Below are 55,117 nucleotides of genomic sequence, written 5' to 3'. Positions count from 1 at the left end.
GAAGTAGTGAAATCTCTTGAAAAAGAGACCAAAGCTTTCTTCCAGGCTAATGAAGACCAAGAGTTTAATGTTCAGACTGTATGGGATGCATACAAAGCTGTTATGAGAGGACTACTAATTACATTAAACAATAAAGATAAAAGAGGCAAAGAAAAACAATTGAAGGTCTTGCAAGCAGAAATAGGCAGAAAAGAAAATGATTTGAAGAAAAGACCGGGGGGGGGGGGGAATAATGCGAGAGATAACAATTTTACAGAACTAACTGAGACATTTACTGAATAAAGAGGTGGAGTGGGATTAAAAAGACTACAGCAGAAATCATTTGACGGCACTAATAAACCAGGGAAATACTTGGCCTGGCAACTGAAAAAAAAAGGGAGAAAAAGTTCATAAATAAGATTTTTTCGGAGGGTAAAGAAACTGTGGATCAAGCTGGAATTAAAAGGGAGTTTTATAAATTCTATGCTAAATTATTTAAAGGTCAACAAGTAAATAGAGAGAAAATTGATGCCTATTTGCAAAAAATTAAAATACAACCCGTAAGTGAAAATATGGGAAAAATTTTGAATGATCCAATTGAGAAAACAGAAATTGAAGCAGCAATCTGTTCAATTAAACTAGGAAAAGCTCTGGGTCCTGACGGTTTTTCAGAAAAATTTTATAAAGTTTTCAGAGAAGTACTAGTACCAAAACTTTAAAAATTGATGAATTATATTAGGCAAGATGGGAAGGTGCCAAGTACATGGAAAGAAGCTGTTATTTCTTTGATTCCGAAAGATGACAGAGATTCCACGAATGTAAAAAAACTACAGACCGATCTCATTACTGAATAATGACTATAAGATATTTGCTAGAATTTTAGCGGAACGACTTAAACAGCATTTGAACATTTCTATTCAAGAGGAACAAGCAGGTTTTCTCCCCAGAAGGCAAATAAGAGACAATATCTGAACAGTAATAGACATTGGAGAATATTATGATAAGCATCCAGAAAAAGAGGTGGCTTTATTTTTTGCTGATGCAGAAAAAGCTTTTGACAATCTCAACTGGGACTTTATGTTTGCTGTGATGGAAACAATGAAATTAGGAGATGATTTTATAAGAATGATCAAGGCAATATATACAGAACAACAAGCTGAACTCTCTGTGAATGCAGACTTGACTGAACAAATGAAGATTAGCAAAGGCACAAGACAAGGTTGCCCTCTATCTCCGTTGTTTATAATGACCCTAGAGGTCTTGCTGTCTCAAATTGATGAAGATAGAGATTGAGGGTTTGAAGTTGAAAGGTTTCTCATATAAATACAGGGCCTTTGTGGATGATGTGATGTTTATTAATGAAAATCCATTACAAGTGACTCCCTTGTTAAAGAAAATTAAAGAGTATGGTGAGTTAGCAGGCTTTTATATTAATAAAGAAAAATCAAAAATCCTTACTAAGAACTTGTCATCAGGCAAACAGAAAGAGCTACAAAATGTTACAGGTTGTGAAGTTGCTTCAAAAGTAAAATATTTAGGTGTGGAGATCATGATGAGAAACATTAATTTATATAAGAATAATTATGAAAAAGCTTTGGCATAAAATTGAAGAAGATATGCTAAAATGGAACAAACTGAATTTATCTATGTTGAGGAGGATATCTGCAATTAAAATGAATGTTCTACCAAGAAAGGTGTTTCTTTTTCAAACCATTCCAATTGTAAGAGATAAGAAACAATTTAATCTTTGGCAAAGAAAGATCTTAGAATTTATACAGGCGGGCAAGAAACCAAGAATTAAGATGAAAATCCTGACAGATGCAAAAGAAAGAGGTGGTTTCCAATTACCTGACTTAATGCTATATTGTGATGCAGTATGTTTGGTATGGATTAAGGACTGGATGACTTTGACTAATAAAAAACTATTGGCTTTAGAAGGTCAAGGAAATATTTTTGGTTGGCATGCATATTTGTATTATGGGAAAAAGAAGATGGATGGATTTTTCTCACACCATTATATAAGGAGGAACTTGTTGAATACTTGGAAAAAATATAATAAATATGGTGATGAGAGAAAACCACTTTGGATAGTGCCAACTGAAGTTATAAAATTGTCTCAAAGTCCACAAGAAGGCAAAGAGATAAGGGAGAGCTCTCATGTGAAAGTTTGCACCTTTAGTTTCTTTTGTTATGAGAATCATTTTGTTTAGATAATACTTTGATGTAGAATTCCATAAGACCCAGGGACCCCTAGTCTCTGGTATTAGTCTCAACTTCTGTACCTTGCAATGAGTTTCCAATAAAGTGTCCATTTTTATCAATGAACACAGCCTTGAGTCTCCATCGCCTGACATTTTGAGACTAATCCTTTGAAAAAGGTTTATCTGAACCGGCCACTTTGAAGTCGGATGGCTGAAAAAGTTCCGGGAAAGGGAGAACCTACAGGGGAACCAAAAACTCCCCCATGGCACATCCTTGGAACTAGGCGAGCCACGGGGATTGACTCCCCTACCTACACCCAAACGCTATTCATCAGCCCACCGCAGTTGAAGCCAAAAATCTCCATGGCACAGATGGACGTGGCCCTGGCGCAACACGAGACCCTCCTCACCCAGCCATCGGCTGGAGGATCCGGAGAGGAGGGAGAGGACGCACCCAGGAGCCCGCTCGACTCAGAGGAGGAGGAGGATGGGAGCAGGGATCCAAAAAGAGCGGACGAAGCCGCCTGGCTGGAGGAGAAAGTCCTGAAAAAGGTGAAAACCCAGATGCAAGGGCTGGCGAGGGACCTCCGAAGCGAGATCCAAAGCAACACCCAGGCAGTCAGCCGAGAGATCGGGAGACAGATAGACCGCCTGCAGACCCTGTGGGAACTAGAACGACGGCCGCCCCGAGGCAGGGGGCAGCCCGCGCCACCCGTGAACCCGGGTAGAAGCGATAGCGAAGGAGCCCCAACCCCGCCAGCACCCCCTCGGGGAGGCCCAGCACCCCGAGAACAAGGAAAGCCCCATGAACTCAACCTCAAGTTTGACGGGGATCCAGAGGAAGTGGAATACTTCACGATACATGCACTATTGGGAGAACTCCTTCCCCGATGAGCCCAGCAGAGTGGACTACCTGGGCTCGAAGCTCACGGGAGCCGCCCGGAGATGGTACGTGAGCCTGTACGAATCGAGAGCACCTGAGTTGGGGAGCTTGCATGCCTTTTTGTAAGCTATGCTACGACAATATGAAGATCCCCTCCAAGAGGCTCGGGCCCTCAATGTGCTGAAAGACCTGAAGCAAGGAAACCGCTCAGTGAGAGAATACACGGCGGAGTTCCAAACCCGCTGCGCCCGGGTGAGAGGCTGGAACGAAATAATAAAAATCGAGGCCTACCAAAGTAGCCTCAGATCCGCGCTACTGGATCGGGCCCTCCACCAAGCTCGACCGACCACACTAGTGGGGTGGGTCCAGCTAGCAGGCGAAGTGGAGACCAACATGGATCAAGTGGCACTGCAACGGCAACAAGAAGGCAACAGAGGGGGACATGAGGCTCGGTCAGGGGCAAAGACTGAGTCCAAAAAACCTAACCCCCCGGGCGGCACTGCAAAGGGGCCAACCACCCACAGGTGCTACTGATGTGGAGACCCGGGGCACCTCGTAGGGGAATGCCCAGAGAAACCTCGAGCTCCCTCTCCACACCGAAGTCCGCAGATCCCAAGATGAAGAAAACACCAGGACGACCCAAGGAGCCCAGTCGGGGCAGCACCGCACTTTCGGTGGTGCTTGTCGAGGATTTTACCTTCAGGGGGGACGAGCCTGGAGATGAAGCGGAGCCGGCGGGAAATGAGCACGACCTGCCCTAAGCGGTGCCAAAAGGCACATCAACGCCACACCGGCACCACTATGGGTGAGAATATCAGGAGAACTGTTCCTGGTCCCTGTGACTTTGCTGAACCCTAACTCTAAAAGATTTATGCACGTCAGAGCATTAATTGACTCGGGGTGCACGAGAGAGATAATCACCCCGAGGCTAGTGGAAGCACTAGGCTTAGCTAAGAGCCCCCTACCCCACCCACTACAATTCGAACAGATGGACGGGTCAGTGATGAGGGGGGAACCATGCATAGAGGAGACCCAACTTTTCCCGGTAGGAATTAAGGAACACTGGGATCTAGAAGTGTTTGTGATTGCCCCCTCCTCATCCTTCGATGTAGTAGTGGGGGTGGGGTGATTAGCAAGACACCAACCAAACATCCAGTGGGCAGAACAAACTATAGACTTTGACAGCCAAAAGTGCACCAACCACAAATGGTCGGGGGACTGGGGCCCCGTTCCCCCTCCCCGGAATGAGAGACTATGTCTAACAATAGAAGAAGTAAAGTCCATCCCCCAAGAGTACTGGGACTTATGTAGGGTGTTTAGTGAAAGAGAAGCGAACGAACTTCCCCCCCCACAGGAGCACGGATTGTGCTATCGAACTCATACCAGGGCAAGAATTACCCAAAGCGAAACTATACTCAATGGGCTGGGCAAAGAAAGCAGAGCTAAGGAAATTTCTTGGACAAAAATTTAAGCTGGGGGTTTATTAGACCTGCCACTGCGCCGTACGCGGCCCCGGTACTATTTAGGAAGAAGGATGGGGGGGCTTAGACTTTGCACAGATTTTCGTGGGATAAATGCCATATCCATGTCCAATGCCTACCCCATCCCACTGATCAAAGACTTACTAAGCACAGTGTTGGAAGGGCGCATCTTCACCAAATTAGACCTAAGAGATGCCTACTTCCGAGTCAGGATTAAAGAAGGAGACGAGTGGAAGACAGCATTCAACACCCCGATGAGGCAATTTGAATACTTAGTAATGCCGTTGAACTGCAGGGGGGCCGCGGAGTGTTTATGAACTTTATCAATGAAGTGTTAAGAGAATACCTGTACAAGGGGGGGGTGTACCTGGATGACATCATTATCTATTCTAAAGATCTACCCTCCCACATAAAGTTGGTGAGGAAGGTTCTCGATACCTTACTAGAGCACAAACTTTACGCAAAACTGTCTAAATGTGAATTCCACCAGAAAGAGCTGGACTATTTAGGCTTCCGGGTGTCGGGGAAGGGGTTGGCCATGGACCCAGTGAAAATTCAAGCAGTATTAGACTGGGAACCCCTGAGAACACGTAGACAGCTCCAATCCTTCATCGGGTTCGCAAATTTTTTACAGGGGGATCATCGAGGGGTTCGCTAAAGTTATGCTGCCATTGATTGACCTGTTAAAAATGAAGGGGCGAGGTCCTGAGGCAAAGAAACCAAGCTCGAAACCAGCCTGGTCCCCCGAATGTCAAAAGGCGTTCAAAAAACTCAAACAACTGTTCACTAGTGAACCCATCTTAATGCACCCCAACGAGCTAAAGCCCTTCGTGGTGCAATGTGACGCCTCTGATGTAGCCATTGGAGCAATATTAATGCAGAAAGACCCCGAAGGGAGACTGAGACCATGTGCGTATATATCTAAGAAATTTTTTAATGAGCAACGCAATTGGTCAGTCTGGGACAAAGAAGCATTTGCAGTAACATTTGCCTTAAAAACATGGCGGTCCTGGCTGGAGGGGGCCAGAGTGCCGTTTGAAATATGGACAGATCACAAAAACCTAGAGGCACTCACGGGGCGCCGAAAATTAACCGCCAAACAGATCAGGTGGGCGGGATTCTTCACAAAATTTGACTTCACACTACATCACATCCCAGGCTCGAAGAATTTCTTGGCGGATGCCCTCTCCCGGCTGCCGCAGCACGAAAACCAACGGGAGGAAACTATAGACCTGCTATTCCTGCCTTTGGCAGTAGCAGGGGGAGTGACCACTCAGTCAGGGAAAAAGACCGGGAAACCAGAACCCTGGGGGGGGGGGGTTAAACTGATCACGGAAACAGAACGCGAGGGGGAGGAGCAACCAGAAGGCTTCATAAAAGAAGAGGGAGGATTTTGGTATCACGAAGGGAAATTGTACGTCCCAAAAACCCTCCGCCAAGAAGTACTGATGCAATGCCACAGCAGCAAATTAGCCGGACATTTTGGTTATGTGAAAACGCTGCACTTAGTAAACCGACAATTTTGGTAGCCGCAAATGAAAAAGGACGTTTCAGAATTTGTAGCCTCTTGCCCTACCTGTATAATGGCCAAAAGAAGAGGTGGAAAACCCCCGGGGTTACTACGCCCCACCTCGACAGCAGGGCACCCCTGGGCGGTAGTATCTATGGACTTTATAGTCGAACTGCCCACCTCTAAGGGGCGAACAGTGATTTTGGTGGTGGTGGATACATTTTCAAAGCAAGCACATTTTATCCCCTGCAAACAGCTCCCCACGGCCAAAAAACTAGCAGGGCTCTTTTTCCAGCACATTGTGAAATTCCACTCATTCCCAGACAAGGTCATTAGCGACCGCGGCTCACAGTTCGTTGCCAACTTCTGGCGGGAGTTTTGTAAACTAACTGGGATTGAACAAGGCTTGAGTTCCGCCTACCACCCCCAAACGGACGGACAGATGGAACGTGTAAACTCTCTTCTCGAGCAATACCTTAGGTGCTTTAGCAATTACCAACAAAACAATTGGGTGGATTTATTGCCCTTTGCTGAATACAGTTACAACAACAGTTTGCACAGCTCAACAAAATCCGCCCCCTTCCAAATCGTGAATGGATATGAAGGGAAACCCTTTCCTAATTTACCAGCCACTGACACTTCCAGTTCCCCCTCTTCTTGTCGTCAGTGGTGGGAAACTCTGACTAAGGGGTGGGAATTGATCCAGGAAAAGATGGAAATAGCGAAGAGGGATTACAAGGCTCAATTCGATAAAAAAACACTCCCCCGAATGGACTTTCAAGGTGGAGGACACGGTATTCCTGTCAACAAAAAACCTACCTTTGCCCCAATCATCCAGAAAATTAGCATACAAGTACTTGGGACCGTTCAAAATCAAAAAAGTAATAAATGCTGTAACAGTCGAGCTAGAACTGCCTAAGATGTTTAGTAAAATACACCCTGTTTTCCATTGCAGTCTTTTGAAAAAGGACCCTGGAGCTACGTCTTGGCATCCACGCCCAACGACCCCCACACCTATTCAAGTGAGGGGTCAAAGTCATCATGAAGTGCAAGAGATACTGGATGCCAAATTCAAAAGGGGAACTCTGCACTTCCTAGTTCGTTGGATATACTTTCCCCCATCTTGTGATGAGTGGGTCAAGTCAACAGATCTAAGGGCCCCACTTCTCTTAAAAAGATTTTACCTACTGCACCCAGACAAACCCCGAGCAAGAGCTTAGGGGGGGCAGTATGTCAGGCTCTGTAACTTTCCTATAATAAAAGCCATATAATACTAACCAAATGGACACTTCATACTAACCCCAAAAGCCTTTGTTGTATTGTAGCTGGTATGCATATCAAAGAGAGACTGTTTGAAGTGTTAACCTTGTGCAGAGTGTGAAAGGAGTAAAAGAATGTGGCCGTTAATAGATACCATGTCCGGCCAGCATCCTCCCTTAGGCAAAGAGATAAAGGAGAGCTCTCATGTGAAAGTTTGCACCTTCAGTTTCTTTTGTTATGAGAATCACTTTGTTTAGATAATACTTTGATGTAGAATTCCATAAGACCCAGGGACCCCTAGTCTCCGGTATTAGTCTCAACTTCTGTATCTTGCAATGAGTTTCCAATAAAGTGTCCGTTTTTATCAATGAACACAGCCTTGAGTCTCCATCGCCTGACAGTGGGATGGGTAGGAAACTATTTAATGTATTGAAGAATTATATTTAAATTTTGATAAAAAAAATTATTTTGCAATATATTGAAAAATATTCTATCAAAAAGATTTTTCTAGAAGCGTATTCAGTCCTTAGGCCATGTTCCATTGTCCAAGCATTTACTTGTCTTCATTGTGAAGTTGATGTCCACCTTATTATGCAGCCTGATTATCCACAAAAGGTTCAGATATTTTCAGCCCCCTGGCCAGTATGCCCCCCTTCACTCTCTTACATAGGAGGACTCTCATGAAGTAAGACAATATAGGGATAACTCTTCATTCATACCAGAGTGTTCCATAATGAAACAGACAACTGTGTTCTAATTTATTCATTTTCACCCTCTGTAGTAATGTTTACAAACAACTTGGCTGGTATGTGGGAGCAATGATTTGTGACTAATGCTTCCTCTACTGTGACTCACAGTGCTAGATTTCAGATTATTATGACAGGTATGGTGTTAATAGGGTATACTATGAATGCTTCCCATCATAATTTTATTTCTAGACATTCTATTTAAATTCATGTATTCTGATTCAAAGGCCCCTTTCTCTCCTTGAGTGCAGTCCTGAATAAATTCACTTTAAAGTCCATAGAAATCAATTAACTTAGAATGCCATAATTCTGTTTAGGATTGTATTGTTAGGGTTTTGTTTAAACCATGTGAGTGAAATGCACATAACGTTTGCACAGAAGCTCTAAAATTAGAGCTACCGCATTGTAAATCTCATGTTAGTGGTCATTAACATGGGCCTGGAAAAGCCCAACACCTCTGTGCTGACGAAAGGTCACATAAAACACTAGAAACATGTCAGATAATGCAGAGATGGTAGAAACATTTGAGAAAAATTGGTTATTCTTTACTGAACAAATACAATTTAGAAGATTGTCTATCCATACTGTTCTGTTCCTTGAGAAGAATAAATAAAAATGCCTATTGATAAGGCTTACACACTTTGCAAAGCAGAAATGCCCCAACACTCTTATTGGGATACAATTTCCATTCCCATTTCTTTGCTCAAATAATTTTTTTCCCTATAGTGAAGGAAAATATTTTCCATACAACCATTTTTTCCTATGTAGTTATACAGAGCTTTTGCCACTGAAGCTCTGTTCAAACTTTATGAACAGAGGTTGCTAGTTCATCATTTTTGCGCATTTTCCCTCACTACCTCATATGACGAATGGAAGTAAAAATTCCTTGGTTTCTCCAATCTTCAGTTTAACTTGATTGTTGTCATGGACATGGCATCCAAATACTGGCACCTGGACAGCTGGGAGTTCATTTTTTCCTGACAAACTAGGATTCTGAACCATCATTGAAGTCTGGCTTAGAATTCTGGTTGGTGGGGAAGAAACAAACTTTCACAAACTGCTCAGATTCAACAGTCATATAAATGAGACCTAGATTGGTGGCTTTTGAAACTGTCCACCAAGTGAGGGAGGATGTAAGTAGATAAAGTCAGGTCAGGAGCTTATAGGCTTTAGAGCAAACAGTATATTAACATGTCCAGAATGAAACCTTGATTAACAAAACACTGTCATCTCCATTCTTAGCTTCTACTTACAGCATGTCTGCCTCCTTCCTGCGCTGTATAATCAGATACTTGAGTCATTGGATGAGCTGGTCCTAACAGGTAGAGTTGTAATGAAATAGTGCTACAGCTGAACGACTTAAACTTTCCCTGTTTTGTATTCTTTTAAGGGCAGGTGCTTTCCCAATGCCAGCTCAGTATTTACCTACTGTCTCTTGGCTAGGGAGGGGACTAGACGTCACAGTAGAAAAGGAGGAGGGTAACAAAAGTTAGTCTGCCTTTTAAAACTTCACATGCAAAGGATTAGGCTTGCATCTGCTTGCATGCTTATTAATAGACACACTTAATCTCTGGATTGCAAGGATGCAGGAAGGAAGTGGAATCTTGAAAGAGGGCTTTCTTGTTAAAAAGGTATGTTCAGTTATTTCTGAATGTTGTCAAGCTTACAACCTCTCCTTTACAATGTGCCAGTCTTCAAAATAATATTCAAAATAAGTAAATATTCTGGCTATTGTTTTTGAATGGGGAAGCTTTCTGAGAGTCAGCAGCAGTGATCTAGAAGCTAGGCTATGGACAGCACCACCCTAACATTTTGCTATCCTTCCTCTTGTTTCAACTTGCAGCACTGCCTTCTCAGGCAGATCAAATCCCTCTCCTGAATTCACTGTCCTACTGACTGCTGCTTCTGTTCCTATATTTTCAAGCACCTCTCTTCATATTTCTGTCCTGAATAATCTTGTTTTGCATGCTTTACCAGATTGCTCTTCTCAGTCCTAGTTTATTAAGACTGCATGTTGATTTTTGTTAGAGGATTTCTAAATTCAAAACCCAGCTGCAGATATGAAAATTAATTTTTCTTAAAAAATGAAACTCACCAGGCGTCTTTTGTTATAGAATTGTATTTTACAACGCCACTCAGCTAATTTGGATGCATTTTTCTGGCACAAGGAGCCTTTCTCTCAAACAAGAGGGTCTCTGAGGTCCTCAGAGAAACATGCAGCCTATTTTCTTTCACAAATCAATTTATAATCCAAATGATGTAACAGCAGTAGCTCTGCCTTCCATTCTTTTTGCTCGTGTCTGATACTGCATTTACCAATAATCTCTTGTAAAAGTCCTAGTTCCCATGTTCCATCAAGAATCTGTTTGTTTTCCATGCAGCTGTTCCTTGTTACTCCATTTTCCTATATATTTTTGTATGTTTGGTTTGGTACAATATATGCATAAATCTTTTCTATTACTCCAGTTAGGCTTAGTTTTAGCCCTAATTCTCCGAAACAACAGATATGTTGATAAACCTGTATCTGCATGGTACCATTTCATGTTAGGGGCTCATATCATCTGTTGCTTCTTGCAAAACTAACAAACTGAACTATAAACACAAAGATGTCAGCCCCTGTGTGTAGGCTGAAGAGGTAAGATGCAGAGGTAGGCTTTCCTATTTGAGAATGAACTCTTAGCTCATAAAATATTTGATGCAGACAATGTATTGTTGTTTTTTATAACTCACATTTTTATTATTTTTAGCATCGTAAAACCAATACTAAGTATATAAAGATAACATCACTTACAGATATAACACATACAGAAAAAGTGCAAAAAGTTAAATATAAATAAAATTTACATACAGAAAACCTTAACTCAGGTTACATGTTAATAACATATTCGAAGATCCAATTAATACAGAATGTAATCCAGATATTTAGTTGGAATAGATGAACTAGATGATGGATTTTCATTTATGTATACAAGAAAACCAAACCATTTTTCAACAAAGGTATCTGCTAATAGTGGATTTTCATATTTCAATATGCAGGATGCCAACTAATCTTGAATGAAGAGATCCCAGACTTTATCAAACCATTGACGAATACTAGGACTTTTGTCAGATTTCCAACATAGACAATGTATTGTTAAACTACTATACACAACTCTACAGAAATTTCAAGCTTCATACAAACAAATTCTTCATGATATTCATAAGAACATAAGAGAAGCCATGTTGGATCAGGCCAATGGCCCATCCAGTCCAATACTCTGTGTCACACAGTAGCCAAAAAACCCCCAAGTGCCATCAGGAGGTTCACAAGTGGGGCTAGAACCCCTTCCACTTTGCATCCCCCCCCCCCAAGCACCAAGAATACAGAGCATCACTGCCCCAGACAGCGAGTTCCAACAATACGCTGTGGCTAATAGCCACTGATGGACCTCTGCTCCATATGTTTATCCAATCCCCTCTTGAAGCTGGCTAAGCTTGTAGCTGCCACCTCCTGTGGCAATGAATTCTACGTGTTAATCACCCTTTGGGTGAAAAAGTACTTCCTTTTATCTGTTCTAACCTGACTGCTCAGCAATTTCATTGAATGCCCACGAGTTCTTGTATTATGAGAAAGGGATAAAAGTACTTCTTTCTCTACTTTCTCCATCCCATGCATAATCTTGTAAACCTCTATCATGTCACCCCACAGTCGATGTTTCTCCAAGTAGCAGTTTGATTCACAATATAAAATTATGTAAGCTGCAGCTTTGCCTAGAATTTTGCATGTTAAGGAGAAAGTTAAGCTACAATTCATTTGTCTGGTGTGCCGGCTTTGCATGCATCTAGATAGCTACCTGGGGGGGGGGGGTTATGAATGAGCCAAACCTTGAGAACCAGTGTCTAGAAATGTGGAGATGGATCTGTTCCTCCAGCCATTGATTTGCTGGCTGTTCTCAGCTAAGTCAGCATCATCTGCTCATCCCCAATTTCTAAAACAGGAAAAGCACAAATTGTCCAGGAAAAGCTACAGGAACTTGGCAGTTTGGGAAAGAAAGAAACTACTACGGGGTTGTTTGGAGCAAGGAAGCAGCAGGCAGGGAACTCTGACTCCTTTACAGATCTTTGGTCCTGAATGCCTCTCCAGGAAAGGCTTTCTTTGTTTACATAGGGCTACTGGGATAAAGTCATGTATCTACATGTTTGGAAGTAATTTTTCCTTACAATTTGCGTTTAAGCACTTTATAACAAGGTTGGTGCTTTAGGAATTATACATATGTTTCTGAATGTGGAGGGGTAGGGGGGAGCCAGGGAAATGTGCATCAGAATTCACCCACTGTGTCTGCTACAGCCTTCCTTTAGTGTAGAAAACAATATGGGAAGAAGTTGGCAGGTAAGCTATAAAGGAAGTGGGCAAGAGATATTAGCACTGTGAGTGCTTTAGTCATAGATTAGGTAGGCAGCTGAGATGCCATGATTCAACTCCAAAGAAGGAAATGTTTAGGTCGATTAGGCAGGCAAATGTAAGGAAGGAAGAGATGATTAGCTAACTTTCTAGTGATAATCACTGTCACTCAAGTTTTAAACAATCTGCCTACTCAGAAGATCAGCAAAGCAAATAAAACTTTTTCCCCATTACAATGTTTCCCTACTCTGTGAGAATATAAAACCTTGCCTTTCGAATGGCCCCTTTAGCTACTACTGCTAGAAACAGGAGAGGAGCTTTATGAAAGGCCTTGTGGATTTCACTAAGAACCCTCCCCCCCAAGTCACACAATTCAAACACTGCTCATTTGTTATGATGCTGAGTTTTCCTACTAAATTCATGAGTGTTTAGTGATACTAGATTTAATATAACAAGGGGAAGTCCATAGGTTATGCTAAACAAACCACCTCAGGCATACTTTAATAATTTTTTTGCGAATACTTCTAATGGTCCTGTTTTAGGGATAGGACTCAGCTTTGCATCACATCATCTGGACATAAAGCATGAATTTTGTTTTTTCTGAAAGAAATGAATATTTTTGTACATTAAATTGGCATTTGTTTCTGATTTGTGATGCACAATCAGCATGGCTTTTGTCCAAGCTGATCTTCTGTTATGACTTTGCAAACAGAGTTGGATTCTGTGGCCCATAGGGTTGCCAAGTCCAATTCAAAAAATATCTGGGGACTTTGGGGGTGGAGCCAGGAGACATTAGGGGTGGAGCCAAGATCAAGGCTGTGACAAGCATAATTGAACTCCAAAGGGAGTTCTGACCATCACATTTAAAGGGACAGCACACCTTTTCAATGCCTTCCTTCAACAGAAAATAATGAAGGATAGGGGCACCTTCTTTTGGGGCTAATAGAATTGGACCCCCTGGTCCAACCTTTTTGAAACTTGGGGGTATTTTGGGGAGAGGCACTAGATGCTATACTGAAAATTTGGTGCCTCTACCCCAAAAAACAGCCCCCCCAGAGCCCCAGATACCCACAGATCAATTCTCCATATTTTCTATGGGAATAAATCTCCATAGGGAATAACAGAGTTCCCAGCAGACATTTCCTTCCCCTCCCCGCCCGCTTTCTGACGACCCTGAAGCGGGGGGAGGGTCTCCAAACCGGGGGATCCCCTGCCCCCACCTGGGGATTGGCAACCCTACTTCAATGTATTTTTTTAATTTCACATTTTGTCTGCATACCTGGACATTTGTGGGGGTGGGTGGGTTGTAGAAAGACCTCTCTTGCCTGTTCACAGATATAATCACCAGATGTAAATATCCTCGGATTTGGCCAGCTTGGCTATTATAATATTGTGGGAGTGGCCGTTCCATTCCTCCACCTTTGTTTCCTCCCTTCTCTTCTTACTTCTCTGCTTCTCACTCTTTATCCCTCTCACTGTCCCTTCCTTTACTCTTCCCATGACTTTCACTTTTCTTTCCCTATTTCCCTCCTACCCCATCTCTCTCTGCTTATCCCACCCCATCACTATTTCTTCCTTTCCCTTTCTGACTCCCCCATCCCATCACTCTCTCTTTCTGCCTCCGCCACTCCATCACTGTTCCTTTCTCTCTCTTCCAGTCTCCCAAAGCCTACCATTTTCCTTCTCTCTCCCTCTCTCCTACTCTATCACTCTCTGCTTCTCTTTCTGCCTCCCTGTTACGCACATCAGTGCTGCTGCAGGGCCCAGTGTAGCTTTTTTATCCCCCACCACTATTGTCATCCTCAGTGGTAAGGCTGGCACAGCTCTCAGTGGCCCACTGAAGCTCCTTCCCATTGCTGCTGCTGGTCCCAGCTAAACTTCCTCCCCCCACACCCCCACCAGGCCTAATGACAGAGGAGGAGGAATAGAATCATAGAGTTGGAAGGGTCATCTAGTCCAGCCTCTGCACAGTGCAGGAAATCCACAAATACCTCTTCCCCCCCACACACAAGGGTTGCCAAGTCCAATTAAAGAAAAATCTGGGGACTTTGGGGGCGGAGCCAGGAGACTTTGGGGGGTGGAGCCAGGAACAAGGATGTAACAAGCATAACTGAACTCCAAGGGAGTTCTGGCCATCACATATAAAGAGACAGCATGCCATTTTAAATGCCTTCCTTCCATAGGAAATAATGAAGGATAGGGGCACCATCTTTTGGGGCTCACAGAATTGGACCCTCTGGTCCAATCGTTTTGAAACTTGGGGGGTATTTTGGGGAGAGGCACTAGATGCTATACTAAAAATCTGGTGCTTCTACCTCAAAAAATAGCCCCCCCAGAGCCCTCAATACCCACGGATCAATTCCCTATTATTCCCTAAGGGAATCGTTCTCCATAGGAAATAATTGAGTGCCTAGTAGACATTTCCCTCCCCCCCACGCTTTCTAAAGGGGGGGAGGGCCTCCATACAAGGGAATCCCCCCTCCCTGCCCCCTCCCTCTCTCTCTCTCTCACACACAGACACTTACCGTACTTGGTCTTCTTCCAGCAGAATGTGCTTGCTGTGAAAACGAAAGGAAGGCTGCACAGGAAAAGAAAGGGAGGGGCCGTTCTCCATGGAAACTGTTATTTTCCCATGAAGCCCTTCCTGTTTCCTGTGCAGCCTTAAAGGGACACATTTTAAAACGGATCAGAAGCTCTACAACATGATGCCTAAAGGTACCGTATTTTTTGCACCATAAGACGCACTCCCCCCCCCCCAAAAAAAAGTGGGGGGGAAAGTGTGTGCATCTTATGGAGCGAAGGTACCATACGTACCTTCCTCCGTGGGGGGGGGTGATCCGCTGCCTCCGTCCCGGCGCTTCCCGCCCCTGCCTGCCTGGCTCCAGCTCTGACGCTTACAGCAAGCGCCAGGATCGCTCCCTCCGCCCTCCGATCCCAGCACTTGCTTTAAGCATCAGCGCTGAAGCCATGCAAACAGGCAGGGAGAAAGCACGCCGCCCCCTCCACAGCCAGCGCTTGCAAAGCGCTGGGTTTGCGGAGGGGGCGGGTGCTTCCTCTGTTCCTGTCTGCCTGGCTTCAGCTGCTGCTGATAGCAAGGGCTGGGATCGGAGGCTTGGCTGCCTCCGATCCCAGCCCTTGGTATCAGCAGAAGCTGAAGCCAGGCACAGAGGAATCACCCCCCCACTCCGCAAACCCAGTGCTTCGCGAAGCGCTGCGTTTGCGGAGGGGGGGGTGCTTCCTCTGTTCCTGTCTGCCTGGCTTCAGCTGCTGCTGATAGCAAGGGCTAGAATCGGAGGCAGCTAAGCTTCATGAAGTGCTGAGTTTGCGGAGGGGGCGGCATGCTTTTTCCGTGCCTGCGTGCCTGGCTGGGAGACAAGCGGCGAGATCGCTCCCTGCGAAGTGCTGGGTTTGTGGTGGGGGCGGAGGGAGCGATCTCGCCCTTGTCTGCCAGCCAGGCACCTATGTCTTATGGTTCGGAGTGTCCAATGGACCGAAAAAGTATGTTTTCTCTCTCCCCCCCCGCCCCGCCCCCAGATTTTTTGCGAGCGGCGGAGGAGGATGCAATTTCGGGGGTCCCCCGCCAGGGCGGGGGGGGTTGGGAAACCTAGTGGCCCACAATCACCTAGCTGTCTTGGAAACAGATTTTTCCCCATTTCCCCTTCCTGCAGGAGACCCCTGCGAGCTCTGAAAAGGCGTGAGGGACTTGCTTGGACAAAGAGCTACCCGATGGTGGAGCACTTGTTGGGAGAATCAAGCAACATTTTCACTCCCCCCTCCCCCCCCCCGAATTTTGCCATCTTCTGCTGACACAAGAGGCTTGCATGGTGGTACTTTGCCCACTTTCCTAATGCAACCTCACAGCCATGCCAGGTGGCTTTTGTCCACAAAGGTTCCCTGATGCCTGTAGTGCCACTTCAAATGGGAGGGTGTGATGGACTGAAAGCAGTTTGCCTGGGTGAGTGTGAAAAGCTCACTCTGATTGGCTGAGCTGCTTCCATGGATACAAATGTATTGAGTGGAAGAAGGCTGGCTGAGGGTGAAAAAACTCCTCAGAGTTGAGTTCAGCTGGAGATAGACTGAAGAAAGGAGCTAAGAACAGTCTGTCAGCTCAGTTCCTTGAGACAGAACTGGTTTGGTAGTTTGTCTAAGAGCGAGTTCATTTGTGAGAAGGGGCAAATCAAAGGCTTGTTCTGAGGGGAAACTCTCTGAGTTGCGGCACATTGTGTCACATAGCAGAGAAAAACTTGAAGGCTCTGCTGAGGAATCCTGTCAGTGCCAAAGGACAGACGCCTTGTTCAAATATAGAACACAAACACACTGGGAGAGAGGCTAAGGTTCTTGTGGCTGTTAAGAAATCCCAGAAGTCAGACAGGGATACAAGCCATGTGGGACTGAACACGGGATTGAGGTGCTGGTGTGATAGCACACAAGGGTATTACTCTATCATCCATCTCCTAGATATTACTCTAACATCTGGAGTGTTCCTGTATGCTAGTGGAAAGTGTCTGTGAGGGGATATTTTTATCACAAGTTCAGACAGTCCTCTGAGTGAATGACAAAGAATGTGTGGATTTTTTATATTTAAAAAGCCTAAAACTCCTTTTACAAATCTGTCTCTGAATTAGAGTTTTCAAAAGCTAGGGAAACACTTTTTGTTTGTTGTTTTATATTACTTCAGCCTGCCACCATCTCTAGTGTTCTTAGATCATTTATTATTTGAATTTCTGCCTGCCAACTGGTTTAAAATAACTATCCAGTAGTTATTATTTCCTCTCTTCCTTGCCTTCTGTATTTAATAAACCTAATCTTTGGTTTTGAACTTTAAAAATGCTTTGGTGCTTCATTATTTTTGACACAAGATTTTATTCTATATGCCTGAGGTACTGGGTAAAGGTGACAAAAATTCATAATGGCCACTTTTACCACACTGACCCTGACCATTCCTCACATTTACAGAGGCTGCAGTGCTCACTTAGTCCCTTATTGCATATATGAAAAAAATATAGTAACTTCATGCAGAATTTGTCAAGCATGCTATTTCTAAGTATTGCTTTACTCCTACTTTATCATTCTCCCTTCCTCCCCACCCCTCTCTTCATCTTCCCTTTCTTTTACTAGATGCATAATATTTCTCCCTGCTTCAGGATATGCAAGTAATCTTGTGTTAGAAATGTAAAATGCCTCTCCCACAGGTTCTCACCAAAGGTTTTATCAGCAAGTAGAGAATGTGTGAGAAAAGGAGATGTCTACATTCTTCAGTAACCAAAAAGATAGTTAGGATTTGTAGAATCTTTCGGGCTCAAGTGCTGTGTTCTACTGGAGAAAGTTTTCCTTCCAGAAGTTTCGTTCTCAGCTGCGGAGAACATCCTCAGTGGCATTGCAGCCGGAGCAGGCGCTCTGACCTTCTTGGCTGCTATGCATTGAGTGGGGCCAGGGCTGCTGGAGAGCTGCTATTTCTAGGCTGGAGGGGGTGTGGTGAAAGGGCAATTGGTTTGTGGATGTGCCCATTGTTTGGTGGGGCTTCCTGGAAGGGTAGTGATAAGGAAACTGGCTGTTGAATGTGACCATTGTTCTGTGTTAATTGCTGGAAGGGGTGTGAAGATAAGGAAGATGGCTGTTGACTGTGCTGATTGTTCTGTGGAATGTGACAATCTTTATCACTATGACCATCTTTATCACTTCCAAGGTTTAAGTCTTTGGAACAAGTCATGGAGTTTCAATAAAACAAGTCTTTGATTTAAAACAAAAGCTTGATTATTTCGAAATATCGATGCTTGACATTTTGGAAGTGATCCCTTGGGAATTTAACCGAACTGGCAACTTTTTAACCGTATGGCGGAAAGATTCCCTACATTCTCTACATCTCCGCATAGGATACGAGGCAGACCCAAAGGAGAGGATGCCAGGGTGAGGACACCGCCGTGGCACATCATCGACGCCTGTCGAATCACGAGGAGAGGGTCCCCCTTACACACCCAACAACTATTCATCACCCCTAAAGTGTGGGTACCCAGGACCTCCACAACCCTGATGGATGAGGCACCAGCTTGGAGAGAAGCAATCCTGGCAGGGCCATCCCGACGAAGACGACCGAGGGAAGAGAGCGGCCAGGACGGTGCAAGAGCCAGAGGTGGAGGGGGTCGAGACGAACTGAGCCGAGGAGGAGGATAGAGGTGACCCAGAACATCCGTGCCCGGACGAGGAGGAAGAGGAATCCAATCCTGATGACCGGGGGCTCTTCCAAATGGTGAGGGATGAGATGGCTGAAATGGCCAAATGCTTAAGGGATGAGATGCAAGCCAACGCTACATTCATGGCGCAAGAGATGAGAAGGCAGCTGGAGGGAATACTGCAGCTGACAGACCCAAGAGGAGGGCAGCTACCTCCTTCGGTGAGGCAGCCGGCCACACCGCCACCTCTGCTACCTCTCCTCCCCCAAGACTATGGGAGAGGGAGAGAACTGGATGCCACCTTCGATGGGGATCCTGAAGAGGTGGAATATTTCTCCATTTAAGCCAATAGCTTCATGCATTACTGGGGGAACACCTTCCCTGATGAATTCAGCAGAGTGGATTACTTGGGATCAAAGCTAAAGGGGGCTGCGAAGCGATGGTACATAAGTCTGCATGAAACCAGGATCCCTGAATTGGATACAGTGGCCACTTTTCTCCAAGCCCTACTAATCCAATATGAAGACCCTCTCCAAGAGACCAGAGCCCTCACCGCTCTGCGAGACCTGCAGCAGGGATCTAAATCTGTGCATGAGTACGCTAATGAGTTCCAGGCCAACATGGCCAAAGTCCGGGGTTGGCACTAACTAATGAAAATACAGCAGTTCCAGAGAGGCCTGAATGCGAGTGTGCTAGATCGGGCGCTGCAGCAAGCTCATCCCACCACACTGGTGGGGTGGGTGCAACTGGCCAGAGAGGTGGAAACCAACATGAAACGAGTGGCCCTGCAATGGCAGCAGCAGCAAGGGGGTAAGGGGGGATGTGAGTCTCAGTTGGGGCAAAACCAGATGGGAAAAAGGGTGGCACCGTTGGGAGAGCAACCAAGCCGGCTACTCCCTGAAGCTGTTTTCAGTGCGGAGACCTAAACCATCTGGCTGCCAATTGCCCAGAGTGACCTCGAGACCCCCCCACCCCGAAACCCGGAGCCCCTAAGGTGAAGAAGACGGAAAACCGTCCGAAAGATTCAGTGAAAGGGAGCACCGCGGCATCGACCTCGATGGGCGAAGAAACCATCATCATAGACGAGCTGAGTGAGATGTCGTGGGATGATGAGCCGGCAGTAAACAGGGATGACCTGCACTGACAGGTGCCAAGCAGCAGGTCACGGAATTAATGGCACCACTAAGGGTGAGAATAACCAGAATTTTATTTTTCGTTCCCCTGACTTTGTTAAACCCCAAACTAAAGAAATTTATCCATGCTCGGGTTCTACTTGACTCAGGGTGCACAAGAGACATAATTATGCCTAAGTTGGTGGAAGCCTTCGGCCTCCATAAGAGTCCATTGCCGCACCCAATACAGTTTGAGCAAATGAATGGGATTGTAATGAGAGGGGAACCGTGCATTGAGCAAACTCAAGAAGTACCCGTGGGAATAGAGAACCATTGGGACACAGAATTATTTGTGATAGCTGCCTCTTCCTCATTTGATATTGTATTAGGGGTAGGATGGCTGGCTAAACATGAGCCAGACATAAAATGGGGGGAACAAACCATAGACTTTACAGATAAAAGGTGTGAATACCACCAATGGAGCAAAGAGTGGGGGCCCGATCCACTCCCTAGGAATGAGAAACTGTGCCTACGGATGAAGGAGGTATGATCAATCCCTAAGGAGTACCAAGACTTAAAAAGAGTATTTAGTGAAGAGGAAGGCAATGAACTCTCCCCCCCCCCCAATACTGACTGTACTATAGAACTAATCCCCAGGCAGGAGCTCCCAAAAGCTAAGTTATACTCGATGGGGTGGGCAAAAAAAGCCGAGCTGCGAAAATTTTTATACAAAAATTTAAAGAGAGGTTTTATCAGACTGGCTACCGCCCCGCACGCCGCTCTGGTGCTTCTCCGGAAGAAGAAGGATGGGGGGCTTCGGCTTTGCATAGATTTTAGGGGAATTAATGGGATTTCCACCTCAATAATTAATGGGATTTCCACCTCAATACCGTTAATAAAAGACCTACTAAACACGGTGTCAGAGGGAAAGATTTTCACCAAGTTAGACTTGCGAGATGCATACTTCCGGGTACGCATAAAGGAGGGAGAAAAATGGAAGACAGCATTTAACACACCCATGGGACGATTCGAACATTTGGTCATGCCGTTTGGATTACAAGGAGCCCCAGGGGTTTTCATGAACTTTATCAATGAAGTGGTATGCCAATACCTGTACCGAGGGGTAGTGGTGTACCTGGATGATATAATGATTTATTCCAAGGATTCACAATTACATGTGAAATTGGTCCGGGAGGTACTAAGCACCATTTACAAGAATCAACTATATGCTAAGTTGTCCAAGTGTGAGTTCCACAAGATGGAACTCGACTATTTAGGATATAGCATGTCCAGAAAAGGACTGGCCATGGACCCTGCTAAAATCCAAGCAGTATTAGACTGGGAACCCCCGAGGACACGTAGACAGCTCCAATCGTTCCTCGGATTCGTGAATTTTTACCGTAATTTCATACAAGGGTTTGCACAAACAATGCTACCCCTAACTGATCTCCTCAAAACAAAGGGGAAGGATCCAGAGGCCAAACGACTGGGATGGGCCAAACTAGAATGGACTGCTAAATGCCAAGAGGCGTTCAATAAACTGAAAAGATTATTCACTAGTGAGCCCATCCTAACTCACCCGAATGAACTAAAACCCTTTGTGGTGCAATGTGACGCCTCCGATGTCGCTGTGGGGGCAATTCTGATGCAACCTGATGAAGAAGGGGCGTTAAAGCCTTGCGCTTACATTTCTAAAAAATTCACTCATGAGCAGAGGAACTGGTCAGTTTAGGACAAAGAAGCATTTGCGGTAACTTTCGCTTTAAAAACCTGGAGATCATGGTTAGAGGGAGCAAGGATTCCATTTGAGATTTGGACAGACCATAAAAACTTAGAAGCCCTCACAGGACGAAGAAAATTAACTGAAAAGCAAATTCGGTGGGCAGGCTTCTTTGCTAAGTTTGATTTTACCCTGAAACATATCCCGGGGTTAAAGAATTTTCTAGCAGACACTTTATCCAGACTCCCCCAACACAATAGTCAAAGGGAAGAGGTAATTGACTCTCTCATTCCGCCAAGCAAGTTAGGAGGGGCCATGACTACTTGCTCCAAAGCAAAGCGAGAAAACCTCGAAGAAAAGTGGGGGCGGGTTTGAGAGATTAATTGCAGAGGTAGAAAAAGGAGACCGCAAGCCAGAGGGAGTCACTAAAGGAGAAGGGGGATTCTGGTGCAAAGATGGTAAACTTTATGTACCAGAAAGCCTTAGAACAGAAGTACTGCAATTTTGCCTTAGCAGCAAACTTTCAGGACACTTTGGATATATGAAAACACTGCACTTGGTGAATCGACAATTTTGGTGGCCATTTATGAAAAAAGACATTTCCAATTATGTAACTTCATGCTCAATGTGTATAATGGCCAAGAAACGGGAAGGGAAACCCCCAGGACTATTGCAGCCCTTAGAGACAGCTAACCGACCAAGGTCGGTAGTCTCCATGAACTTTATTGTGGAATTGCCTATGTCACAAGGGAAAACCGTAATTCTAGTGATAGTGGACACTTTTTACAAACAAGCCCACTTCATCCCTTGTACTCAACTGCCAACTGCTAAAAAGCTAGCCCACTTATTTTTCCAAGATGTGGTAAAACTACACTCATTCCCAGATAAGGTAATTAGCGACCGGGGCCCACAGTTCGTTGCCAACCTCTGGTGGGAGTTTTGTAAACTGACAGGGATTGAATAAGGATTAAGTTCAGCGTATCACCCACAGACCAACGGACGGACAGAGAGGGTGAACGCATTGCTTGAGCAATGTTTGAGATGCTTTGTGAACTACCAACAATCTAACTGGGTAGAACTTCTGCTTTTTGCTGAATATGGATATAATAACTGTGCATAGCTCCACAAAGACTTCACCATTTCTGATAGTGAATGGTTATGAAGGGAAGCCTTTCCCCTTATTACCTGGTGGATCAATCCTGGAAGTGCCTTCTTCATTCGAACAATGGTGGGGTAGCCTGGGGAAGGTTTGGAAAACTATTCAAGAATACTTGGAACTAGCAAAAGACACTTACAAAAACCACTACGATAAAAGTCATACCCCGTGTGGGACTTTAAAGTAGGAGAGACTGTCTTTTTATCTACCAAGAATTTGCCTCAACCTTCTAAAAAATTGGCTTACAAATTCCTGGGACCATTTCGGATAAAAAGGGTGATCAACAAAGTGACAGTAGAATTAGATTTACCTAAAATGTCTAGTAAAATACACCCTGTTTTTCATTGCAGTCTATTCTGTCAAGATCCTGGAGCTACGCCTTGGCACCCTTGACCCCAAGCTCCACAACCTATTCAGATTGGGGATCAGAGTCACCATGAAGTCAAGGAAATATTAGATGCTAAAGTAAAAAGGGGGGTGTTGTATTTTTTAATTCGATGGAAGCATTTCTCAGCAGCTCACGATGAATAGGTCGAGAGTTCACATGTCCAAGGAAGAGACCTAATAAAAAAGTTTTATAATGCTCATCCCTCAAAGCCCAGAAGAAGATCTTAGGGGGGGGGCAGTATGTCAAGCATGCTATTATTAAGTGTTGCTTTACTCTTACTTTATCATTCTCCCTTCCTCCCCCCTCCTTCATCCTCCCTTTCTTTTACTAGCCTTTGAACTTTAAATGCAATTTGCATCTATACGTTATTCTTTTGAAGTTATCTGTAACCCTGCCTATGAAGTAACCTTTAAGATACTTTGTACTATGACAATCTGTATCACTTCCAAAGTTTGAGTCTTTGAAACAAGTCATGGAGTTTCAATAAAACAAGTTTTGATTTAAAACAAAAGTTTGATTTTGAAATATCGCTGCTTGACAGAATTCCTCTACACCCTTCTAAATTGTTGCCATGCTAATATATTCAGTACCTATAAATATTTCTTCTGCATCATTTATTATGATGGCCAACACAAGGGTTCAATCTTATCAGCCTGCTCTGCTGACACCAATATCCTTCTACATCTGCAGAAGGCTCCTTGTGCTGGGGGAATGCACCAGAAGAATAGACTTGTAGGTTCTAGTCCAACACATCTGTGCTGATTCATGGGTCATTAGGCCAAATAAGATGTGATGGCATTCTTCAGGTCAAGGAAACTGCTGCCATTAAGTCTTTTTAAAATGTGACAATCCAGTCCTGATTGGGCTAAAGTGCTCTTGTCCCACACTCTCCACACCTTATCAGGTGCAGAAACAGCTACACCCCTCAATGGATCAGGATTGTGCCCTTGGAGCTTGGAAGATGCTTGGAAGATGAGCTTGCCTCCTCTACTCAGCTTGTGAAGAGTGTGTGCATCTAATAACTTTTGTAAAGGAGACCTAAGTGGCAACAAGGCTGTTCTATGCAAATGGGTACAGCTCCATATATTGTTCTCACATAGTATGGAAGGATGGGAAGCAACATTATTGTTGCAAAAACTTCATGCGATTGTTATTAAAGGGTAAAATGCATTTGTTGATACACAAGCTAGTATAATATAGACTAAAACAAATTAAGCATAAATTATAATGGAGGGGTTGGAATCACAGATATACTACACTGACATTGATAAATAAATGTTTTTAAACTGCTGCTAAAATTGCCATTTCTTGTTTGTAGGGGCATGTTGTTCACAACTGGAAGGCAAGATGGTTTGTTCTTCTCCAAGACAGGCTGCTCTATTATAAATTTGTGGGAGGAAAGAAGGAAGCTTCTCCAAAAGGAACAATTCTTCTGGACTGCTGCACAATCACCTGCCCATGTTTAGCATTTGAGAACAGGCCGGTATGACCTAAAGGGTGCCTATTTGATTAAAAAAAATGTTGATGCATTGACTGTAGGAAATGAAGGGAACGAATTACAGAATCAGGCTGCACTGGAATGTGGGAGGGTGGAGTCTCTGCCTGGGTCATTCAAAGTTACAGTATGTCACCTCTGACCAGACTAAAGTGCACCCTTGCTTTGATAAATCAGAGACTGCTTCAGACCAACACGGCTGCCCACCCACCTGGATCTGTCAGAGACAGGATGCATGATTTGTTCCAAAATGTCCCAGGTTCATAAGAAGAGCCTTGGTGGATCAGACCAGTGGTCCATCTAGCCCAGCATCCTGTCTCTCACAGTAGCTAACCAGTTCTTCTGGAGGGTCAACAGCAGGGCATGGAAGCCAAGGTCTTCCTCTGAAGTTGCCTCTTGGCACTGGGGTTCAGAGGCTGAGTGTCTCTGAATACAGAGGTTCCCTTTAGTCACCATGGCTAGTAGCCACTGATAGACTTATCCTCCATGGATCTGTCTAATTCCCTTTTAAAATTTGTGGCCATTATTACTTACTCTCTTTGGCAACAAATTCCATAGTTTAATAACTCACAGGGCAGAAAAAACTTTACACCATATCTACTGTCCATCAGCTTAATTGGATGCCCTTGAGTTCTAGTATTTTGGGAGAGGGAGAAAAAGTTCTCTTTGTCAACTTTCTTCATCCCATGCATAATTTTATAAACCTCTGACATGTCCCTGCCCCCTGTAATTTCTAAATTGAAAAGTCCCAGCCTCTTCAGCTTTTCTTCATAGGGGTAGATGGTCCAACATCTTGGTTGCCCTTTTCTCTATTTTTTTTTCAGATACAGTAACACAAGGGCAGAGAGTATTCCAAATGAGGCCGTAACATAGATCTATGCAGGCTGTTTTATTTTCAGTCCCTTTTCTAATAATCCCTAACATAGTTTGCCTTTTTCACCACTGTAGCACACACCTAATCTTAGCTGTTTCTTCCTATTACCTTGGGTTCCCTGCTCACTATCAGTATTGCATTCAATAAGTGTCCCCCTACTATACTGCCTAGGACATTACTTATGAGTAGTGCCCTTTTCTAGTGTTACAAACTGAGGACTTTAATGATAAAGGCAGAAAGGAACAAGAGAAGGCAGAAAGGAACAAGATTGCCCCTTCCCCACTACAGTTTTTAAAGCTGTAGGGCTATCAGAAATGTTTTTAAAAGATTTCATCACCTGACAACATACTCGCAACTAGAGTCATCAAGATCTGTGTTTCTCCTTGTTTGGATGACATTTTAATATACTTTTTTTGAGGCATATTGGGCATTGCTAATACCTGGCAAGTTCCATAAATCCTTTTTTCTTTGCATTGTTACTTTTTGTAGCTGGTTATTAAACTGAATACAAAAAACAACACAGAATATTTTCTTGATTCATGCTCCAGAGAAGAGCGTGATGCTTGGGCATTAGATATCACTGGTGCTATTCATGCCGGCAATCCATTGCAAGTCCAGCAGCTTCACCTTATGAAAAATTCCTTCAAACTGCCTTCCAATATCAGCTTGAAGTAAGTATAAAACAATTATTCCGTGTTCCTATGATACACCTGTGTGTGTATATATCATAGAAAACAAAACAAGAGCCTACCTCTTTTCCTGTTCTTCACAGCTCAACAGGGATGGGTAGGGATGCCAGCCTCCATGTGCAACCTGGGGATTCCCCAGAATTGCACCTCATCTCCAGACTACGTAGATCAGTTCTCCTGGAGAAAATAGATGTTCTGGAGGGCAGACTGTATGGCATTGTACCCCACTAAGGTTCCTGTCCTCCCCAGGCTCCATCCCCAAATCTCCAGGAGTTTTCCAACCCGGATCTGGCCACCTTACCTCTTATCCCCTATTGGTGACCAGGAGGGATCTGGCAACCCTAACTAAGTCCAGTATGCTAAATCTCTGCATAAGCATCTATAGACTGAACTCTTTGTGGCACTTGCCAATTCTGTTGCCTCTACAGCCTGATACACACCTTTATGTAACAGATGATTTATCTACCATTGATTACCCTTGACAACTAGCTGCTGAATCTGTGAATCTGGTTTGACTGAAAAACACTGTGTTTGAGGACAGAGTAACGGGAACTTTATCTGTGTTATGTTATGGCCTGTTCAGATATATGCAATGTCATTTAATGTACTGAAATAATCAAGTATAAGTGTTTGTGTGAACCTGCCCTATGAAGGCATTTTTATACCCCTGTGTTATTCCTGCTAGGCCTTCCATTAATGGAAGGGGCACTTGTGATACAAGCCAGAACTCATTATTGGTTGATTGAGACTGAGGAATTTTGGCCATTTGACAAGACCTGATTCTCTGCTTAACACTGTCCCTTTGTTCTTTTACAGTCATATCATAGATAAAATGCATGACAACAGTAGTGGAGTTAAGCTGATGCCTAACACTGAACAAGGCAACACATATAAAGAAAGTTTTACAGGTACACAAACTTTCAGTACTTCACTATTCCTTAATATGAAAGGGCTCCTCAGGGTGTGGCCACCTGTTTTCATTATCAGAATTAGCACTGATAAATGTGAAAGTATAAATGGTACATTTTCAGTGAGTAACAATAATTAGGTTTCACATATCTAGGATTAGGTGCAAAAAATTATATGATGCAGTGAGTTACCCACTCGCCGCCAATATATCCCTTTGGATATTAACTGCTATTTCTCTTACACTCAGAGTTTTTATTCCCAGTTATTCATCTAATCCCTCTCAAGCCTTAACCTATGTGTTAAAGGAGATTAATGGATACTACTAAAACGCGATGTTTCTGATAATGTTTAACCAAAGACAAGAACTTACATCCAGGGTTTGACTTATAGAGGTGGGCAATAAATTGACAGCAATCACACATTTCTGTAGGCCACAATACAAGACTGTATAGAAGAATGGAAGGGGGAAGGAAGTGTTCTGGAGAAACTATGGTGGTCTAGGATACACAAAAAAGTAAGGAATGGTCAGATGAATCCTTATGGCAGTTTTCTCCATGAAAGGATGAGAGTGCCTGGTTCCCCCTGCCTTTGTGACAGGTAGGTTCACCAATCCCTAGTTGGGGGCAGGGGATCCCCTGGTTTGGAGGCCCACCCCCCCCACTTCAGGGTTATCAGAAAGTGGAATGGATGGGTTTTGAATGTCTGCTGGGCACTCCATTATACCTTATGGAGACTGATCTTCATAGGGTACAAGGGAGAATCAATCCATGGGTATCTGGGGCTCAGGGGGGCTGTTGTTTGAGGTAGAGGCACCAAATTTTCAGCATAGCATCTGGTACCTCTCTTCAACCCCCCCCCCCAAAGCTTCAAAAAGATTGGACCAGAGGGTCCAATTTTATGAGCCCCAAAAGAAGGTGTCGCCATCCTCCATTATTTTCAAATAAGGGAAGGCATTTGAAAGGAGCGCAGTCCCTTTAAATGTGATGGCCAGAACTCCCTTTGGAGTTCAATCATGCTTGTCACAACCTTGCTCTTGGCTCCACCCCCAAAGTCCCCAGACATTTCCTGAGTCAGACCTGGCAACCCTAGTGACAGGTGTGCTGCAGATTGTTGTTGATGGTCTTCAGGACTGCTTTTTGTCTTCTCAGGTGCTGCACTGGTGGACTGGCTGATTTCCAACCAGTTTTCTGCCTTCCGGCTAGAAGCAGTCACATTGGCCTCTGTGCTGATGGAAGAAAATGTAACCAAGCCTGTGGGAGCCCGGAGTGTTGAGGCTATGAGGAACGGTGATCTGGCAGAGCAGTTTTTAGATGACTCCACTGCACTATATACATTTGTAAGCAATTTCTGTATGCAGGTCTCCCTTTGTCATGGCACTTAAAATTGAGGGTGGTCATGCATGTGCCCTGATTGGGGCAAACCATCAGCAAAAATATGATTCAGATGACAAACTCCTTGAAAGATAATTTGAAAATAATCTTTCAAGTGCTTTGAAGACCTAGATAAATATTGATACAGTAGATGGACTTTGCACTGAGTCTATATTCACACTGGGTGCAGCTTGTCCTTTATGCAGGTCTGCAATAAAGGAAGCCAGTTTGTACATTTTTGTTTCTACAGTTTTTAAATAATCTTATGCCTGCCAAAAATGCTGCTTTGGGGATGGGATTTTTTTTTCAAAATAATAGAGCAATGAACACTTAATTAGCAGGGCCAAAAAGCAATGCTTTGTTTTATGAATTTCAATTTATTCCCCCAAAATGCCCAATGTTTAAAAAATGTAATTTCAGGCAGACAGCTACAAGAAGAAAGTCAGCTCCAAGGAAGAGCTTCATCTTAACATTCTTGAACTGAGTGGCAAAATTGTAAAGCAAGGCTTTTTAATAAAACAGGTGACTATAACTTTTGGATAATGAAGGCAAACTGTGTGTGTGGCGATGTTCATTGGAACAAAAAATCCTAACTATTAAACTGCATTAGGATTGGCAAGCTCCCACTGGGGGCGGAGTTTTTCCCAGTTTGGGGCACCCTAACCCACTGGCATGGAGCCAGCTGGCGGGGGGGTGGGATCCCTGCCACCCAAGAACTCTGAATGCTAGAGCGTCCTTGACATGATGTGCCCAGCGCAATGACATCACTTCTGGGTGTTGTCATTGCATCACACGTGCTTTGTGTGCATGAACAAAGTTCCCCGCTGAAACAAAGGTAGGACTTGGCAACCCTAAACGGCATACAAAAAAAGTGCAGAATATTTTTTCTATTTGTGCTCCAAAGAAGCACCTACTGCATGCCCTTCACATAGAAGGCTACCCAAGCAGCATAATGGTATTGTGACCAGGAAATCCTTGTTTCTTTTATTACATTATTTAACACCAATTCAAATAGCTTTAGAATGGAAGCTGGTTATTCCCCTTTACCACAGTGCTCTGAAACTAGCCATGATGTGCATGCATAGTCATAATTATGTGTCTTTGAAAATGTACTATTCACCATACAAACATGAAGATTACTGCACTAAATGTAAAATTTTACTTGAACTATTAGTGACAATTTCTTCCCATCTCCAACTTACGCATGCAGTAGTTACCAGAAGCAATCATATATGAAGGCCTTTTCAAAAATCCATCAAGTATGTTGATAACCCTCAGATTTCAAACGTTGCCTTGAGAATAAGCCCAAAACCCTGAAGGAAAGTTAACTTAGTTTTATCCTTTCAACTTCTCAGGGGCACAAGAGGAAAAATTGGAAGGTGCGGCGTTTTGTCCTGAGAGCTGACCCTGCTTTCCTGCACTACTATGATCCTACTAAGGTGCAACAACAGACTACAAATACATTAGATTACTTTCTGCATGACTTTTTAAAACACAAAGTTAACATTTTTGAATTCCTTCTTATACTGACTTCTGTGAGGCTCAGGTCAGACCTCTAACCTGTGATTATACTAGTTCAAAACTGTAGCAGAGGCAGGTGTGAGCAATCCAAATAATGTACATTGCTGGAGTTGAACATCATTAGGTAACCCTTTTGTGAACTCATGTGTTCCATTTTAAATCAAGACGTTGCCTCTTTAGATAATTAACTTTGAGTGTCAGTTGAAAGGTGAACAATGCTGGGAAAGGACTGCAGAGAAATAAACTTTAACAGGAATGGGCCGAGACAAGTCTTGTGTGCTTTTGGTACGACCATCTGCTGTGTAGGCAAGTCTTCCTTGCCAGCGTAAAATATTTTGCAGGGTACTTTTTGTTCAGATTCTTTTTCCCCCCTGCAGGAAGATAACAGGCCAGTTGGTGGTTTTTCTCTTCGTGGCTGCCTTGTCTCAGCACTAGAGGACAATGGTGTCCCAACAGGTGAGCTGCAAGCATTCTGGAAAAATGAGCTCCACTTACTTCAGAATTTATCACATACTGCTTTCCAGCATTAATCTTTAATGTGGACTACCTCCTTGTGCTGAGAGAGCTTTAGCCATTGTCATTAACACTGCAGCTTGGAAAAGAATGTTTGGATATGGCTGCCACTGTCATTATAGAAATGGCTGATTCATACAAAAGGGTTTTTTCAGATGTATTTTTATATTTTAGAAAACAAAGTAAAGATGTGAAGGGGATACAAAAATGAAAAAGGGCTTGCATATCACAATTACATATATTAAAAATAATTATTATATAACACAGTGTGTATATAACAAAACGCATTTCTTCCCAACACCCTCTTCATTATAATTTGAAAACACTATCTGTAAAATATAATAATACTTCTGTTGCGGTACATTTATATTCAATTTTTTGGATTTCAGATTCCATAACAAATCTGTTTTAAATCTACATTATTGATTTCATCTTTACTACCTATTTGGTATTATATATTTTTGCCACTTCTACCTACTCAGTGTAACTTTCAACAATAAGTAGTACATCATAGTACAAAAAGAAAATCTGTTATATATCTCATAATAAGGTGGAGGACATTTCTTCTCAGAATTCACTTCTTTATACATTTATATTCAAGATGTTACTTTTGAAACTTATTCTCATTTTGCTTCTACATTTCAATACATTTGTGTACAAATTTTTAACTGCTTCTCATACTGAATTTGTCTCCTGCTTGTGTAATACATACTTCATCTCTCCTCAGATTTCATGATTGATCTATTTAATATATAAATTGTTAATTCTGCCATTACTACATAGCTTGCAAGCTTATTTTCCCATTCTTCTAGGCAGGGGCAGACATCTATTTTCTGTTCCACTGTGTAGATAATTCTAGCTGTTCGTGCAAAAGGTTTTTGAGGTGATGGTATACCCACATACAGGGGCAGATTTAGGGTTGCCAAATCTGACTCAAGAAATATCTGGGGACTTTGGGGTGGAGCCAAGAGTAAGGGTGTGACAAGGATGACTGAACTGTGAAGGGAGTTTTGGTCATCATATTAAAAGGGACAGCATGCCTTTTAAATACCTTCCTTCCATTTGGAACAATGAAGGATAGGAGCACTTTCTTTTGGGGCTCAGAATTGGACCCCCTGGTCCAATCTTTTTTAAACTTGTGGGATTTTTTGAGGAGAGGCACCAGATGCTGTGCTGAAAGTTTGGTGCCTTAACTGAAAAAAAAAGCACCCTCAGATACCCACAGATCAATTCTCCATTGTACCCTATGGGTCTCCATAGGGTATAATGGAGTGCCCAGCAGACATTCCCCCCCTCGCCACTTTCTGATAACCCTGAAGCAGGGGAGGGCCTCCAAACCAGGAGATCCCCTGCCCCCAACTGGGAATTGACAACCCTAGAATTGGCCATTAAGGCCACCAAAAAAGTTCCAGTGGATCAGTGCCTGGTAGTCCACCATCTCCTACTGATGCCATTCTGACCTCAAGGAAGGGTCATGTGCTGTCTGTCACAAGTTAGCCCCACGGGACAGGAGGCATCTGGTGCAATCTCACTCATGTGGTGAGGAATGGGCCTAGAATAGCCTGGTCCCCCCTTCTTTTTGGGAGCAGTGCCAGAACGAACTGGAAAGGAGGTTTTTTTTCCTAGGGTCAATTTCCCTTCCAATCTACCCCTGACCACATAAGTACATGATCACACCAAAAATGTGCCACTTCTTTGGACTGTTCATGCATTCTCTCTCTTTTCCTTGTGTATCATGATTCATTTGTTTTCTCTTTATCACTACTGCTATAGCAGTCATATTGTCCCTATTCCTTCCTAATCTGTCACCCCCCCTTTTGCAGGAGTGAGAGGAAATGTGCAAGGTAATCTATTCAAAATCATCACTAAGAATGACATTCACTACTACATACAGTCCAGTTCCAAGACAGAAAGAGCACACTGGATTGAGGCCATCAAACAACTAACTTAACCATGCAAAAGTGTATCTGGACAAGAGGAGAATCCAGCCAAGCTGACTGCTGCTTGGGTATACACAATGGTTGGCTTTGAGATGTATGAGTGAGTCATTTCAGCTGAGCACATAGTATATATCTGACAAATATATACTAGACTTTACCATTGGATCAGATTGGCCACTTACTCCATTGGGAAAAATCACGGTGGAAGCCAGAGGAAGTTTCAAGCAGCTACCCCGACGCTATTTCCTGGAGTCAGAGAGAGGGACAAACTATCCCGCCCCCAGCAATTTCCACTAATGAAAACAGTGCAGAAGGGAAACTGAAAGCCCTTCCTCCCCCCCTTGCAGTGCTCTGAGACTGAATGGAGCAACTGAATGTTTTCATGGTAAGCTCCCTCATTCATAAATGTGACATATGAGACATCTGTTTCCTAACTTATGTTACCTGTAATGTCTAGTTTGGCTCCCAGTTCACTTTCATCCAGACTCCTAGTTTCCCAGCCTACAAGGATATACCACTTTATATTTGTTGTTCTCAATTTTTATAGGGTTTTAGATTTATTTCTGAATATTAGATATTTTACCTTTTTGATTTTTTTAATGCAAAGAATGCTTGGAGAATATTCTCAATGAAAGGCATAAATATTATTAATTAACATAGATAATTGGTCCACTATTTGATCAGTCTGACTGGGAGCATCTCTTTGTGGTCTCGGGAAAGTTTTTCCCAGCTCTGTCCTAATTACTGCTTTTACTAAGGGGTTATTTGTGATGAGCCAAAGTGAAGTTTTGTATCAATTGCCACTGAAGCTTCTAGCTTCTGCTCCTAATCACCTCTGTACTAATGAAAAATAATTAAAGTGTGTGCCTATAATGAGACTTCATATAGCAGCTCACTGGCAGCTCTGATGGACTTTCATCAGCATAGAAACAATCATTGCTATATGTCTGGCATTTCCACAATGATCCCTCCTTCTTTTCCTGCGCTTTAATTACTGTTTTATGTGCTTTTGATACTATTTGAGGTTTGAATATCATTGTTTTTATGTTTTTATAATGTTTTAACTGTTAACCAACTTGGTGACCCTACTTGGGAGGAAAGGTGGTATATGAATTTTGTAAATAAAAACAAAATAAATTTTGTGTGTTTCTTTAGAAAATATTACTCTAACCAGCCATAATATCATTTAGGGTAACAGTTTCTGCATGGCTGGGAGGCCTTTTTTTGAGCAGGAATGCACAGGAACACACTTCCAACTGGCTTGGCACCAGGGGGTGTGGCCTAATATGCAAAGAAACCCCTGATGGCTGGTGTTGCTTTTTTGGGGGTAGTCATCTAGCAAAACCCTTAGGAAGTTTTCTTAGTGTTGCTAGGCACACATGTTTAACAATGGAAAGTAGAACATAAGAACAAGATGAAATCTAGGTAACTGTAATTATCTTTTAACATTTTTTTAGGAATGGCTTTTTGAACATTTATTTATTTTTCTCTAGTTGTAAAATCGTAAGTCTTTCTGTGCAGTCCTCAACACTTTAATCTAGTGTGTTTAGCAGTTAAGAGTGTTGAACTAGTATCTGTGAGACCTGGGTTTGAATCCCCATTATTCATGCCTTGGAAACTTGCTGGGTGACCTCTCTCAGTCTAACCTACTTCACAAGGTTATTGTGAGGATAAAAATAGAGGTGAGAAGAATGAAGTGAGCTGCCTTGGGTCCCCATTAGGGAGAAAGGTGAGGTATAAATTAATTAAATAAATTCTGAAGTCTATTGACACAGAAATGTAAAGCTCTGAGTGCACTGCTGGTCATTGAAATGATCATTATACATTGATTATTTGAATTTGACTGAGCCTAGTAATTTAACAGACCACTACTTTTCTCATTCTGTTTCATTTTGAAACAAATTTTATTTTGAGAAGTGCTGAGAATCCTAGCCTCCCTCACTGAACTGCAGTTTCTACTAGGGTTTCCTGGTAAAAGGGGAATGACCAATTTAAGTCTGTACTATAGATATGCCTCCAGATAAGAGAATCTTGGATGGAGAAACGGGCAGATTGAGGTAGAAAGAAGCACGACAGCAACTGTGTAGTTATTTCCACCAGATGCCCTGAAATGTATCTTGTTGTTTGCAGTGCCAGCCCTAGGGCATGTGGCACCCCAAGCAGGCTACCTGCACCCCCCCCCCCCCGCTCTCTGCAGTGCCGCAATGTAATCAGAGGAGCAAAACTTGTTTGTGTCACCAAGACAATAGCTTCAGCGGTTTAGATCCTACCTTTTTGTTATAGCACTGCCCAGCTGGGTACACAAGGGCTTTCACCAACCCAAGATGCTCTCCTGCTAATGCAGGCTTTTGTTAGTACAAGAATCATTGTGGATCCAGCTAGGAGGATGGGGGCCTTTAATAAGAAGAGGAAATTGCCCCCTTCTTCCTATGTTGGAAGAGCTGTTCTGCCATCTGAATCTTGGGTATGATACAAAACATTATGTGTATGTTTGCCACATAATAGCTGATACAAGGCTAGAGGTTTCCATGATAAACTGCAGTGAACATTCATGTAACTGTTCCAAATTAGGGATGTGTAAATATGCTTTTGTGGATATTTTCGCCTTCCTTCATATGTGCAAGTCACTTTTCTCTATAAAAAGAGCCCTCCTTGATTAGACCAGTGGTCCATCTAATCCCACATCTTGTTTCACACAGTGCCTAACCAATTAACTTGGAGAGCTGGAAACAGGGTGGAAGATCTAGCCCTCCCCCATCCACAACCCAACCATCCCCACCAGCCAGTCTTCCAGTCACCAATGTCTGGTGTACAGAAGAAAAGAGTCCTGCAGAGAGCAGCAAGAGGAAAGGCCTGTCAGATAGGATAGTGGGGTCAGCACCTTCTTTCCTTTATAAAGTGTCATTTTCTGTCCAAATTCCTACTCTTAAGGCAATATCCTCCTTATTGGAAGTTCCACATTCACAACCATCTCTCAGCTAGTATGTAACTAGCTTTATTATCAAGCATGTTAGTGTCAGCATATGCTTGCTAGTAAGACTTCAGGCTGGAGTCTATTGCAAGTGATCTATGACAGTTCATGATTTGTGACAGTTCCTGACAGCTTCCATTATCTGGTTCATACCAGAGACAAATACCTGCTACATGACATTCCGTCGTCAACATTGCAGCATGTGAGTTTAGCTGATGGCAGGAACTCTAAGGTACGGTGTCAGGGCAGTGTCACATTCCCAGCACTTCAACACACATTCAAAGAAGTGCTGTGTGTTCCTGCTCTTGAAAACAATTTGCTAAGTGTACTTGCTCTGGACAAAGCTGGCTTTACCATGACTTTTGCCAGCAACTCTTGCAAAATAATGAAGGGTGGCTGGGTGTTTGCTGTGGGAAGGTTGCAAAACAATGTCTATGTTATTGAAAATTTATCTGTGGGAGCACAGGTGGTAACTAACACAAAACTTCATGATAATTGTGTGCACTTGCTCCACCAAAGGCTGGGGCATGCCAGTTTTAACACTATCAGCAAAACACTTGCTATAGTGTGAAGTGTCCAAACGCACAAAATCAAAAGCATTCCCGGTTGCCAGGAAAAGTGAGAGTGTCTGCAAAACCGTTGGCTTTAGTACACGCAGATGTGATAGGACCTTACCCCAAAAGCCACTCTAATAAGAGGTTTGCACTAATCTTGGTTGATGATTTTTCCAGATTCTCATGTGTGTATGTGCTCAAAAAGAAGTCTGAGGTGTTCACAACAGTAAAACAATTGGGTGAATTATGTGCTTTGCAGACTGACATGGGAGGCGAATTCATGTCTTCTGAATTTAACAGATGGTTACAAGCACAAGGTATAATTCACAGAGTGGCAAATGTGTCAACACTGGAGGAAAATGGTTTGGCTGAAAGAAAGGGGGGAGTTTTGCAATATATGATGCAATCTATGCTTACTGATGCTGGTTTATCTATCACTTACTGGGCTAAAGCATTGAAAGCTACATGCTATATAAGCAACAGGATTTGGACTAGGTCCATAGATAACATTCCTTACAAGGTGTTGTGCAACAAAAAACCCAGTTTGAGACATTTAAGAATTTTTGGCACCAAGGCCTGGGTGAATGTTCCTTTAAACCAGAGGAGAAAAGGGAAAGCTCGCTCCAAAAAGCTTCTCTTCCTAGGTTATCAAAAGAGGAATGAAAGCATACAGGTTTGCTAATGAACATCAAATGCTAAGCTTTAGTGGGTCTGTCAATTTTTGTGAAGACCAGAATTGGCACAGAGTGCATGCTAATAAATTGCCTTCACAGGTCACACTCCCCTTATCAGAGGAAACCAAAAGTGTAAAACAAGAGATCGTATCTCCTAGGCAACAATCCTCTAAGAGTGAACAGAGTGAGCAAAAGGTGCCTAGAGTGTCTTCCAGAAGTACAAAGGGTATACCTCCAGTCAGATTTGGGTTTGATACCACTACTATAAATCATGTATATGTAAAAGAGCTGAAAAGTTATCAGGAGGTGTCGAGCTTGCCTGAGTCAGAAAGGCAAGCTTGGCAAACTGCCATGCAAGCAGAACATGATTCTCTTTCTGAAAATGGAGTGTTTACTCTGACTAATTTGCCTGCTGACAAAAATGTTATCTGTTGCCGCTGGGTATTCAAACTGAAATCCTTACCAGATGGTGGCCTACAAAGGAAAGCCAGGCTAGTAGCAAGGGGGTCTTCCTAGGCTGAAGGACAGGATTATGATTAAGTGTTTGCCCCTATGATCAACTTTGATACGCTAAAAACAGCATTGTGCAAGGCTGGGATTGATAAGATGCAGGTGCACCATTTCGATTTCACAACTGCTTATTTAAACGCCCAAATAGATGAACAGCTCTACATGGAGCAAATCCCAGGGTTTGAAAGCACTAACCAGAACCTTGTGTTAAGACTTAACAAAGCCCTGTATGGCTTAAAGCAGAGTGCAAGAGTGTGGAATCAGTGTCTGAGCAAAGCCTTAACTGATCTTGGGTTCACACAGGGAATTACTGACCCATGTACGTTCAGCAAAACCATTGGGAAAACTGAATGCCATCTGTTCATATGTGTGGATGATTTATGTTTTCTGTTGCATGATGATATGCAGCTGGTTTATACAATGGTTTATACCAGGGGTCCTCAACCTTTTTAAATAGGGGGCCAGTTCACTGTCCCTCAGACTGTTGGAGGGCCGGACTATAGTAAAAACAAAAACTATGAACAAATTCCTATGCATGCTTCATATATCTTATTTTGAAGTGAAGAAACAAAATGGGAACAAATACAATATTTAAAAAGAAGTAAAGTTAAATCATCAAGTTTCGCCTGCAGCCCCGCCTTTCCCTCGAGGGTGCACCTGATTGACAGGTGGTGGTGTCCGCCGGGCTTCTGGGTCGCACTTTCTAGGAATTACTGAGCAGGGGAAGCGCCATTTCCACTGCCCCCCCCCCAGCAAAGATAACTTTGCACGCGGGACGCACATCTGCACAACTCGCCTTGCCATTTTTCATTAACCCCCTTGCAAGTTTTCAAGCCTCCCAAATGATAAGTGGCACCCGGAGGCTCTTCATATGCCTTCTCGAATAACAATAATAATAAAATAGCAGCAGCAGCACTAAAACCACCAAAGACCCCCGTGCCTAGGCACGTGTGCTCAGAGTCATAAGCAAATCCCCACTAAATGCAATGGGGATTACTCGCTAGTAAACGATCGCAGTCTTAAAGGCACACTTACCCGGAAGAAAGTCCCTCTGAACCTAGTGGGACTTACTTCTGAGTAGACGAGCTCAGCGTGCACTGTTAATCGCCCTCCCCCCGCCGCTGGTCTCAACGGGAGGAAGCGGAGGACTTGCTTAATGTGAAGGGAGAGCTGCTTTCGGGTTTACTGGGGAGCAAGGCTCCCTGAACAACTAGCCCGCCCCAAAACACTCATTGGAGGGGGGAGCTGTTTATTTCTGCTGGCTCAGCCCCAGGGGGGGGAGCAAAACCTTCCCCCACACTGGCTGCGCTCCATTCAAAAGCGCCGTCTGCAATTCCTTACCAGTTCCAAATCAGTAAGGGCAGAGATCGGGCTGAAGTCTGAGCGTGGGAAGGGAGGGGGCGCCCCTCTGCAGATTTACGCAGAAGTAAAGCCCCCGGAATTGCAAGAGCACGTTCCCATATAAGCGCGCTTTGCTTCCTGCAGCGGAGTGAAGAAGGGTGGCGGCCTCAACGCAGGAGGGGTCTTGCTTGGCTTTTCCGGAGTCCTCCCTCCCTCTGCAAAAGTTGCGAGGGGGGAGGGTTGTTCCTATCCCTTCGTCGATTTGCACAGCCAATAGATCGAGGAGGTTTGCTACTGCGCATTTGTTGTTACCGGGCAGATAGTCTTCCAAGGGCGAAGCGGGGCCCTGTCGTTCTACCCGGTCTGATTTTGCCATGACCGGCGGGCCGCATAAACGTCCTCAGCGGGCCGCATCTGTCCCGCGGGCCGTAGGTTGAGGACCCCTGGTTTATGCAAACAACTCAACACCTGTTTAAGATTAAACATTTGGGCAGCATTCAGCAATACTTGGGTGTAGACATTACAAAGAACACAAATGGATGTTTTGAACTCAGTCAGGAGCATAAAATAGCTAAGCTGCTTGAAGAATACAACATGACAAATGCAAACTGTGTTACTACACCAATGACCACGAGCTATGGTAAAGAGCCTGATGACAAACTGTTTGAAAACAAGGCATTGTATCAATCACTAATTGGGTCCCTACTGTATATAGCAAGTTGGTCAAGACCAGATATCTGCATTGCAGTTCTTACGTTGTGTCAGAAGTGTGCATGCCCTTTTATGAAAGATTGGACTGCAGCAAAAAGGGTACTGAGGTACTGCTGCAAACAAATTAGTGCTAGACACTACTTCAGCATAACAAGTAACAGCTTACAGTGATTCAAGCTGGGGAGACAGAAAAGATGGAAGGTCCACAACAGGTTATGCTGTATATGTGCATGGGGCTCTTGTGATGTGGAAATCTTTGAAACCACACATTTCAACAAGCACTTGTGAAGCAGAGTTTTCTGCATTAAGTGATTGTGTTGTTTAGCTGGAATGGTTATATCAGCTACTAATAGGCCTGAACATGCAATGTGACTTACCTATATGTGTATTTTGTGACAATACTGCTGCTCAACAGTTAGAAAATGCACAGGGTGTCAAAACAAGAAGTAGACACATTAACATTCGCTATCAGAATGTTAGGGAGACTGTACATAGAGGTTTGATCATGCTACAGTACTGTTCTTCTGATAACAACGTAGCAGACATGTTCACTAAGTGTTTGAGTATGGACAAATTTGTAACTCTGAAACAAAGGCTGGGACTCACCGCCTAAGTCTTAGAGGAAGTGTCAGCATATGCTTGCTAGTAAGACTTCAGGCTGGAGTCTATTGCAAGTGATCTATGATAGTTCATGATCTGTGACAGTTCCTGACAGCTTCCATTATCTGGTTCATACCGGTTCTGTCCAGAGTACTTGTGCTTATGCAGGATGACTCAGCACTATATGTTGATTGGTGCTTTTGTATAGCTGTATGTATATAACTGTGAATAGCCTGTACAGTGTATCTCTGCTCTCAAACGTGCTGTCTGGCGAAGCACTTTGTCAAGTGTATACCAGAATAACTAAACTTGTAAATAAATGTAAATAGTTAGCACAAGTCAGTGTGCTGTCTATTATTAAGCCTCACAAATACAGAGCATACCAGCAAATACACCAACAGTTAGTTCCTGAATAAAGCTTTCTCCTTCAGTGGGGAAAGTCATCAAAACTGGTTAGGTCACAGCTCCTCTTGCTCCAGGCAGGGCTAAACAAATTTTGTGTGACTTTCCTGGGACAGAGTGAGGCTGTCCTTCCAGTTCTAGTAGCCCTGCAGCTTCAGCAGGATACTGGAGCCTAGCTCTACTTCTGTGGCTACCAAACGAAACAAACTTTAATCAGTTTGTGCAGCTTTCTTGTGTAATAATCACTCAGCCAACAGAATTGTGGGCCCACAAGAGGTATATCTGATTAAAGGCTGAAAATTGCCACATGCTCTTAAGTGCCAGCAAAGCCTTTCAGAATCATATGACAATGTGATCCGTGCAAGAAGCTAAAAATCTTCTGGTCCTGAAAGGATAGCATAAGGGATAACTGGCTCTGAATATAAATAATAAAGGAGAGTTAATTTGCTATTCTTGTGGCAAACCAGGACATATCAAGTGCAATTGCCCTTCAGGCACTACTCAAAGAAAAACTTCCCTCAAAATTTTAAAGAGAAGTAGACAGGCTCTACTTAAAATTAATGAACAGCCAACATAGCCTGCTGCTGCTGTGGAAGGGAGGGTGGGCTATAAGTCTAATGTAAAATAATATCACAGAACACAAAAAGCATCACTTGGTACACTGATTCCTGTGTTTTTTCACCCATGTGCAATAATAGAAGTTTGTTTGAAACATTAGGTGAAGAAATTAAATAGAAATTGCATGTAGTATATGAAAAACTCTGGGCTGAAAGCTCTGGGACATTGTATTGCAAACTTCCAAATGATAAAATCTGAGAAGTCCTTGTTACAAATTGTTTCTTAAACCTGAGGCTAGAGAATACTCTTATCTCCATAAGAGCAATGACAAATAAAGGAATAAAAGCAATCTTTGGAAATAAATGTTTTATCAGAGAAAAGACTGACTTAATTGCAATGGGTGATATGAGTGGGGATTTGTAGGGACTTGACTGTCACAGAGAGAAACTAAGCTTTACAAAGTAGTGTAATTGCAAGACTTTTTTTCCAGGTTGTGGCATAGGAGATGAGGTCATAGAGAAAAGTATGTGATAATCCAACTTGAGCAATAATTTAACAAAGAATGTGCTAATGACCAGATGTGCTGATGCAGAAAAGTGTGTGCTTCAAAGTAAAGGGAACTAGACCAAGCTTTAACAAGCATGGCACAAGCCAAATGCAGTGCCCCCTAGAGCTGATACACAGTGATATGTGCGGACCTGCAAAATCTCAAACACCTTGTGGAAATAAGATAGACAGATAGGGCGTTTTCGCACTCACCTTCAGCCGGCGTGACCCCCCTCTTCACCGCGCAGGATCTGCGCGGATTTCGCACTAAAAGCCGCAAAGCAGCCAGAAGAGCCGGAAACTCCCGGCGCTTTTGCGGCACAAACGGAAACCGCCAAAAAGCAGTTTCCGTTTGCGCAGCTTTTGCGCTGGGAGTTTCCGGCTCTTCTGGCTGCTCCGCGGCTTTTAGTGCGAAATCCGCGCAGATCCTGTGCGGTGAAGAGGGGGGTCGCGCCGGCTGAAGGTGAGTGCGAAAACGCCCCTAGATAAATTTATTGTCATTGTTCTCAAAAAAGGAAAATGAGAGCAACGAAATGAGGTGCTCTTCCACAAACATACCAACACATCAACACTAAAGAAAAGACATATACATAAACCATTTAAATACATCTAAAACAAATAACCATTCATAACCCTACATTTAGCCTACATCTAAAGCAAATAACCATTCATAGCCCTGCATTTAGCCTAACCTCAGCTCTTGGATAGAAGCTGCCCTTAAATCTATTTGTCTTACCTTCAACACTCTATATCGTCTGCCCGATGGTAAGATCTCAAATAGCAAGTGGCCCGGATGTGAAGGGTCCTTTAAGATCATTTGTATCTTCCTTTTACATCCCATATTATACAGATCCACCAATGAGGGGAGAGAGCATTCACAAATCTTCTGTGCTCTTACCATCACTCTTTGGAGCACCCTTCTCTCTGCTTCCGTGCAGCTCCCAAACCACACGCAGACGCAATAAGATATAATGCTCTCAATGGAACTACGATAAAAGGCAACCAGCAGACTCCCTGACAGTTTTTGTGATCTTAAGAGTCTTAAATAGTAGTCGTTGCTAGCTTTTATTGATGACGACTCCACACTGTGATCTATCTAATTAAAGAGAAAAACCAAGTGCTGGGAAAACTTAAGGTACATATGGCAGTGGTCAGTAACAGATTCTAAAGAAAGCCATTAGTAATCTAGACTGATAATGGAGGGGAATACATGGGACATGTGAGATGACAAATTACAGATCACCAACTTACAGTCCCATACACCCCAGAAAACACTGATGTAGCAGAAAGAACCATTCTCTCACTAAAATATCCAGATGTGTGCTCCTTGAGATAGAGCTACCTGACAGCTATTGGGGAGAAGCAATCAGTAACTACCTATAGAACAGATTACCTACTAAGGGTGCAAACAATACACAATTTGACCTGTTGTACAGGCACAAACCCATCTTGGGTCATCTAACAGTGTTTGGAGGGCAAAGATGGATAAGAACATAAGAACATAAGAGAAGCCATGTTGGATCAGGCCAACGGCCCATCCAGTCCAACACACTGTGTCACACAGTGGCAATTTTTTTTTTATATATACACACACACTGTGGCTAATAGCCACTGATGGACCTGTGCTCCATATTTTTATCTAAACCCCTCTTGAAGGTGGCTATACTTGTGGTCACCACCACCTCCTGTGGCAGTGAATTCCACATGTTAATCACCCTTTGGGTGAAGAAGTACTTCCTTTTATCCGTTTTAACCTGTCTGCTCAGCAATTTCATCGAATGCCCACGAGTTCTTGTATTGTGAGAAAGGGAGAAAAATACTTCTTTCTCTACTTTCTCCATCCCATGCATTATCTTGTAAACCTCTATCATGTCACCCCGCAGTCGACGTTTCTCCAAGCTAAAGAGTCCCAAGCGTTTCAACCTTTCTTCATAGGGAAAGTGCTCTTAGAGCAGAAGTCATTTTTTTTTGTTGGCTATGCACTGGGATGCAAAGGATATAGAATCTTCATCCCAGAGACAGAAATACTGAAGATCCTACAATGTGGTCTACATCAATGAAAGGAAGAAATCAAACAGCATGGAAAAAATGAATGTCAGGGAATCTATTCTATACTAAAGAAGAAAAATGAATCACTGCAAATAGAAACAGTGAATCTAAACATGGCATCACATCAGCAGAACCTAGACAAAAAGAAGGGCTTTTTCCTCACTATGATACATCACCTGGTGCTTGGCTTGTGTTTGCTGCCCAAATTCCTGGGTTTGATTCTGGTGAGATCATAACTTTGGCTCTTTCTATTCCTGTCATGGAAGTCTGACACCACATGATGCCTTGCTACCTGAAAGGGATGTTTGACTGGCCACCTGAATCCAATGCTTGAGACCTTTGCGTGTAATATACATACTCCCATTCTCTGCAGTCTCTTGTGTTTCTCCAAAGGGCTTGGTTACAATTTGAAAGGTAACAGAAGGAGCATCCAAGGGCTCCAGAATCTCCCAATCACTTGTTATATTTTCAAAGTAAAAAAAAAAAAATCAGTTTCATCAACCTGAAATTAAAAAACAAACAAACCCTAAAAGAGCAGAGACACTGAAGGATCCATGCTCTTCATCTTCCAGAAGGCATATGAAAGAATTAATGCACTGCAGTAGCCACAGGGAAGGTGTGTTTACCATAATGGCATGAGGGTTCTTTATTTTTTTTCAAGCTACTTTGGTAAGCTTGAGATCTCCTAATAGCTGCAAGTTTGTCACCCTTCGCATAGGTACCACGCGATGAGTGAAATCACAGAGCTGACACCCATCAAGCAGGATCCGAATCTGCTGATGCTCACACAACAGCTCCATCTGAAAGAGAATCACAAGCTAAAGAGACCTGGGGATTGCAGCAGCACAATCGGTGGGGGGCGAAGCATGCACAAGTCCCACAAAATTGGCTCTCAGGATTTCATAACATTGGTTTCAGTAGAGCCTCATTGTAGTTGACTTCATCCGGGTTGTTTTGAAATTGATTGGAGAGATCAAAGAGAACAGTTTAGGACTAGGCAGTCTCCCTTCAGCTTCTATAAATACTAACAGCATAGGTGGACAATGTGCTTTGCATGCATAGAGCCCTGTTCAGTCCCCGTTAAATAACCTTATAGGTAGCACAGCTGGGAAGAAACACTGCCTGACAGCCACTGTCAGTCAGAGCAGATATTGTAGTGGATACACCAATGGTCTGATTTGTGTAAGACAGCTTTAAGTTTCCATTATCCATATTACCTTATCTTAAATGAGTCCCCTGCTGTAAATGGGAAGTAGGGAATTGTCTTTTCCTCTTTCCCCCACTTCCCAGCAATCCAAGAATTCCGAACAATAGATTTCTCAGTAAAGTTGATTACAAGTAACAATCCAACATCTGTGCTTGCATCCATAGGGTCACACAGCAAAGTCACTGAAAAACTGCAAAGAATTAAAATGCATTAAAGTATGAAAAGGACAGTTTTGGGAGTAATAAGAAAAGTTGGTATTGTTGATTTATATGCCATTTATTTATTTGTTTTTTATTTATTTATTTTCAATTTATAGCCCACCCATTCCGAAATGGGCTCTGGGCAGGTAAAAACAATAATACAAGATTAAAATTAAATATATATAATAAAACAATATACAATCTAAAAGCAATGTAACAATCTAAAAACAAACTCCAATTCTGCAGTTGTTAATATCAATTGCCTCCAATCCTTCCATACATCCCCCAGCTGGTATAAGATAAATGGGTCAGCAAAGTTATATCATCAGGGTCCCTGCAGCAGGCATCAGGGTCCCTGCAGCAGGGAAGCCACAGAATAGCAAAATGTGCACTGCCTCAGTTGAATGCCTGGTGGAACAGCTCTGTCTTACAGGCCCTGAGGAACTGCAACAGGCCCTGCAGGGCCCTAATCTCCAGTGGGAGCTTGTTCCACCAGGTAGGAGCCAGGACAGAGAATGCCCTGGCCCGGGTTGAGGCTAAGTGGACTTCTTTTGGGCCAGGGATTACCAGCAGATGTTGATCTATGGAGCGTAAGGCTCCTTGGGGGGGTATACGGGAAGAGGTGGTCTCACAGATATGCTGGTCCCAGGCTATTCAGGGCTTTGAAAGTCAGAACCTTGAACTGAATCTGGTACTCAATTGGTAACCAGTGCAGCTGGCAGAGCACTGTTTGCATGTGTGCCTGCATAGGCGCTGCAGCAAGCAGGCATGCTGCAGCATTCTGCACCAGATGGAGTTTCTGGATCAGATTCAAGGGCAAGCCCACATAGAGCGAATTGCAGTAGTCCAGTCTGGAAGTGACCGTTGCATAGATCACTGTGGCCAGATTCTGGATAGATACATAGGGAGCCAGTTGTTTTGCCTGCCGTAGATAGTAAAAGGCAGACCTGGCTACTGCGGTGATCTGGACCTCCATAGACAATGAGGCTTCCAGGATCACAGAAGTGCCCCAGCAGTGGTTGGGAGCCTTATTCCCATACCTATTCTGCCCTGGGCCAGACACAGGACCTCCATCTTAAATGGATTTAGTTTCAATCAGCTCTGTTACAACCACCCTGTCACAGCCTCGAGCGCACAGCCAAGTCTGGGTGGCCGACCATCAACAGATAGAGCTGGGTGTCATCAGCATATTGATGACAATCCAACCCATACCTCCGTAATAACTGGGCAAGGGGTGTATATAGATGTTAAACAACATTGGCGACAGGATTGCTCCCTGCGGCACTCCACATTCTAATGGGTACCGCTGGAAGACTGTGTCATCAATTGCCACTCTCTGTCCCCGACCCTGGAGGGGTCTTCTTTTTTCTATCACAGTACTCCTCAGGGTAGGGTTGTCAATCCCCAATTCAAGAAATATCTGGGGCCTTTGCGGGTGGAGCCAGGAGACTTTGGGGGTGGAGTCATAAGCAAAGTTGTGACAAGCACAATTGAACTCCATGACATTTAAAGGAACCGTACACTTTTTAAATGCCTTCCCTACATTAGAAATAATGAAGGATAGGGGCACCTTCTTTTGGGGCTCATAGAATTGGACCCCCTGGTCCAATCTTTTTGAAACGTGGAGAGACATCAGAAGCTATGCTGAAAATTTGGTGCTTCTATCTCAAACAACAGCCCCTCCAGAGTCCCAGATACCCCCAGATCAATTCTCCATTATACCCTATGGGAATCGATTTCCATAGGGAATAATGAAGTGCCGAGCAGACATTTTCTTCTCCTCCCTGTTTCTAAGGACTCTGAAGTGGGAGAGGGCTTGCTCCCACCTGGGAATTGGCATCTCTACTCACAAGTTTCTGAACTTCCAACTTCTTCAAAGTAACACAGAGCAACCAAAGGTTCAAGTTTACCTTTCCTATGCAAACGACCTCTGAAAAGATTGTGCAACCAACGGAGGGTCTGGGCTGCTTTCACAGCCACTGGGAGCAGCCATCTTGTTCTGCCTGCTCCCCCTGCCCCCATTCAGCCTTAAAGACACAGACACACCATCCCAAGAGGAAGCCAAGTGGAGCCTGAAGCCTCCGGAGATGGGAAAGCACATGGTGGCTGTGGGAGCGGGGCTTCCCCGTCAGCCAGCTGACTGGGAGCGGGAAGGAGCTGGCAAGCCTAGTATGCAAGGAGAACCCCTGCTGGGACCTGGGGACTGGCAAGCCTAGTCTGCAAGGCAGTTTTCTCTGCACCGTTCTTGGCTCAGTCACTCATGGCCATCATTTTGTCTCTACCACCCTGGGCCTTTTCCGGTTTTTTAAATAAAGAAATTAAAAAATAATTTCAACTGGTGAGCTGCTAAAATGAAATAATACTATTATGATATATTGCAATAATATATTAGTTCCTCTGAATTCTAAGCTTTTATTTAATAAAGACTCTCTATCCATTTAGATTGCTCAGGGCATTTTCAGGTTTCTTTAGTAGTTAGATTGCTGTAGCATTATTTCAGTCTGTTGGATTTAATTCTTCTGAATCCCCACCTTTCATTTTTCACAAAGTACATCTCTAGCACTTTTTGTTGAGGAAATATAAGGGGAAAGGTGTTCCTGAGCAGTCTAAAGGGCTAGAGAGCCTTTATTAAATAAAAGCTTCTTAATCCCCCTCTTCCAGTTGATTCTTTCACCCTCCAGAGATACACAATATCCTCATTTCCTGCTGATTTGCCTCATTGGAGAAATTACACTAAAGAGTACAGGCTGCAAGTAATCTTCCAACACTTTAGTCAGTCTGCTAGACTATGGTCAGTGGGTTTGCAGGTTTCCATTGTTTTTCCACTATGCACTCTCAAAATTGTCTGATGAAGTTATTACAAGAAATGGCATCCTCAAACTGCTGAGTGCTATGCCACATTTTTTAAATTACATTTTCTTCTTATCTCCCCAAAAGATATACTGCTTAAAGCATGTAAGAAAAAGGGGAATGCAAAAGTATCCATCCCTTGTTTCTGGGTGAGTCACTGAGGACAGGTAATTCTGCTGCATCTCTTCATTGGGAGGGACTACATGATCCAATCACTTGATTATAATCCAGTTCCAGTGCAATATTGTAGGATGCTAGGAGGCTGCACTCTGTCCCTGGAGCATTTTAGTTATCTGCTTTTTGTTACCTCAGTTTTATCTTATCTTATCTTGATTCCATTTTACTTTTCTGTTCTTTACTTTCTCTCTTTTGTTTTTCTTTTCTTTTACATATAATGTAGCATCGCCAATCTGCAGTTGGGGGCAGGGGACTCCCTGGTTTGAAAGCCTTCCCCACTTCAGGATTATCAAGAGCCTGCAGCAGACGTGAACTACTGCACCTTTCTTAAATCTTCGTTCGCGAAGTCAAGCCGAGAGATTTTGTGGGTTCTGGCACCTTGTATTAGCTCGGCTAAAGATGGCATGGCATCAGGGTCTCCCAAATCTGATTCCCAATTTCAATCTCAGTTTCAAACGCTGGAAGAGGCTGGGCAAGAGCCTTCTCCAGAGAATTTGGTGGCTGCTATTTTTGCAACTCACAATGAAATCCATGACTAGTCTCTATTGTTTGTATTTATGTATTTTGTCTCCTGTCAAGGCTATTAGTGTTACATTTAACACAGTTTTCTATTTTACTTTGAACGTACCCAATTTTTCATTCATTTAAATTTGAAAATTCTTTTTGTTGTTGGCTGAACTTTTATTTTCTGAAAAGAACAGTGTTTTAAAATTCTACCTCACAAATTTTGGTTCCTATAAGACCTTTTTTCATTTGAAGTTATAGCATGTGTTATAGAAGAACATCTGTACCCTTCCTTGGATAACACTGCCCTCTCACTGTGCATCTTCTCTCTTAAGTCTTGAAAAACTAATACCTTGTTTTACCAGTGACCCAATTATTTTCAGTGTCGTGCTTCTCATAGAAATACCTTTTCTAGATTTATTGGTAATTCACTAGGCAGAATTCCTGAAAACTCTTGGTCTTTATTAAAAATCTGGACTTTAATAATGTTCTGCATTCCTTAAATGTAGATCTTCATTTGCTCTCTTAATGTCATTTATAGTCAAGTTTAACCATCTATGAACTGTACATATCAATCTTCCTATTTAGCTATTTGGTGAACCTCTTACCTGTGGAAAGAGGCATCTACATGCTTATCTATTTTATTTTATGCCTCTAGAGTATCTTGTTAGAATTTGACCTTTTTTGAGTGTTTTGTTTAGAAAATCCTTTCTATATCTCATGTTCTTATTATGGTATGACTCCAGTTCCGTTTGATTTTGTTTCAATCCAGTCTACAGTCCTGGCCAGGCTTGCTACTGGATAACACATTTTCATTTGCTTGTTTTAAGTTTCAGCCTCTCCATTATTTCAACCTTCTTCATCAAGGTGCATATTTTAGCACCCTGCTTTATGCATCAGTTCTAAATTCTATCTTTGCACTGCCCCACACATCTCCTTGGCTGTGCAAGCTCCTTACTAGGTTTTTCCTAAGTATGTGTGTGTGTGTGTGTGTGTGTGTATATATATATAGCATGCTTATTATAAATAGATTTAAGAATTGTTTTATGTTTTTGACCATGTATTAACCATAATTTGATTTCTAGGATTTTCTCATTGTTTTATTAAGTTTGCTCATCTTTTCTTTCAATATCCTGTGCAGGAAATCTGGACCTGCAAGTCAAGTTTAAATGCATGTTCATTATGATAGTTTTAAGAATTGCTGGTATGTCTGTTAAGAATTGTTTGTTTAAGGATTTATTATTTGCTTTTAGGATTTTGTTGTTAAAGTTTGTTGAAACCGTCTCTCACACCTATGTGAGACCCTCAGAACAAATTTTGGATGAGCTGGCACAGAGAAAAATGGGGTTCAGTGGAACTTGATCACCCCACTAATTTCCAATGGTTTAAATTCTATGATCCTTCATATACATGTATGTTAAAGCTGGCATTGTTCTATTGAGGCCTCAGTTTTGTTTTATTTGTTTTTTCTTATTTTTGACAATTTTATATGTTCCAAAGCTATAGCAAAAGGTTTTCTTCCCTTTTTGTAACTATTTTCAGAATCCAGGGGCAATTCCAACTCTGGTAATTTCTTTTTGGAGCTCCAATCTTGTGCACGATTTCATGTTTTCTTTTTTAAAATTCATAGCTGTTGCAACAAAGTAAAAAGCCTCTCATGAATCTCTAGGTACATTCTTTCTATATGGGTGTACACTAGCCTGAATCATGAGAAGTGATGCATAGGTTTATATTGTGAATTTGTATTCTGCATAATGTATGGTGTATAAAATTTGCCCTTTAACATTGGAAGGGCAGAGACCTTGTCAAACTGAAAGTCCATGTGAGGAGAAGAAAGTCTCCAGTCCAAAACAAGTATGGTAGTTTATCTAATATGTGCAACCTTATCTCAACAGGGTTGAGCTCAAGTTATGGCAATTTGTGGACAGCCAAGAAAAGCTTTAAAAGAAAAGGAAAAAAACCTATTGTTATTTGTTTGTTTCTCCAAGTATGTTTTTCAGGCTCTTCCATATCTATCCAGAGGTCCTGAAATTTGCATGGTCATGCCTCATTGATGTTGGAAGGAAGGCCTCCCCCAAAACCCCATCCAAACTGAGTTATGGAAAAAACTTATTTCCAGAGAAATTCCTCTGCCTAGCAAAAGGCTAGTTGCCCCAGGTAATCACAATAAGCAGCCCCACCGCCACTTCCAAGTTGTACTTCCAAATAAAAAGTATTCCTTTTGGCTGCAATAGAAACAGATTTCTCTGTGAAAAGATTGTCATGAATAAAGTACGCAAACTCTCCATGAACTCAGACTAAGGGAGGAGAGGAACCAGGAAATGTTTTTTATATTGTAATAATGTGCCAGTATGGACTGCCCATTTCTGGCCATGCTCTCACCTATGTCTGAATGTGTGTATCTTGATCACCTAGGCTACAATATGTTGCTTATAAAGGCACGTGAATTGATTCAGTTTATAACATGTCACATATGTCCCTTATGTGTTTTAAAAAATTAAGATGAGTTTTTGTATTTTTGCATCATAACTAGTAATGTTTATTGATAAAGAATTGTCAATACCAAGACACATAGCTTTTCCTCATGCATGAAGAGCTTACTTTTTGGTAATTGACATTCCCATCCCCCTCTTGTCTCAAGTGTGTTTTAACCTTGGTTGTTTGAAATCTAAATGAGAGCACATCATGCTATTTGGCATACACTCTCCAAGAATTGTACAGTGCAGGAGGGGGGAGAACTGATACCAGAGTACTATTGTATAAAGAGGGTAGCCTAGTTTCAAAAGAGACCTGGTGGGCCCCCTCACACCATAAAGAGGGTAGCCTAGCCTCAAAAGACATGATGGGCCCTCTCATGCTAGCCTGCATGCCCAGCCCCATGATGGAGACCTGAACAGCTCTGTAGTGGAAGGCTGGGCTGCCTAGCCAAAATATGCCTCTGAATAACCCTTCTCCCCCTACTCATGCATCTTTTCTGGACGGACAAAAATTAAATACTAAGATGTGCCAGTGTGAATGCATTAATCCATCATTGTTTGTAAGCAGTCAAAACCAAATTGTCATTTTGCTGCCCTTTGTAAGCAGTCATATAAAAGAGAATAGAGTGAAATGTGGGGTGGTTGCCAGGGCAGCAGCGGGTGCTTCTGCCTCTCTGGGCGACGTGCCTTCTTCATCTCCAGCCAGGTCAGCGATTTCCCGATGTGGGAAACTACCTGGCTAGCATCCCACCTTCGTCACCAGTGTAATGTACTGAGTTACTAGACTTGTAGAAGGCTACATGCTTTATTTGCGAGTACATCACAACGAGAAGATGGCGGGTCCGGGTCCCCAATTATATACATATCCCGGAACAACCCTCTTACCTGGCCAGTTAAACTTCCCAGCATGTTCACATTCCAAGGATCGTGACAATTGGCACAGCGAGTACATGGAAACAGCTGAAATATGAGTAGTGCAGCTGCTGTTTAAAGGGGTAAGATTGAAGCATACAGCAACAGAGACCCACTGTGGCATAGGGTTAACGGAGAGCTGCCCCAAGCGCCGGGAGAACACCGGAGGAGCCGGCCGCCAAGCTAACAAACTCCCACTTCAAGCAGGCCCGGTGCTAAGCAGGTCCTAAGCCGGACTATGATCCTGGGAAGGGGGGCATTTTAGCGGGCGCGACGGTGACGTCACAATGACATCACTATCACCTTTGCCGAGGACTTCCGAGCCTCTGGAGACCCTGGCAAAGTCTGGAAGGGCAGCAGGCTCCGCCCCCCCCCCAGTGGGGGAGGTCCCCCAGTGCTCTATGCAAACACCCCCCCTCAAACTTCCCGCACCTCTTTCCTCCGCCCGAGCGGGGGTGGGGGGGAGAGAGCCGGCGCAGGGGCTCGTCCCCGCTCTCGGCCTGTCTTCCCTGCTGGAGAGGCAGCCCGGAATCGAGGCCGAACTGCCTCTTTCCTCTGCCCGACTTTCGAGCGGGAGAAAGAGCCAGGGCTGCGCCAGCTGGCATGTGGGGAGGGGCCACGCTGGCCCCGAGGAGTTCCGGGAACTCTTGGCTTAGTTGAAAAATGTCTTCTTCAAACGTGGATTTCAAGCACGTGATATTTATGCCACCTTGACTGACAGAATGGGCAGGCGTTTGTCGGCCCAGAGAAAGATGGTCGCATCTTCCTCCAATAAGCAATCAGCTTCGCCAGACGCTGCGGTCACCTGATTTATCCTTCAATATGGCCGCGGCAAGTGTAGTTGAATGTGCTTTAAAAGTGCAGAAGAGAGCTGTCGGCTAACTGGACGGAGGAGCCAGGCAGGAATTTACTAGGGGAAACATTCTCCCCCAGGTGGGTCGGGAATGAGGCTTTTCAGTCTGACAGTGCCGTGTTCTCCCCCCCCCCCCCGCCTTCAGGGGCCATGGATTTCTCCTTCTTTACAAGATGGGATGGTGGGGGTAAGAAAGAGTGGCGGGAGAGGCAACTTCAGTGGAGTTTGCCATCACTAGAAGAGATGGGCAGTGCAGGAGTTCTCTGCAGGAGTTTGCCGTCATTTAGAAGAGATGGGCAGTGCTTCTACTTACTCTGTCCTGGCTCATCGCGAATACTTACTTCAATATATGTAGCTTTTAAATAGATGGACAGTTAGGAAAAGCTGCAGGAAAATGTCCTAGGTTGCCAGCAGAGTGAACAAAACTTCTTAACGTCAAGACTTTTCCTTTTCTGATAAAGTGGTACTCTCCGCATTTGGGAATAACTCTTTGTGTTTTGTAGGTCTCAATTCCACATACATTTGTAGGAGTCTGGGTTGTTGCAGGGTTTACATATAGTGGTTTCTCTGCAGGTCACTTGTTTCTTTAAGAAACCTAAGTATGACTTAAAGGGTTGGGGAGGACTCTTTAACTATATGGCAGCTTGGAGAAAGTTGCCTTTAGAAATGGAGGAAGGGCATAATTCATATTTTACAAGCTGAAATACCCATGGCTTAGTCTGTGGCATCTCTTATTAAAGGGATTTGGGTAGTAGATGTTGGGAACAATAATCTGTTGCTTGAGACCTTTGAGAGCCTTTCCAGTCAGAGCAGACAATACTGAGTTAGTGGGAAAGTGGTACAAACTAACTTCATGTCTTCCATTGAGAGTCTCCCTTATAAGACTGTATTATAGCATAATGGTTCAGGAAAGCACTGTGGGCTCTGTGGTGACGGAGGAAGATGTTTTCAAGTTGCAACCATCTTATGGTGACCCTGTAGGGTTTTTTAAGGTAAGAGATGTTCAGAGGTAGTTTGCTATTGCCCGCCTCTGCATAGTAATCCTGGAAATCCTTGATGGTTTCCCATCCAAGTACTAACCTGGGCTTGACCCAGGGCTGTAGCCAGCAGAGGGGAGCATGGGGCAGTGCTCCTATAGAATCTGCAGCATTCCCACCCAGTCTTCCCTAATCTTTCTCTTTCAGTAAAAGGGAAGATTGGGTGGGGTGCTGCAGATTCTATAGGGAGCATTGCCCCTGTGCCCCCTTTCCTGCTATGGCCCTGAGATCAAGCCAGCTGGGCCATCCAGGTCAGGGCACTGTGGGCTATACCACTGTGTATAGTAGCTATTATCTTTTTGCCATGTATATTATCCTGCATTCACTGCATTATTTACTACTTATGGAATACCATTTTCTGCATTGTGTAACGTGTCTAATACTTAGATTTTGCTTCAGATTTCTGTAACCCTAGTCCCATAGATTGCTTTAATTTACACTGTGTAAACCACCTTAGAGTCTCAGTGAGAAAGTACATAAATAAATATAGGAATTAAAAACCAGGTGACTACATAAAATGTGTCAAGTAAGATGAACCCTGATTTGAGAGGAAATTCATTAAATGGGTGTTAGTTATTTTCCGTCATGCCTGTTTTTTATCTGCAGAAGTAGTTTTAACAATATGAGCTAACCAGAACTTCCAAACCATTTTGTTTCACCCTTTAAGAGATTCTCACATGGACACAAAAATTCTTCCTCTGCTTTTCAGCCCCTCACCCCAAACCCATCACTGAAGCTTACAGTGCCATTTGTCTGCCTTTCCTTTTTGTGTTGTCTGGTTAATAAGCTTATATTTGGCCAAAATGGTTAGAGCTGCTGGAGGGCTAGGCAGCTGCAGCTTGCTCTTTACTGATGTCACGCATCCTTGTCCTCATCAGGCTTATGACCAATCATGGGAAAAGAAGCCAATATTGTTCCTTATTACACTGTCTTGTGTTTCTTAAGAGTGCCTATTTTAAAGTGCTTGTGTTTTAAACTAGAACTGATACTGTCAGCTTCTTATTTAGACTCAAAAACAAGTAAAACAAATGTAAAAGTTGATATTGCTATGTTTCTATACATTTTAATAATACTTCTATCCGATATACCCTCCCTTAACAAAACTGTAAAAAATCCATCTTAACAAATTAAAATAATATAAACCAGAATCAACCATAAAGCTATGTCTGGTGGACATAAACTGGTGGAACCAATTGCCAGAAGAGGTGCGGGCCTTGCAGAACCTTGCTCAGTTCCGCAGGGCCTGCAAGACTGCTCTTTTTCATCTGGCCTTTACTTAATGATCCTACAGCATACTGGTGAATGAATACCGTCGCCAAGGAAAAACTGTACAATGCATAACACCAAGTTTTAAATATTAATTTAATCTTAGAATGTTTTTAACTATAATGATGATTAATTTTATAAATGGTTGAGTTATAGTATGTATGTTTTAATTGTTGAAATGCCTATGTTGTGAGCCACCCTGAGTCTGCTTCGGCGGGGAGAGCGGGATACAAATTAAAAAAATATTATTAATTATTATGTCCTGCCTTTGTTAATCCTCTTTAGAAGTATAGATTCACATGCTTTTCTAAGGGGCTGGAGGTAGAAATAGTTCTGCTCTTCAGGAGAGTGTATTTCACAAAGTTGATACACTATTGGAAAAGCTATCCCTGAACTTGCCAACCTAGTAAATGGAACTGC

General features: G+C 43.2%; 2 protein-coding genes across 2 annotated transcripts; one reads left to right on the top strand and one right to left on the bottom strand.

Moving 5' to 3' along the window:
- The first annotated feature begins 9,557 nt into the window (after window positions 1-9,557).
- Window positions 9,558-32,487, top strand: LOC132590606 (pleckstrin-2-like). The gene is made up of 9 exons (XM_060263576.1): window positions 9,558-9,691; window positions 24,306-24,470; window positions 25,846-26,027; window positions 26,862-26,953; window positions 28,103-28,290; window positions 28,745-28,846; window positions 29,680-29,763; window positions 30,223-30,301; window positions 32,182-32,487. The coding sequence occupies exons 1-9, from the start codon at window positions 9,644-9,646 to the stop codon at window positions 32,307-32,309; spliced, it is 1,068 nt and encodes a 355-aa protein (XP_060119559.1). The 5' UTR covers window positions 9,558-9,643; the 3' UTR covers window positions 32,310-32,487.
- Window positions 32,488-43,832: 11,345 nt separating this feature from the next.
- LOC132590602 (galectin-related protein A-like) lies at window positions 43,833-44,616 on the bottom strand (the record flags this gene model as incomplete). The annotated part of the gene is made up of 2 exons (XM_060263557.1): window positions 43,833-44,016; window positions 44,439-44,616. Coding segments are annotated over 2 exons (324 nt in total), but the record flags the coding sequence as incomplete, so codon positions are not given.
- Window positions 44,617-55,117: the final 10,501 nt, after the last annotated feature.

Source organism: Heteronotia binoei, unplaced genomic scaffold (assembly GCF_032191835.1).
Source record: "Heteronotia binoei isolate CCM8104 ecotype False Entrance Well unplaced genomic scaffold, APGP_CSIRO_Hbin_v1 ptg000334l, whole genome shotgun sequence".
Taxonomy (NCBI): domain Eukaryota; kingdom Metazoa; phylum Chordata; class Lepidosauria; order Squamata; family Gekkonidae; genus Heteronotia; species Heteronotia binoei.
Note: the sequence above shows the minus strand (reverse complement) of the source record. Positions and strands in the feature narration are given on the sequence as shown.

Excerpts from the sequence above, each read along its gene's own strand:
- LOC132590606 (XM_060263576.1), top strand. The coding sequence starts at position 9,644 with ATGCAGGAAGGAAGTGGAATCTTGAAAGAGGGCTTTCTTGTTAAAAAG. Across the intron at positions 26,028-26,861 it reads CCTTCCAATATCAGCTTGAA|TCATATCATAGATAAAATGC; the intron begins GTAAGTATAAAA and ends GTTCTTTTACAG. Across the intron at positions 29,764-30,222 it reads ACTACTATGATCCTACTAAG|GAAGATAACAGGCCAGTTGG; the intron begins GTGCAACAACAG and ends TCCCCCCTGCAG.